General features: G+C 35.1%; 2 protein-coding genes across 7 annotated transcripts in view; one reads left to right on the plus strand and one right to left on the minus strand.

Annotated features, from left to right (window-relative positions):
• LOC132706372 (mitogen-activated protein kinase-binding protein 1) overlaps positions 1–17,466 on the plus strand; it is a 147,947-nt gene extending 130,481 nt beyond the window's left edge. For 4 of the 6 annotated variants that reach the window (XM_060677665.1, XM_060677666.1, XM_060677668.1 and 1 more), the window contains 6 exons: positions 4,363–4,467; positions 4,609–4,824; positions 4,875–5,042; positions 11,098–11,178; positions 11,290–11,447; positions 16,333–17,466. In XM_060677665.1, the coding sequence (XP_060533648.1) occupies positions 4,363–4,467; positions 4,609–4,824; positions 4,875–5,042; positions 11,098–11,178; positions 11,290–11,447; positions 16,333–16,527 (923 nt within the window). In that variant the 3' untranslated portion in view covers positions 16,528–17,466. The remainder of the gene's footprint in view (positions 1–4,362; positions 4,468–4,608; positions 4,825–4,874; positions 5,043–11,097; positions 11,179–11,289; positions 11,448–16,332) is intronic. The other 2 variants (XM_060677670.1, XM_060677669.1) reach the window with 2 other exon arrangements.
• A 3,430-nt stretch (positions 17,467–20,896) lies between these two features.
• Positions 20,897–48,802, minus strand: LOC132706324 (brain-specific homeobox protein). The gene is made up of 4 exons (XM_060677595.1): positions 48,109–48,802; positions 41,468–41,584; positions 30,801–31,016; positions 20,897–21,815 (listed from the first exon to the last, which is right to left on the minus strand). Exons 1-4 carry the CDS (start codon positions 48,521–48,523, stop codon positions 21,655–21,657), a joined length of 909 nt encoding a protein of 302 aa, XP_060533578.1. The 5' UTR covers positions 48,524–48,802; the 3' UTR covers positions 20,897–21,654.
• Positions 48,803–72,089: the final 23,287 nt, after the last annotated feature.

Consider the following 72,089-nt stretch of genomic DNA (forward strand, 5'->3'; position numbering starts at 1 on the left):
AGCGAAAACTCCTCAAATTCGAGAACGACATTGCGCACGCTTCTGCCAAAAAGCCTGTCGCGTTTTTCGTCGAGACCTCGAGACGCAAGTGTAAAGAAAACATCCCGGTGAAGAAGAAGAACAACGACGGGGAAATGTACATACCGAGTATGGCGACGAAGAACAAGCAATACAAGAGCAAGTTTTGCAACGTGTTGAACAACAAACCGGACGTTAACTTGGAGATATTCGAGAGTCCGGCTCGAGGACATTCCTTTGCGTTGTCGACGATTAATTTCGAGACGAACTCGAACAAGCACCAACCGCAGGAAACGACGAGCTTGGACAGGCACTTGTTCGCCAAGGGGTTGCTGCATGCCAGCGAGAAGATAACCCACAAGCCGCCGAAGGCGGTTAGAAGGCACAGCTCGAAAACTCGAAAGGGTAAAACGACCTACGAGTACATCCGGAAGGAGGATTATTACAAGAGCAACAAGAAGCGCGCGTTGAATAACAGAAAGCGGGACCTGGTGGTCTCCGACGAACACACCATCGAGATCAGTTTCAAAGAGAAGAACGTCGACTTCGAACTGCAGGCGTCCAGCGCAAAAAACGAGCAGAACGTCAGCAATAACATCCTGACCGAGCTGTATGACAGTTTGGACAAGAAGTCGCCTCCGTCTAGAATGGATCTGGACTCGTTGGAGGTGAACATTAATAATCAGTCGGACGGCGAGTCAACGAAGCTCTACGACAGTTTGGAGGTGGGCGTGTGGTCGAAAGGTGTGACGAAGAACACCGCCCTCCAATTGGAGAATGTCTTGAAGAAGCAACACGCTTCGTATACGTGCAACGAGAGTGACGATGAGGTTGGTATAATCGTTGTGGTATGCGTCGGGACGAAAAAATTGTCCTATATGTCCTAACCTCTATAGAGGTGTTACATGTTTTTAAGTACTTACAGTAACACCGGACGAATGACCTACTCTTGCGTTCCGTACAAAAATGAAGTTGCCGTTAACAATCCAACAACAATGACTTTTTATTTTTGACAGTTAATTATATTGATCAGTTAATATGATTGATATCCGTCAGTAGTAGCAATACGTAAGTTCACCATCCCTCGTCCATCCGAGGCCGATCCCGTTATACCAATGTAAGAAGTTTCAACTCATTTCTTTTTTCTTTCGGCAAATCTCGGTGTACATTAATTCTTAAGCATGTATCTGATATATAATTTAAAGTTGTTTGTCATTTACAAGTGCCATCTGTTTCCAGACTATTTCTTCTGTATTTTGACTACATTACTTACAAATTTCGCTTCACTTACATTAAATCTTTTTCCTCGCTTGCCGGACTGCTTTCTTTTCTTCGACATTTTCCAACTTTTCTGATCTCAAAATCCTGCATGTCATGACATTTTCCACACGTCTTGACGTATGAAGGATACGACTTGGACTTCAGAAGTTTATAATAATGAATTTAAATGCCGTGAGATTTGACAAAGGAGCCAGGAAAATAGTTGAAAGTTGGTTATAGTTTTTGTGGTTATAAAATGGCGCCTTTAATAAAAGACTGAAAGAGGCGTGATCTATATTTTTTAATTGTTTATAGTTTGCCCATGTAATGGCATATATCAAAATTCATTTTCTGGTTATCCGACATGGATCAAACATATTTGCCCACTTTTTTATAATAAGCATATAAGCAGAGCGACATGTTGACTGTATTTTTCCAGTATCATCAACACGCATATGTGGCTTTGAATATACTCAGCAAATTATCCCAAGAGAAGATATTTTAGTAATAGGATGGTATTCAGTCGTTTAAGTAAATGTTTGCGCGCAATAGAGATCTAGAAAAAATCTACGCGTTAGGAGCGAAGAAAAGGTCATTAATGTTCTTGCCTATGTCCACACTAACCCCTATTTAAGCTTAAGAAGAAGAATTTTGGAATTGGATATTAGTAATACATTGATATAATGAATTAATGAACTTGAAGTTCATTAAATCATTAATTATTTTCGTTTTTTGTAATAAAAACATAAAGAATACGTAGAATTTTAAGAGCAATCTAAAAATGAAATAAAAAATACTTTTTCTATTGAGAATAAGAAAGTTTAGTAGTTCAGGGAAAAAAGATGAATGTTGCAACGTCCCTATATCACGATTGGATCATAACTACAAACCCGCGTACACTAAATTTCATGGATTTGCTGATATACGGCCGCTGTGACATCTTGGTCTAACCCTGTATATTGATGAGTATTTGTTACTACGAGGGAATGCGTAGCTTTATTTTGTTACTGAACCAAAATGTAGCACGACGTAAGTACTAAGTCTGAAAAATGATAACAAGTCTTCAAAATTCAGAATTTTTTGCTAGCAACGTCGACGCATATCACTAGCCCTTAAATCAGCTGTCTGGATTATGGGTTAATCCTTGCATTTCCCCCTCTCAGCAGACAGACAAAAGACATTCTCCTCCTGACAAAATCGCCGTCGCATTGGAAAACATCAAAATCTTAAACGAGATCCAACGCAAGATACACAAAATCAACAACCTCGTCGACATTTACAAAAGGAACGTGTCCAGAGGCAAGGTGCGAGCCTTGTCCAGCATGTACGAAAGCATGAGCGCGTCTCAAAGCTACTACAACGACTTGACGAAACTGCAAGCCACGCCCCTTAAATACAGGCGTCGCAATTTGAGTCTGCCCAGTTTCGTCGAACGGCGACTGAATAACGAGCCGTCGAAGATGCTCAATCAGACCGAAGAAGGTTCGGAAACGAGCATGATTCGGAATAGGACATATTCGATGTTGTTTTGGATTCGATATTGGTGTTGCATCCTTTCGTTGTCGATGAAATACGAGCTTTTTTTAGGACGCGAACGCTTGACGCCGTAACGAAAATCTGTTGCGGTTTTCGTTTGTGGCAGTTGTCGAATTTTTGCATGTTATCCCATACGTATAGAAATAATTAACCCTGGGAAAAAATTTCTCTCCAAACTGCTTAATCGTAAAACTAAACAATAACATTACATATTCCTGTACATATTTTCCCACCCAGATATTGGCCTTTCAACCTTGACGGACTTTCTTGAACAGCTGTTACGAGAAGATATATCGATAAAGAAATATTTCAAATATTCGAATCTTACTTTGATAATAGTCGCGTTGTCGATGTAGGTGAAGCGTAAGTGTTCTGACAACACTTATCATTAGCAGAAGTTCCCACTTCTCAGAAACCGAAGTTCCCACGTATCTTAAATGACAAATTTCGACTTGTCATAAACTTAAATTCCCATTTGCCATGATTACAAATTCCCACTTATTTATTATGTTTATATTTTTTCCTGTAATAAGGAGTATTTGTAAGATTAGAGGTTTAATTTCCAGGGGTTCTTGTTACGATTAGTAAGTTATTTTAAATAATTCACTTTTTTCAACAACAGTTAAAGTAGTTTGTTAAACACAAATTCCCACTTATCCTAACCCAAAGTTTTATCTGTAATAAGGTTTATGAATAGAATAGAATAGAATTTTATTGACTATGTTTGTACATTTTCACAAGTACATTATAGCAAGTTAAAAAAACGAATATAGATAGCATAGAAATATCAAATAAAAATAGAAAACCAGGAACAAAAACAGTAAAAAACTTTCACAATAAAAATTTTACAGACAAATATGACAAACAGGTATTTTAAAATTTTCAGGACCTTTATTGCATATTAAAATCGGACCTTAAATATTCTTCCAGGCTTTAAAAACAACGTTAGAGAAAATATTTTTTAAATGTTTAAAATTATATATATTTTTTATTTTATCGAGAAGAAAGGTTTCATCGACCTTACTGCAGAAACCTCACCATTGTTTTTAACACAATGGGTGCGAAAAGTAGGGTTGTACTCAGTTAGTTTCAGTGGTACACCTCATATACCATTAGGAAAAAACTTTATCAATATCAAGTGGTGATGAATGTAGTCGAAAGCCTTGAAGAGATCGCACAGTGATAAAACATTATGCTAACCCTCTCAAAACTCCTGACACAACTAACCAAAGCTACCAAAATTGGAACTATGCTAATAGGACGATTATTGCCTAGGTTAGATTTTCCACTTTTTCTTATGGTTTAAATTATTGAGTAATCTCTTTTTGAGTCTTGAAATAAATTGTATTATTTGAAATTCTTAACAGGTTATTCAAGATTAACAGTTGTCCAGTTGTGTAAGGGCCAATATCTTGAAGTACTCTTACAAGTTTGGTGCGAAATAAGTTTCCCAGTATTGAATCGATGCATATGAGCACCGTTCGAAACATTTGCACATTTTTTTTATCGTTTCGCATTGTCTCCACACGTCGTGCATGTTTTTTCCAGTTCATGTAGAGGATTCTAGTCCCGATAGCAGTTTGAGACGGTCGTGTAGCTTGAGCGATCTCAGCATGCAGGCTCCGCTCATTTCAAAGAGGAAAATCGAACAAGGTAAGTGACGTGTTGTGCCTTTGGACTCGCTCCACGCACCGCTCTCACACCGTAAGGCGTATGTCTCCCGCTACTAATTTTAATTTATCTACTAACGTGCCTTGTATTATTTTCCGTATATCCACTTTGGTTTATTAATAGTGGCGGGAAAAAAGGTGTCGTCGCGAATGACGCCGAGACAAGTCAAAAGCCAGTCGATGATGAGGAGCAAGTCTAGCGTAGTGCTGAACCATCAATCCGACTCAGACGACAACCAGGAGAAGAAAGTCAGCAGGCTGATGCGTCCCACGATCAGCTCTTACAACAAAATCAGCAACAAGTCGTTGCAGAGTCGAAAGAAGCAGTCTTATTCTACGAGTAATTGATCGCCTAAATACCAAATTACCGTTAACATTGGGCTTTTCAAGGCAACTTGAATACTCTGGGAGTCGAGCCGCTGTCCACCTCCGATAGCGAGCTCGAAACCAAGAAGCCGTCGGCACCACCGAGACCTAGCAGGCAGCAACTGAACCACGAAAACGGACAGGCTTCGAATAATTCTAGACGGCACATGAACAACAAGGACAAAGTCAGGGGTGAGTACCTATTTCGCTTCTTTTTTTCGCCCGTGATGGTGTACCGCTTTTTCGACGTCTAATCATATGCCTAGGCATTTCTTTTGGATAGTAATGATTTGTTCCCTAATTTGCATGAAATGCCTAGCCAAATTGCTTTATGCCTATAAACGTTCACGGGCATAAATATTATGGCAAGTCGTATAGCTAGCGGGGTTCTGTGTCAATTTGCATTTTGTATGTACAGTGTGTCCGAAATTCGTTGTCATTGTTTGTTATCTCTCTCGGTCATCAGTAAAACTGGAGGTTTGTCATTTAGGGGTCATTTAGGGATTTACGAAACCCCTCGTATCTCTGGTAATATTTAACTATCAAAAAAATAAAATGACGTCTATAAAGATTTTTTTTACGTTGAATCCAACGGAGTAGCTAGATTTTTTAGATTTTCTTTTATTTTTTGAATTATGACAAAGTTTTAATATTTTAAAATGGGATAGATAGCCTGTATAATTTCTGTCATTATATTGCTTCCGCCAAGGGTTTTCCGAATACATATAACACTACCATTTGTTTGTCATTTTAATTAAAGTCCAATTTTTGTTCTACTTTATCATTCTTCAGAGCTTAACTTAATTAATTCAAGTTCAGTTCATCAACAAGCGGCGCAGGCGGAATCCAGAAGATTTTTTAAACAGTATTACCGTAGCCTGTGGAAGTTTCTTTGAAAAATTAATGAAATTGTTGTAAATATAAACCAAGACTTTGGAAATGTTGAAAAATGTGATCTGCTGTGTTGCTTTGTGCTGTATTGAAAATACGGATGAATCATCTGAACAGTATATGCACAGGTATAATGAATAATGAAGTATGTTTTTCGTTTGTTTACAAATATGTTAGGTAGGTATCCAAAACAAAGACAACCCAATAAAATAATATTTGGTAGGTTTAAAACTAATATAAATAAATTTTCGCAAAGGTCGACCAAAAACGTATAATAAACCGTATCGAGGAACTTAGTGAAATTAATATTTTGGCAACAACAACTTTTAGAAATTTTTTAAAAATCGCAAGTTAAAAACCTTTTAAATTTTAGTTAGTTTATAATTTTGCATCCTGGGGACGTGCAACGAAGACTGATTTTTAAATTGGCTGGTCTGATAAAGCTTATATTAGCAGTGCCGGCATTAACTAGCAAAATAGTAATTACTGGTTCCAAGAAAACGAACATATCCTCGGGAGTAACAAAGCAGATTCGGCGTGTTTTATTCTAGGAATTAATATAAAATTTTATATATACGAAGGTATCCTCGCAGTAAATAGATATCTGAGAATACTGGAAAATATCTTACCAGAAATATGTGAAAAAGTCCCCTTAACTCAGCTAATCAATATATTTTTTGAACTTCAAGAAGCTCCTGCGCATAATTTTCGAGTCATACATACACCCAGGTCTCCCGAGTTATCAGTTTATTGATAACTTGTTTCGAGGCTACCTTCAAAATCAAATTTACAAAAATTAGCATCATACAATGCGATATGCCACTGAAAGAGAATTAAGTGATGTGCAAGTCCGTCCCATTATATTACGTAATAGATTACGCAGAACAAGAAAATGCCAATGCCAATACTTCATTCAATATAATGGAGGTCAGTTTGAGCAGTTTCTTTAGCTGTACATTTAGATTTACGTATAGACTATTTTTTTCTAAGAAATGCAATTTTTAAACTAATTCAAATTTAAACTAATTTTGACAGATAAGAATAAGTGACAGAAATAAAAATACCGCTTGAATAAACTTTTAAGTTAAAATAATAACTTAGTACTAGATAGTAATTAATATTAATGAACTAAAACTTATTATTAAACATATAAAATTATGCTGTAATATCGTTTTTAAATAAAATATTTAATATTAATAATTTTTTTATGTTTCAGGCATATTAAAATATTATAATATTAAATACAAAAACTTAAATTTAAAACAAAATGGTAAAATATTATATATATTCGGAAAGCCCTTTGTGAATGCAATACAATGACGTTGAATTATACAGAGTGTCATAATTCAAAAAATTAAAAAAAAAACTAAAAGAAAACTAGCTACTCTACGTAAAAAAATCTATATAGACTTATTTTTATTTTTTCGCTGAAATATTAATGGATGAGGTGCCGCAAATCAAGAAATTTTTTACTCAACCTAGATATCCTGCAATGACAACGAATTTCGGACACACTATACATGAGTGTCCGAGATTATCCGAACACGTGTCGCAGAAGTAAAAACGTTAAATTCAATCATTGTAAAAACCATCGATGTGATGTCACCATCCGAAGTACTAATTGACCCGGGATCTCGTCAACTACGCTACAATGTTCGTTTGTATTTTGTGCGTAATTGGAAAGTGTGGTACATCTTTTTTTGAAAAATTCGCCTTGACAAGTTTTGGAAACACGAATTGAACTAGACCACACATGTGACGTTGTAGCATTAGAGTTGTCGTGGCCCTTGCAAAGGACCACAGGAAACTGGTTTTTATATTTTATGACGCTCTAGTAAGTGATGGAAAAGTCCTTTTGAGTGGCCAAGACACACGCTTTCTGATTAATACAAAAACACGCTTTAATTGGCTTCGGTAGGTACTGTAGGTAAATCTCTTAATCTGGCACCCAAAATATGTTAGGTTCCATACGGTATAGAGTTCCAAAAAAGTCTCAAACAAATCGCAAAGAAAACAAACTGAAACCATCGTTGATCAACCAAAGAAAACCGCTCGTTTACTTGAACTACGTACAATACTATAACAAATTAATTGGCAATCAAGGTAGCAAAAAGGACCATGGAAATTAAACTTTTTAGTTTAGTAATCGGAGACTTCTTCTCTAGATTAGTTGTTCGATGGTAATTAATATCAAAAGGAACTCTAACTTGATAAAAGTGAGTGGTTAACTCGGCAGTCTAGAATCCGGTACAGCATTAAGACATCTGTCAGTGATCTCTTATTCTGAGGAATTAAATTGTTGTTGATATATGTTTGCGTAGAAATTTATTGAAAGAGGCGCATTATTTAAAATGAAAGTCTTCTGCTTGCTGACGTTTCGCCCCTCATTCTCCTTTGCTCTTTATATCTGTTTAAGGGCGGTGGAGCTAAAAGAGGGACACTAACATTGTGAACTCATTCCCATATTTCTATGGATTCTCGAATTTTTCTTTGGTAGAAGAATTTATTACATGCAACAATTTTAATTTTATCTACTGAAATTTGATGAGATCATTTTTCGTAGTCTTAAAGCTCTTATACATGGAATGATGTAAACTCCTAAGACGGAATTCTATTTTTGACAAATTGTAGACGTTATGGTTATGGCTTTAACGTTATATTTCGTAAGAACTTTGTCACCAATATGAGAATCAGGTTCATCCGAGACAATTTTTGGCTCCGCCCCCTTCAAGCAGTATAAAAGCATATATAGAGTAGTTAAGCTTCGAGGAAGCCAACTGGAAGATTGGAAATCGACGCTGGAGAAATCCAGACGATTTCTAAATAATAATACAACAGCCTGAGGAAGTTACTTTAAAAAAATATGAGAAATAGTAAATTGTTAAAAATAAAATAAGTAAGAAAGCAATTTAATTATTTTCTTATTAAAAATAAACACAACTGTATTTCAAGTTCTTTACTAAATTATTATATTATTATTAGTGTACGGGCTGATCATTTATATCCCCCTCCCTCTTATCTTTTCATTTTTTAGTGGAACCTATTAAACGATTCATAAAATCACTTAAAAGTTCTGCACAATTGTCGTCATTTGAGATACATGCGCTGCGCTTTTAACATAAAAGCAACATTCAAATATAGAATAATATTCCAGAATTTATAATTTATATCTTAGGCGGCCGTGAAGTAGGTTGTCACAAAAAACAAAATATTTGTTTGTAACTGAGAGCGACAGTTACAGATTTAGCGAAACTGTGCTCCCGTTATTCGCAAAGAGAAAAACAATGAATTTTGGAAACATTCATTAAATCAAATAAGAGGGCTAAATTGGCTCAAAGGCAATTGCATGTAATTAACCTTCGATTGCACTTTATCGAATCTGTGAAAAATTTCAACAAATATCCAGCCTAGCCAGAAAGAAGAGAACATTTTGGGTAATATTATATTCTAATATCTAATTATATCCTATACCTAAATTCAATATTTTTCGAAATATTTGTTAACCTAAAAAGCGACATTAAAAAATATTGCAAACTTTGTAGGTTAGGTATGTGTAACATAATATGTAGGTAGTTAATTTTACAAATGGAATGTTTTCGATTGTATTTGCATGAACACGATTAGAGTTCTCCATAAAAATGCACCTGTCGGCAGTAGGCCAGGACTGTTGGGTAGCCATTTTGTTGTTCCATCTTTTCCAATCCATCCATTAAACCTTTGATTTAAATAGTCTTCGCTCTGTCGAAAATTTGAATAACCGGTACCTTTTAAAATAACGTCGATAAATGGGAACCTGTTAATAACACGCCACATATCTACAGTGTGATGTCCTTGAAATTGAAATTCCCTGTGTACCTGTTTTTTTGATTCATCATACTATTGGTTGAGAACGATGACTCGTCGGTCCAAGAAACACTTTTTAAATAACCATCATTTCCGTTCATTTTTTCCAATTTTGAATTCCTTTTTTGAGTGTGGTTTTAACCTTCCCGTACGACGTATTTTTTTGATCAATAAACTTTTTTCAGAAATATTGGAATGTTCATCAACTTTTAGTAAATTCCTAAACTCACTATCTTCGTCTCTTTCAAATGTTCTCTTCTGCCTATCTATTGGATATTTGTTGAAATTTTTCATAGATTCGATGAAAGGTTTTTTTGCCTGGAACTTGTATTCGGAGGTTAATTACACGTAGTTCCGTTTGACACAATTTAGCCCTCTTATTTGCTTTAACAAACGTTTTCCAGATTAATTAATTAATTTATTATAAAAAGAATATAAGTATCTATAACTGGTAACTGTCTGTATTAGTTATAAACAAACACAGCCACCTAGGATGTAAAATATAAATTCTAAAATAATATTTTAGTTTTGAATGTTGCTTTATACATTCTGATTTTAAAAAATATACACACTGGTTTCTGCGTAGTAAATTAAAAATCAATATTGATAAAACTAAATACATGTTGCTCAAGGAAAAAAACAAAGTAATACAAATACAAGACTAAGTATTAAGAATATAAATATAGAACGTGTTAAACGAATTAAATATTGAGGCCTACTTATCGATGATAGTTTAAACTGGGCTGAGCATATTAATTTTATATCAAATAAAATATTTACCTAATGGTAAGTGTCATATAATAAAAGCCGAAGTTATCTGAATTACGGTAGTAAAATTAATATTTACAGTTCTTATTTTGTATCACATATGATATTTCCAATCCAAGTATTCCAAGCAGTACTTATAAGCTTCCAGAAAGTCTTAGAAATATAAATAAATATATTAAATTTGTAAAACAATTAAAAATTCACTTTAATGTAAATTAAATATAGGTACAATGTATAATAGTAATAATATTAAGTAATGGGCTGTATACTTACCATTTTTTTCTATTTATTCTTTTTATAAAATTTATTATTTGTATTCTTGGGACCAATGCTTTACGCACTGCTTAAAGAATCCTCAATTATTTTTTTGTAACTGTCTATTTAATAAATGAAAATTAAAATTAAAAAAAAAAAAAATTAAAAGCGCATATATCTCAAAAATTATCGGATTCGGGTATAGGACGTATTATACAAGATATGTGCAGAATTTTTCAGGGATTTTATTAAGCGTATATTATACAAGGTGTTCCATTAAAAATTATATCTTGAAAATAGCTTACTATTTTTTGAACAACTTTTGTATTTGACGTTTTTTTCCCAAACGTTAATGACCATCCGGTAGTGTGGATTTACAAATATAACATTAATTTTTGGGTGCTAATTTGAAAGATTTGCCCGCATGGCGCCGTCGTAACTCGCCAAGTCACTAATCCGGCACAAAATTTGGTTATTTGTGGTTTTTTAGCCGCTTCTAGGCATGACAACGCGCTGACGAATGGAGACGTCGGCACATCTAGCGAGAGCGTAGATTTGTCGTCGATCGAGTGTAAGTGTGCTTTTGTTAACCGCCGATTATTTTTGTTTGGCTATAATCCCAGCTTTCGTCGCGTCCTTGAAACTACCCGTTTTGCGGTTAAGATTGTAAACTTTTGTTTAGTTTCGAATGAGCTTTGCGAGGAAATGAGCAAGCAACTTGTGGCGACCGCCGAAGCTGTCGTAAAAATATACAACTGTCTGAAGGGAAGCGAAGAAGCTGAGGAACCCCATCCCGAGGCGATGGACTGCGTCAAAATGTCAATAATCAGAACGCATAAGGTACGTTGCCGATAAATAACTCTTTAAATTCGAACCAACTCAATATTGTCAAACGCCAGCGAAGTAACAAGACACAACTTAATGGGCAACACGGAAGGCAATATTAAGAAACAAGTTTCGAGGTTATGTTCACGAAAATTGACGATATAATAATAATATAAAATAATGTTTATTTCACAATTAGGATACGAAAATGGATAGAATATACTCACTTAAGTTATAATGTATGATCAAAACTGACCAAATTAGACATAGATTTTTAAGATTTTTGAACGTCGAACATATTAAAATACACCATCAACATTGTTAGCTCGACGAAGAAAAATAAAAAATATATACAGCTTCGGAAGTGCTTACCAATTAGGATATATTTTAGTTATGAACTTTACGAAAAGTGTCTCTTCGTATTAAGTTTAGGCTTGGTGAGAAAAAAAACTTTGCACAAGAAATATTTGTATGTTGGGCACACAGGGTGGCTCCAAAAAATAACAGGTTTGAAATTAATAAAAGACGAAAACAGTCCCAAAGACGTGCGGAAAAAAAATATTACCAAAGCGACCAAGAGAAAATAGTGGAACTTATTTTTTCCGAATTTTTCAATTTAAACAAATTGGGTTCTTTGAAAAAAACTTTTTTTTGGTCTATCATTGGGCGTTTTCTAAAGAACTACAGAAAGATAGGCAAGTGAGAAAAGGAATTTAGAAGCCACTTTAAAGTTGATAATAATTTACAAAATTGTTCGTACACCCCCGCCCCATTCCGTATAAAGATAGAGCAGGAACTTTATTATTAGAAAGACGCTAATTTACGCCCTCTGACGAACATTTTAAAAACTTTCAACTATTTTCTCTCTTTTGCTTTTGTAATAGTTTTTCCTCGCAGAGAAATCCCGTACATCAGTTTAGGGGAATCACCGATTACTCTTAAAGTTTTATACTCCTGTTATTCATTGTGCTGAATAAAACTTGTGAATTTACTAGTGTTTGATGGTTAAAATGTTATTCGTGCCATATTGTGACCAGCCTGCCGCTTATGCATGACGGTTATATTGCTTATAAATATTAATATTATTAATTAATTCAATAAACGTTTATTTTTTTTTATTAAAATTAATAACTTGAACGACCGAGATTAACCTTTGATTAACAATAGAAGGTGTCAGTGTAATGGTTAAATTCTCATTTTGTTTACTTTTTGTTATTTCTTTGCAGTATTGCTAATGTGAACTTTTCTTTATTGTCCCAAATACTCCTTTGGTCCCGAGACTTGCAAACTCTACCCGGTACTTTTTGAAGACACCCTGGATGTCCAACATACATTGTTGTGCGAATTTCTTTTCTTACCAAGCTGTTTAGGAAGAAGCACGTTTTTTCTCAAAGTTAATAATCGAAAATTTTCCCATTTGGTAAAAACTTCCGAAGACAGGTTGCATACATATAAAAGAAATACGGAAAAGCAATGGAGAGAAACCAGAACAAGCACATATAAGCAATTAAAAAAATCTTTAAGCTAATAAAAAGCCTTTTTCCGACAGAAAATCATTTGCTTTCTTTCTTCGCTATATTCGCAAACGCTCACAGTTATGTTTAGACTATCCAAGCGTATCGTTGCAAGAGGATGAAGATCTGTCGTAACTGTCTGCCGATAATTATTTTTATTGAAGACAAAGTCTTAATACACTGAGGAACATCTAGTTTCGTGCCACCTCGATATCATTTTTTGTCATTTTTTTTTGTTTTGGTTAGTAGACAATATTTTTCTTCTTAAGTGACGTGTAAAACAAAACACTAACAATTTTCTAAGGTGCAACCTCAGATATATATTTGATTCCACTTGTTTTCGAGATATTGTCTAAATTAGAAAATTTTCATACATTGCCAAAACAACATTGATTGTCCTGTTGTTATATTCTTAAATGTATTATTATTTTAAAATGGATGTTTTGTCAACTTGGCACTTCTTCAAAGACTTGCAGTGCCCAATCAATCATTAAAACAATTAAAGTTTACGGAAAATGTGTTTGCGATCGCAGAATGATAACAGAATTTAACATAAATAATCCTCAATAACTTGTTTTAGTATAATAAAAATCACTTAATTTTGTCCTATTTTTGTCTTTATCTCGAAAAAGAATGTATATACCGCACTGTGCCAATTCTGTATAATTGTCAACACAAAATCCTGCGCAGTCGCTAGTTATTCAAGAATCATCTCGCAAAGTAATCGTCGTAAAGCCTTGGAGTGAAGAAATGTATGACTAAAGCGGCAGAGGCAAAATGCTACAAATTATTTTTAGAATGACCACCAGGAGGCGTATTCGTATTATTGAATTTTAAATCCAGTTTGCTGAGAAATAATCTTATATAACGCATAGCTAAAATGGACTCCATTTTAAGTTCATCCTTTAAGGGTGAGAAGGGGGGTGGGGTCTGCACACTTTCAAAAATAAATGTTAATAACTTCAGAATGGCTGAACACGTTTGGTCAAGATTGCAATTGTTGAAAATGTGCCTTCTCAGGTTTAACGGACTGATGTACATTGCTTCTTTCGCCGCTAGACGGCGTTTTGCGACATCACTACAAGTGAAATTTATTTTCACAAAAAAATTAGGGGTAGAGATATTACTTTTATTGAAACAAAAAATATTCAAGTTAGAGTCTAAAACGCTGGTAAAAATTTGCATTTTAATATAATCTATAATTTCAGTAATAGAAATAACAACTCGAAATGAAGTCGTATCCTTGGGAATATTTTCAGTACACCTGCCATTATTATTCGGAGCTCAACCATATAGTTTTCTAATTCGCTCTGACGAAAATTTAGAAAACCATTACCGTTTATAGTAACGTCGAAGAAATGAAGACCTATTATCCTGTGGTTTAAAAGAGCATAGTTTGACGCCGTTGAAATTAAAATTTCCTGTCTGCTGTTTTTTCGATTTATCACACCACTGGTAAAAAACGATGACTCGTCATTCCGAAAAACATCTCTAGTTGATAACTGTCACTGTCAGTTATAAACAAAGATTTTGCTTTTTGGTGACGACCTACTTCACAGCCACCTAAAATATAACTTATAAATTCTAGAATATTCTTTATTTTTGAATGTTGCTTTTATGTTCAAAGCGCATATATCTTGAAAATTGTTGGGTTTGGGTATAGGACAAAAAATGTACAGAATTTTTAGGAGATTTTATTAAGCTTATAAAATGTATCTGTAGGTGATTTCTACAACACTCTGTATTATAAAATTTTTTCTCGCAAAAAGCTCATCACCGAACCACTTTTATATTGGAGGTTTTTTTGCCAAACGTTAATTAAAAAAGTTACAGTGTGTCCCAAACTGGATTTACAAATATAGTTTCATATGTGGGTGTAACTCGCAAATAACGCTACAAAATTTGGTTATTATATTACAAAAATTATTTTCACAAAAAAATTAAGTGCAATGATATTACTTTTATTGTACGCTGGTAAAAATCTGCATTTTTTGTAATAAAAAAAAGTCGTGTCTTTGGAAGTATTTTCGTTCTTTTAGGTAAATATTCTTTTTTAGTTTTCATTTCTTTTACTTGTAGGTAAGGAAAGAAATGTGGTTTTCACTATCTTGTTAGACCCATATTTGGGTAACTTTTGTTGCAACAAAAGTAACGTCATTGTATTTAATATTTTTGAGAAAATAAATTTTATTTGTAGTGATGCCGCAGGATACCTTCTAGCGGCAATGAGGGCAATCTAAATCAATCCGCTAAGACGGTCTAAAAAGAGTACTTTTCCGAGACCTGTAATCGGCAACAAACTTTCCAAAATAATACAAGTCACACTAAGAAGAATAGATATAGTGTAAGGGTTAACAACAGAATTTAAGTTAAGTTTGAAGATAATCGAGTAGTGAGTAGTATTGTCCAGTCTCTGCCTATAAAAGATCGTAAGGGAGGAAAAAAATGCAATAATTAGTACTTAGGACTGCTTACAAAAAGTAAACAACTCAGAGAAGGATAAAATGTTTGGAAGACAAAGCAGCATCATTTGGTGTAAGCATCAATTAAAAGAAGATTAAGTACGTGAGCTCGGCAGATTAAGAATTTAAAAGCAGCAGGCAGAAATAAAACCTACGTATTCGAGTAAGTTGAAAATTATATTTACCCGGGAACGGTGTTTTCTAGAAAACCCAATGTGACAGACTGATAGCAGGAATGATGCGTTGAATAAGTTACTAAAGAGTAATCTGCCAATGCCGATAATACAAGCAATTAAGAAGGTTATAAGAAGGTCCATTCAACGTGCGCATGCGCCAGATTTAAGATTTCTTTTTTTAAATAATGACCTTGCTGCATTCAACAACCAAGATGGCCGCTTAGAGATCATAAATAAGTTCAGATGTTGAATTTTTACCGCAGTATTTTATCAAAATACTTCTAGGTTTCATTAAACGTTCTGATAAAACGAGCAGTCTGGGAAAAAAGTTACTACATAAGATTCGTGACTGAAAAAGAAAGAGGATGAAATATGGATGAGATCTTTTAGATCTTTGTTACGAACCAGGTATTATAGGATTTGCAAAAGTCAAACGGTTAAGATGAATGGGACACGTCCAAAGAATCCATAGAGATGAAATTCCAAAATTGCTTCTAACTCATTTAATCGGAGGACAAAAAAGTGATCAGAAAATGGAAGGAGAATGAAGAGCGGTTGGTTGGTTTCTCAAAAAACGGGGTTTAAAATTCAAGAGCGTGGTGCGGTGGTTCTAGAAATTCAAAAATAATTTCAACCATTTTCTCTTGGTCGCTTTAGTTGTAAGTTTTTTCTATCGCAAGTATTTACGTCCATCGCTTTTCGAGATAATGCCTAGCGTCCATGTTTCGTAATGGGTGTTGGTACGCAGATGATCCACGATTGCATCCTCAACGAGTTGAAGCAGAACAACGTGGACGTGAACCAGACGGACGCGATCAAGAAACTCAACGATCTGGTGTCGAAGGGCTGCGGCAGCGCGGGATTGGTGATCGAACTGATGCAGCAGTATTCGGACATTTTGCTCGACATGATGCAACAGAAAATACACAGCGCGAACCTTTGATACGGCCACGGCATCTGTTTCGAACTGTCGGTGTGATTCGAGCATCACAAAAGTCGAGATTGCTCAAAAATTTCCATTCTGATTCGAGTTAGAGATTATAGGAATCGCGAGGGGAAGATTTTGCGGTTTACGATAACTAATGATACTGTGATTATTCTACATTTTAATTAAACTAGGGTTAACATATGCGCGTAGTCTCTCGATTAAATTAAGTGCAAGATATCTCGGCTTTAATATCGTAGTTAGGGTGTGTTTGTTATTGAAATTTTTACTACTCGGTTTGTGTATCGCGCTGGAAGCGATATCAAATTGCGCTTCCGACGCCGTGTTCGAGAATAATCGGCAGCTTCGTGTCCGTCGTTTTTCCGCGTCGATTACTAAAATTAAGTACCATTCCATTACAAAAGGGCTGTTATAAAATATAGATTAATTAGAAAGCCAAAACGGTAGGACGATCGAGCCAAACTAGATTGTAAGTACGAAACGTCGAGCGTTCCGTAAACAGGAATTTATTAAAACGTTGTGGAATTGCCCGAGCTTCCAATATTCGTACGTTCCCGTATAGAAACAGGGTGAATTGAAATTGGTGTGACGCTTTGCGAGTGTTGCAGCCGTGTTTGTGACGGTTTCGGTAGAATCATACTTTATTGTCGTCTTATTGTTTTTTTTTTATTTCGAATCGGCTTAATTCTATCTGTTAATTTAAACCAAACGATTTTTAACCTCATTTTACGCCACATTTTTATCTTTTTGTCTATGTTTAAGTCGAAAGTTTTATTGTGTACAGTTCTTTTTTTTTGTTTTGATAAATGGTTTACTTTTAAATTTGATATTTTTTAACCAACGTGCGGCTGAATATGTCAATTTTTTATAGTAATATTAAGTAACTAAACTGATTGTTGAATATTCGTAACATTTGGACTGTATTAATGTAATTTAATAATTTGTAGTTTCAATTAATGAATAAACAAAAATTTACATTTTCGCGGTAGTCATTCATTTTTGTTTGCCTTCCCTAAATGCTTGTGATTAAAAAAATAGTCTTAGCTCTGACGTCTGTAACAAATAGGGACTTTTAGTTATATCAACGTGGCTGCGCTGTTCAACGGAAAATGTCAATTATAGGAGTTATAGGAAAGTTGGATAAACTGATTACTCTTCGTCTTTCTTGGTGCATCTTACCAAAACCAACTGATATTTGACATGTCACGGAAAGAGACCAAACAAAATTTTCATGATTTTGGCTTGCGAATTCTCGAGGTAAAGTCGAAGAAAATGTGGAAAAGCTAGTGCTGGTCGATTATGATTTCATCGACTATGAAAGTCGATTTTCCTGACGTTTTGTCACATGAACTCATGCAACGAAGGCTACAGTAATTCATTATTTCTAGTTTAAAGTATATGCTTTATTACGATCCATTAATATCTTTTCTTTTAGACAAGATAGCACGATTTTGTTTTTCAGAGTATTCTAGATATGCTATATTTTTGGTCGTAAAAGTTATTGGTAAGTGCATACCCTTGGTACAGTATGATTTGGCTGACCCAATAAATGTGACAGCTTGTTGAATGTCTTGGTGTCGTTTAATGTTAAAAAGGGGGCTGGGCTTGATATGATGCGAAACCTGTTGGTGAGGGAATGTGCCGTATCCCAGTAAGACCTAAAGGATGGTTTTGCCAGTGCTGGTTAGAGTCTTCCGTAATACCAGAGCAGCAGCATGGGTTCGTCAATGACCGTTCTAGTATGACGAATCTTTGTAGTCATACTAACTTCGTCGCTGGGGCTCCGGATAATGGCTGTGAGAAGCATTCCATATATACTGACTTCGGCCTTTGATTTGCTGGACTAGGCGTATTGCTGAACAAACTTTAAAAGTTCGGTATTAGAGGTGCATTTCTAACGTGGCTATCAAAGTATCTCCAGGGGCATACTCAACAGGTCAAGGTCAGCTGTTTTCTTTCCCCCAACGTAGATGTAATATCCAGCTTGCCTCAGGGGTCCCATCTGGGCCCAAAATTGTTTCTTCTTCTGTTGAATGATAAAGGACATCATTGTGAGTCCGATTACTCACTTTTTGCAGATGATTTAAAAATTTACCGTTGCATACGGTCGGCTGATGATTCTGATGTGCTACAAAGTGATATTAATTTGCTAGTGTATTCGTGTAAAATGAATAATTTAAAATGTGTAAAATGTGTTTGTATGGTTTTCTCTCGACGTAAAAATCCTGCTGATTGCTCATATAAAATGGATGAGTGTGTGTTGAAGAGAGTGCAAGTAGTATGGTATCATGAATCATTGCGTTTTGGGCGGCTCTGGATTGGAGAACGTCTGGAGATTTTGAGAATTTGGGATGTATTGTCATGCTTAATAGTTTATGTGTCTATCTTGCAATATGGGTCAACAATCTGGTCTCCTTTTTACGAAATTCACAAACACTGAATTGAGGCTGTGCAGAACAAGTTTTTAAGGTATCTGGATGTCATTGAAGTGGGGGGGCTTCATGGACTGGCTACTCAAGGACCATAGAAAATTTCTGAATTTATGTTTTGTCTTTCGAGTGATAAATGGTGCTATTGATTCTCCTTGTATTTACTCAAGTTTTAATTTTCATGTCCCTTCTAGGGAATTGCGAAAAAGTCATCTTTTGTCTCCTGTACCTAGTAATACTCGACGTGCTCAGCATATGCCTTTAAATAGACTAGTCTCCTTTGTAAATCAATACAATACGATTGATTACTTCGATGTTCTTTTAAATAGCTTTAAAATTAAATTAAGATAAATTTTGTTAAATTGATTTGTAAAACTGCCATCTAAATGATGTAGTTTTTTAATGTACATAGTTTAAGTAACCATAAGGTTATTAATATTTAAGACAAATTTGTAAAATGGTGTCACCGTCGAAAAAAAAAATAAATAAATAATAGCAATTCAAAAACCGTCAAAAGGTTTACTATAGTCTTCGATGCATGAGTCAAAATAAAAGACGTGATTGGTTTGTTGAGATAAGTTTCCTAATTTACTATTGTCGAATGAAAATGTCAATTAGGCAATTGGTATAGAATAAACCAGTCGCTCTCTGTAAATCTTGAAAATGCGTGGTACATCGTTTTCTTTCCATACGAAAACAATCTGACATTTGACAAGTCACGGAAAGAGACCGAACAATATGCTGTTAAAGTTGACTTGAGATTTCATGCGGATGCAAATCTAGAAAACCTAATGCTGGTTAACTAAAATTTCATCGACTATGAAAGTCGATTTTCCTGACTAGATATACGCCAGCGAAATTTCAAATAAAAGACGTTCTCTTTCTATGTCAATGTCAAAGAGCGACGAGTTTATTCAGATCAAATTTCCCAATTTCCTATTAGCGATTTTACAATTGAATGAGACCTCTGCTGGAAAAAATATGAAGCCAGTTCGGAGGTCAAATTTATAATGGCAGTATTGTTTCATGTTTTCCTTGTACGGTTACGTGATATGGATAACAAATACAGACTTTCGGTTGTATGAACATGGCCACGCTGTTCAATGAAAATTTCAGTTAATTTATATAAAAATTGGTCTCAATAAATCAGTGGCTCCGTTTATTTTCTGTCCATTCTGTCAAAGCTCGAAGGAAACTTAGAAAAACTCGTGCTGATCAATTAATATTTCACCGACTGTGATAGTAGGTGTTGCTGACTGAATATAGAATGTAACAAATGAACATTCTCGCCACCATCTATCCGTCCATAGCCAAATTAGCCGTCGACCAGAACACCTCATTGAAGTAGATGCGTATAGGCCCGCTAGAGTGAGCCACTGAGTACAAAATTAAAGTAACAATTGGGTGCAGTGTAATTTTGCGTTCTTTAATTTCATTTTAACAGTAAAAAAAACAGTAAATCGCCATGTCAAATAAAATACGTTCCCATTGGTATGTCAACGCCTTTATGGATTCATCCGAGAGTTCAACATTAAAAAGAAAGCTTACCGGAAGTCACTATAGTTCGTATGACACTTGACAAAAATGACAAAAATATTGTTCTCGCATCAATTCCCAAAAACTACACACCACAAAAACTACAGATAACAGAGCCACGAATAATGCTTTATTGTCGCTAATGCAGGTAGAATGATCTGTTCAAAAGTTCAAAGGTAACATGTCAACATGTTTGTTGATAACAAATTAGCGAATATAATCTAATTGACGTTTATGTTGACTCAGGGTAGCCACCTCAATTCTCTTTTTGAATTCAAGGAACTCCTCCAATTAATTATTTTTATTTATGTATAAATTTAGGACACTAGGTGGCGCTACTAACGGTCGAGAGATTATTGGAGATTATTTTTGTTCACTTTTCTAATCCAACTTATGAGGGGAATAAGTTTAGAAACGCCTTACCAGATGCATAAATTGGATTGATTGATTTAATTGTGTGTAAATATGCGAAAGTTCGGAACCAATGTTTATTTACAATATCGATCTTATAAATTTGTTACATTAGGTGGGTAGGACTGTTGTAGCGTAACCTCATCGAAGTCTAACATGTTTTTACAATAATTAAGAGTCAATTGAAAATTTTTATCGGTAAATGCTCTAACTATATGCCTAAACGAGCTTTACTGTACAGGGTGTCCCAAATTTGAGGGGGACTATTAGGATCCCGAAAACCCTAAGAGATACGAAGTCGGTTAAATAGAGATAAAGTTGCGACTTTGTATGCCCATCATCAACTTTTATTTTTTTTAAATCCAACAATACATGCAAATTTTAACAATTAATAATGTAGTAATTAGTTACCAAAGTAAAATCTGATTAAAACTCTAATATTTAACTGACACGTTGCAATAAGAGTGATTTGTTTCAGTTGTAGTCCTCCTCGAATTTGGGACAACCTGTACATCAAAATAGGCTTTTATCCTAATATTTACACTCGAAAATGTCGAAGAGCTCTGTATTTTCTTCGTATTTTACTGTTCCTGACCCGCACATGGTACATGATGTCAGTATACTGTCTGATACTTGCACGCAATCAATAAATGAATCTATATATGATGAAACAATCAAAACAGACAACAAAAGCTAAGAGGTCAAAAATAAAATAACAAAGGGTAAGGATTGTTGAGGTGCGAGCGTCTTAGGTACCCTTGTAAGAGTAAGTCATTTGCTTGTTTGTGTCCCCCACTATGTCGATGTCGCTTTCGCAGTCGCTCAAATCTGAATTGGTCCCTGACATACTGGGACTGCTCGCCGCCTTGTCCCTCCTCGATATTTGGGACATGTTTGGCATACTGTTTCCTAAAAAAAAAAACTAATAAAGCACCCATACTTTAGTATTAAAAATATTATTTATGGACAACAAAAAGTTACCTATAGTTAGTAAAAATTTTATTTTTACTATACAATGTGTCTGATGGTGCTGGGAATTCGGTCTTCATTTCATAGCGTGTCAAAGTAATATATTTCGTTTAGTATTTGTTTTAGAGAATTTTAAATACAAAAATTATAGACGATACTAAAAGAAATAATTTAAAATTATAAAATACCCTGTATAATATAGTGTATACCTTTCTTGAAGCTAGTTCGAATCGTTTATATATAAAAATATTAATATGCTTGAAAACATCAAATGGAAAACCCTGTATACTAATTTGTCCTCTTTCAATTTTATTAAGCAATCCCTATACCTAAACAACAAATTTATTGAGAAAAATAATACAAAATTGACACGGCCCAAATAGTATAGGTAACGTACATTTTTATTGTCAACCTGCACTGGCATGGCAAACTTAGATTTGCATGGCCAACTTACATTTGTACTAAAAGATGCGATCTGAAAACATTATGTTATAGTTCATATTTTAGGCCTTTTTTTACAAAATTAAAAATTGTATTATTTATTTTTATTTTTCTGACTTATTGGGATATTTTCTCATAATTTGACAAATTCTCGGAGTTTTGTATACGTATACCATCTAAAGGAAAAGTTTAGGTAAATGTTTAATAAAATTGAAAGAGTATTAACATAAAGAAATTAATGAAAGAATAATATACAAGGAGTTCCATTTGATTTTTTCAGAAAAATTATTATTTTTTATTTTGATTCGGACTTTGGAAGCGACGTCAAAAATTTAGGTTATTAAACACAGGAAATTGTTGACGAAAAATGAATATAACAACCCTACATTAAGGGATTAATTATAAAAGAAGGTATCTACTAATGCAATAATATACATGTTGTTCCATTTAATAATAAATATATAAACTTGGTTTCACAGATATTTATGAATGACCTTCTATATTTGAAAATAATTATAAATTGTTTGTTTTAGTTTTATCCATAACTTTTACATTTAACATTTGTTTCTAAAACAAATAATAAGTAAGATATATTTCTTTGACACACTATTTAGACACCCTGTATACGGGGTCGCTTCAGGAAGTTATGGTACACTTGTTTATTCTTCATAATTTAACGCCCTGTACATTTTTACTTATTCTTATTGATTTTGTTTTCAGCTTATCAAAAATATACAGTCGTATATGAATATTTTGAAAAATAAAGCTTAAATTTAAATTTGTGAAAATATTATATTTTTTGAACAGTAAGCATAATTTCGTAATTCTGTATATTTGTCTAAAGCCTTGAGGAGTTGGAGTTATAGGTATTATTCCGAACTAGTAAAAAAAAATTTCATAAAACAAAGTCGGTAAATCATGGGATGTAAGAGGTCATTCAACAAGTCAGTGCATTTCAGTCTAGAGTTGAGGGAATTTTGTTCCTAAATATGAACACCTGCACTGTACCCCCACGAGCATGCGACGCATTCAATCATCTTCTTCCTTAGACACGTGGTCCGGACTCGTAGAATATCAATCGTCATAGTTGGTCGGATAATGTCGACAAATGAAGAAGAAGATATGTTTTTGTTTGAGATTACTGACAACGCTTGATTTGATATGACATATCACATTGAAAATCATGGCTTGCTGTTACTGTTGACAACTCATCAGCTCATATGTCGAACGGGATGAAAAAATAATCATCTCAGTAGGCTAGTCGTGCCGGTTCTGAGCCCTTTTTGACATTACAGAGATGAAACACATGACATGATGCCCAAACAATAAAAGTTAATATCTCAAAAAGTCTATATCAATAGAGTATCAACCTTTAAGGGTCCAGCGAAGCTTTTTATTAAGATACGAAAGATCGCCCCGACATCCTTCCTGCTATCCCCCGCACATTAAAGGACTTCTCAGACTGGGAGAAGTAAATTAGTAAAGCGCCCCCCGCCCCTCGATCGCCCAAGTCGCGCAACATCTTAAAACATCAATTAGGGGCGAGTTCACGGCGTAACGAACTAAATTAATACCTAAGATGGCGACCGCCCGCTTCTTCCAAGACTTCCGACTTGGAAACAAAATTAACCGAGTTAAATAGCGGGGAAAGGCGGGGATCACTGAGGATCGTCTCTCCATTTGAAGGGTTATATTGCGGACCCGTTTGAAATTTTAGATGAACGACAAGCATTTCACAGTCGGCAGAAATCGTGAAGTTGATAAAAGTGGTGTCAGCCGCAATGAATCTGTTCACTCCACAAGATAAGTTTACAAACAGATCATATAAAAACTCTGACGTATCATATCACATCACATTGAAATCAATCAATGGAATGTGGTTCTGAAGAAGGATGAACAATAAGATAGACGAAACGTCAGCAAGATGGATTTATCAACGACCGACGCAATAGGAATGCAGAGCATTTTTAAATAATCTTACAATGATCTGTGGAAGTTTCTTTGAAAAAATAAGCTAAAGTCTGTCTGCAAACTATGTTTTCCCTTCACCGAGTATTGTTGTAATAGGATGCAGCAAACTCAGTTCATGAAAATTTGGAATTTATGTTTACTGTGAAGTAGTTGAACAATATAGGTACAGTACAGCAGCATAAGCAACGACTGTAAAGAATCGTGTTCTGTATATTTATAGTTTCTGGGCCTATTTCTGCTTTTAGAGCCATAAGCTCTCCTAAAATAATGTCAAAAATGTGAATTCCTTTTCTCTACTTTCTCTAGTTTTCAATCGCCTGCGTATTTAATCAAAACCGTCTTTTGATTTAATCAAAACTGTTTAAACTGTTAATTGTCTTGCCAAGACCAAACTGACTAAGATGCCAGGTTGGAAAAAGTTGTTTACATCAATGACCAGCACATTCGAATTTCTCCTGCATTGTGTATTAAATCTGTCTCGCACCAAATGTGATGCTGGGTTCCTTAGAGTGCTGTCTGGAACTCATTTGATGATTGCTCTGTACGACCCTTCGATACCTGCCGGGTAGAATCGATTGGTAGGGGGGGAGGGGGCTTTAATTGTTTCGTGGATGACGGAATCCCAAATGAAAGACAGACAGAAACCTGTGTCGCGGTTGTGCGGTGTTTGATTATTTCGATACACTCACGAATTTTTCTTGTTTAATTATGGTTCTACGTTTTTCCAGAATTTTTGATATTTGATGGGTGACATTTTGAACAGATGAAATTGTTACTGTGGCAAACGGAAAGTCGTTTGCAGAGTTGCTTTGTGTAAGTGGTTTTGCGAAACTGTATTTTTTAATTGGTCGTCTGATATCTTGAAAGCCAAAATTGTTTGATAGAAGAACTGAGGTGAGATGGCAAGAGGTATGGGTTGGGACAGAGATGTTTCCCGGAAAACTAAGGAATTGATTACGTATGAAATTAATATTTGAAGAGATTCTTAGCAGGTAACGAGAACATCACCTACATATCTCTACCACATTTTCAGCTTAAGGTGGAACTTGTCAATACCTAGTTTTTCAAAATGTTGCATAGCAGTATTAACGATGACAGGGGAAAGTGGAGAAAAAAAAGCTGTTTCTGTTATTTGTTCGTAAATTGGTCCGTTACACGTCAAGTATATCCCAGATAGACATTTTTCGTTTAAAATTACAAGGTCTGCAGGGAGGTTATCGGATTTTATTATGTTTGAGACGATGCTATGTGTTTCAGGAACAGGAACTTTAGTAAAGAGAGATTCAATGTCAAAAAGTTAAGTTCTCGAATAAGATGAAAATAATTAAGCACAAAGCTGGAACGTTTTAAAATTGAGGCTAGATATTTTGCTAACGTTGGTGAACCGATAGTGCTAACCATATATCGAAAAGGTAGATTTGTTTTGTGAGTTTTGGGAAGACCGTAGAGTCGAGGAATATTAGAGGCTTGAGGAAACTTTAATGACAGGGACTATTCCGAAGCAGTGGAACCTCTAAATATTATGACATAGTGGAATGACTACGATCATTCTCCCAGAGTTGATGTGCTGTGACTATGAGTTGTTTGAACTTCTAAATGGCATTTTAAGACGTCATATAAATTGAGGAAATTTGTTCTCATCATAAAGCCAGTGTGGTTCGTTCGTTCGTTTTATTTTACTGCATGGGCATCTAGCAACTATATGGAATGACCCTGTATTAATAATCAATGTCGCCGTCGTTGGTAAGATAAGGAAACTGTTCCCTAATTGCCAAATAGACGTCGAGTCGACGGCCGTCGCCGCCGCGCCGATTTACGTCCTATAATGCTATTTTAACGACGTCCCGCGGGGATATCTGCTATGTAGACCGGTGACGTTAGCAGCTTTAAGCCGGATCGTCGCAAAGTAATTGTCCATTTTAATGAGAGCCGGTCGGCGTTACGGTAACACAAAATTTGACAGTTAATGGATTATTATTAATCGTTAATATATCGTGAAAGTCTCCGAAAAGGTGATAATAGACACTTAATTAGAGTTTTGATGAATTTGTTGATTTTTCACGAACAATGTGGCCAAATAATAGCAACAACATGGGGAAAGTTGAATAAAATGCATTTTGACTTACAACCAACGAACGAGAAAATATTTGAATAATCACAAAATAATTCCACTATTACTATACAAATACGACAAAACGGCTTTTGGGAAATAGTGAAAAAGGTGTGTGTAATAAAATTAATGCTAACAAATATGCCAAATGATCCAATATTTACATAAACTTGCTTTCTTTTTGGGGTTCTTAATATTTATTTATTTGTTTATTTGATTGCAATCAACAGGATTTCACAACCCAATAACAGACACACACAAAACTTACATTAATAAAAAATGAAAGTTCCTTCCATAAACCAAAAAAAAAAAATCACAAGCGCATAAGCAAATACATACTTATGGAAGTGAAATTTACTAAACACAATACTTTAGGTTTTAAATGCTAAGTTTTGCGTTACAGTTGAAACTTACGAGAAAAGAATAAACATTTTTTTCTATTTCCTATATGTGTTTCGAAGTTCATTTTTGTGTCTAAAGTTACACCCAGATCTTTATTTTGCTTTTGTGTGGTTAATATTATATTATTCAGCCGATAATCATAATGTAATGGATAATTGTTTGGTGTAAACGTAAACTGAAAATATTTTTCTGCTTTAAAAGATAACTTGTATTCATTGGCCCATTCTTGTGCTTTGTACATATCCTCTTGAAGTAAAAGACAATCTTCTAAATCCTTAATTACATTATAAAATTTGAAGTCGTCTGCGAATAATTCACACTCAGAATTCTGAAGAAACAAAGCAAAAACAGTGCACTCAGATTCGACCCCTACGGAACACCTTAAAATGGGACAAATTATCTACACCGTATACCACCACGTGCATTATTCTAGCATTCAAGTACGATGCACATACCTTAGAGACACCAAAAGCATCGAATTTTTTTAGGAGTACAAACGATACAACTCGATCAAACGCTTTTGAGAAATCTGCAAATATAACGTGTATGTCTATATACTTGTTTATGGATCATTTATGGATTAATTTATTTTATGCAAAAGCTGGTTAAGTCATCTTCTCGGCTAGATGCAGTACTCCTGATATATGAGAAAATATACAAAATGGTTTTAAAAAAAAAAACTTGCCACTGGTCAATAATCATTAATTTGTAACTTTTTCCCACTTTTATGAATTGGGTAAACTTTTGACCATTTCCATTCAATTGGCTATTCTTTGGTTTAAAGAATAAGATTAAAAATTATTTTTCATGGTCGTGGAAACTGACTTTTTAGGCTTCATTTTTTTAGTGGCATCTGAAATATCTTCATCCGAGATAGAATCAGTTTTCAAGATGTGATTAGCAATCATTATATTTATCAAAGATGTTATGCTTTCACGGCCAGAAACTACATTACTAAATATTTCCGGGCTTTTGAGCCGTGGTCCCGAGATTAAACTCGACGTTTCGTCTACAACTGCGGTAGACATTTTCAAGAGCGGCGATGCGGTAACGGTCGAAGTGTTCTTCCGTACTGTTCTCCGATGACTGGTTGGTTGACTGGAAGATCTGCCGTATTTAAGCGCGCTGTAGTGGGCGTGACCTCGGTGGCGGGCTTGGGTTGAGCTTTTTCTTCACCAGGGATATACCGCATTCCGTGTTCCTGTGGCTCGGTATATATAGGTACCACAAAGAGAAGCATTGAAACTAGGCTAAAGGAACATAAAAGGAACTGCCGGCTTGGACACACGGAAAAATCAGCAGTGGCAGAACATGCTTTTTACAAAGGTGACCATCGTATCATGTTCAAAGACACGCAGGTACTGGACAAAACACCACATTTTTATCCACGTCTTATCAGAGAAGCTATTGAAATTCAAAAACATCAGAATAATTTCAATAGAAAAGAAGAAGGTCTCAATATCAGTAAAACATGGACTCAGGTCATCAACAAAACAACGTGTTTACCCAGACAAGCTCAACCCAAGCCCGCCACCGAGGTCACGCCCACTACAGCGCGCTTAAATACGGCAGATCTTCCAGTCAACCAACCAGTCATCGGAGAGCAGTACGGAAGAACACTTCGACCGTTACCGCATCGCCGCTCTTGAAAATGTCTACCGCAGTTGTAGACGAAACGTCGAGTTTAATCTCGGGACCACGGCTCAAAAGCCCGGAAATATTTAGTAATCATTATATTATTGCTGAGTTCTGTATAATATGCAGATTTTGTATTCTTATATACATTTTTAAAATAATCTGCAAATTTATTTGCTGTCTGAAGATTTCCGTGAATCTGTTCTCCCTCAAAGAACATCGAGCCAGGCAGACATCTAGAGCCCGAGCGTGAGTCTTTAGAGAACCGCCAGAAACAAGATATATGATCTGAATGATTTTGTGTTTCAGAATAGTTCATAAAATATGGGGACTTTCATTTTAATAAGTAAAATTAAAATCTATAGCTAGAAATTTAGCTCTGTCTATAATTAACTTCTCAAAGCCCGACATAGATAGGAAGATTTAAAAATATCAAAGTTGATGCTACTTTTTAAGAAATTACACAAACTTTAAATAAATAAACAATTAAATAAAGTAATAGTTTGTGGGGGTTATTGTATAACTATGCAAATATCTCAAAAACGGGATATGATGAAAGATGACAAGACGGAAGAAGAAAGTTACGGCATAAAATAACGAGATTTCAGAGCGTAACTAGCGACCTCTACGTATTATTATTATGCGAATAAGTAGATTGTATTACTTTTTGCAAAGCTTCTGGATTCCTCCTGCGTCGGTTTTTCCTGAGTCGAAATTGCTGACGTTTCGCCAATCATCCTGTTGGTTTCTTCAGAGCTTGACTGAAACTGGCTCGTGTTTTACTCTGTATCTGTTTATATATTGTTCGAGGGGGGCGCTAATAAGGGGTATAAACACCGTCTTGGATGACCGATTCCCAAGTCGTCGTGGTTAAAATTGTTAGCTTGTTTATAGATTTCTATAGACTCTCGGATTTTTCGTTGTTAGAAGAACTGATTACATGCAAGAATTTTAGTTTTATCCAACAAAATTTTATGCCCGGTTTCATGAGTTTGTTCGGCAACAGCTGATGAGTTTATTTGTCTTAGTCGCAAGGCTCTTTCGTGTTCTTTGAGCCTAGTTGATATTTTTCGTCCGGTCTCTCGAATTTATTCTTTGCCGCATATGCATGGAATGCTGTAAATTCCTGGCGTCTCAGCAGATATTGAGAGATTTTTGGACAAGTGGTGAATCTGGTTTTGACGTTATACTACTTTAGAACTTTAGATATGTGGTCAGTGATGTTTTGAATGTAAGGAAGGACCACAGTGGCAAGTGTAGGATTGTTTTCGGCCTCATTGCTATTGGAAGGTTGGGGTGAAGTGTATTTTTGGATGGAATCTTTAATGTGGAAATTATTAGAGAGAAAAGCAGAGGTAAGGTGTTAACAAGAGAGTTGATAACCGATGATATTTGGGCCGAATGGTGATGTGACCATGCATTAAGGTATAGGTCTGTGTGCGTAGGTTTTCTGTAAACACAATGACCCAATGTTAGGTTTGATTTTCTATTGATAAGAATATCTAAGAATGGCTGCCATCAAGGGGTACAGGCGTATCAATAGGGCACTTGCCTTTTTCAACAGAGCAAGGAATGCTCGAAAATAATGAATCCAGCCATCGATTCATGTTATTGCACACATTGCAATATTGTTTAAGTCTTGTTGCTTCTGAAATGGTGAAGTGAATCTGAGAGAGAGTTTAAAATGAAGCAATGAAGTCGCCAAGAATTATGATGAACGGCCCAAAGGAAAAACATTGAACTGAAAACATCGACCCACAGCAATCTTGGAACCGACAAAATCAACATGTTCGTTATTCGCAATAAGCAGCACCCCACCTCCCCTAGACGGACGCGCTATAAAGTTCTTAAAACTGCGATAGACCGTATATTTATCGGGGAAGATGCAGCCAAGTCTCAGTAAGCCCCACAATATCGAATTCAAGAGGTAGTATTACCGATTTCAGGAGTTTTCAGATGTACCAACTTAACAAAAAAGGACTCAAATCAGAACAACGGGTGGGCCACACTTAAGTTATTCCGCGATCAGGGCGTATTTGCAAATTATTGAGCAAAATGTCTAGAATTCTATTTGGATCTGCCAGTTAAAGTGGTAAATTTCGATCTCTTGTTGTTTTAAATATGGTTTATTTTTGTGGTAGAAAATTAGGTGAATGTTTTAAAATGCACATTTATGATTGTCACATGATATGTTTGATTTATTTTTCTGTATATTTTTTTATATCGGCATTTCTGCAATGCTATACTGAACTACGCCTGTATGCCTAAATTTCCTATAAAATGTATATTCACTTAATGCATTAAAGACCTCTATTATTATTGTTATTATTAATATTATTCTAATGAAAAAGATTTATGCCACCTACCGCAGTTTAATTTGTCGACGGCCTCGTTGTTTTTCTTGAACGCGGACGATGAGTTCGCCTTTTCTTCTTGCAGCTTCCTCATTTGCTTTTTGTGTTTCATCCGACGATTTTGGAACCAAGTTTTCACCTGCGTCTCGCTGAGACTCAGAGCGCTGGCGAGCTCGACGCGTTCGGGTGTGGAAAGGTACCTTTGGGCGGAAAACCGTTTTTCCAAGCCTGAAAACGACGAAAAAGGAATTTTGGTGCGAACGAGCGAAAACAAGATCATTCCACAGGAGGACAAATCATACTCGCCACCTAGAAATTTTGGTCAAGTTTGATGTTTTATATATTTTTTTATTTTTCAAAAAAATTACCGCAGGCTGTGGAATTTGTTTATACATGCGCCGGTTGCTTCGAACGCACTTTAAATATCTGCCTTGTAGGATCGAATAATAGGGGGAACTTTAATTGATTCATGGATGAGGGAATCAATATATCAAACTGATAATTGAAAAGTACACCATGTCCAGATAAAACGATTCACTATACGATCTGGAAACCTATAGCAGATACGTACAAAAGTTTCTTGAACTCTCTTAAAGATTTAAAATATTATAATTTTGTCGATACAGAGTGTCTCAAAAGTGTCCCTCTTCTTGTTATTTTAAATGGAACACCTTGTAGATTTCGACATTTTTTGAATCCTTGATCAAAATAAAGGCCACTTTCTTAAGGAATTCCTATTCCTATTGCTTAGTTTAGGCAGAAATTGAGGTTTGTGTTTTTTTTTTTTTCATATTTAGATTGCCCCATAGGTGTTGCGACGCTACTGATCCAGGTATTGCAACGAAAATTTGACCACAGACTACGGAGATCATCAGCTTATACAGGGTGTCCCAAAAGGTGGTGCCGTTTTGACGAATTCAATTAGCAAAATCTCAAGATTTTCAAATGGAACAGTAGAAAACTACATTTAAAAATAACAAAGATGATAGAATCTAAACACTTTAAAAATACTGATTTCCGATTGCAATTTTTCATTAAAATTAATTTTTCAATAAACCAGACCATTGTTAATTAACAACTTTTTCCGGCACTTCCTTTATCATTGCAAATTAAAAAAATATTTAAATAATTGCCACGCCATTTTTTATCTTCGTAGAGTCTTTCTTGAATACCCATAAAATACGATAGTGTGATAAAAAAGTTTAAATAAATTTAATACTTTGTTAATAATTACTTTTTTAATCATAAATGGCAGTCCCGCAGTTGTATTTTTTTTAAATATTGAAATAGTTCATTTGATTATAAAAAAATTATAAACAAATGAAGCTAATTTTTTTTTAATTTATTATTTATTAATTTGTTAACTTGTTTGTTAATATATGAAAATATTTTTTCCAACATTATGGTAAATTTTCTTTTTTTTTGTTAAAACAAAAGTAATTATAAACAAAGTATTCAGTTTCAGGAATCCGAACTTTTTTTTAGTAGATTTTCTCTTCATTTTAAGGATATTTTTTTCAAAATCCAAAAAAAATTATTAGTTTACGAACTATAAGCAAAAAACTAGACATTACTTTTAACATCTATAATTGTTTGAATTGAATTTTTTAATGTACCAGTCCACTTTTTTCGCACAATGATCTAGATATTCCATAATTCCGAATCGAATGTAAACTCATTAACTAGACTATTGTTAGTTTTTAGAGAAACAGATAAAGAAAATAAGTGATTCTGTAAGATAAGTGTAATAATTCTGTTGAAAAGAAAATGCTTGTTTAGGTCGCTTCATTTACATAGATATACAAATACAGGGAGAGAGCTCTTTACGATTATTTTTAATGTTATTTGATGTTTCTTAGGGGTACCTACTAAAATTCTGTAAACAGGTGTTACAAAGTTTCTGCTTGAATTATATTCTTCAAAGTGTGTAGTTCACTTTTGCATATGGTTTCATATTTGACAAATTTTTGTATTTTCTGTAGGCACGTACTGCTTTTCAAATCAGCAAAGTTCAAAATTTCAAGTAGAACGAAGTTTGTATTAAGAGAACACTAAACTTATTTATGGAAGTTAAATTTTTGCCTTTGAATATAGCAAAAAGGTGGAAAAAATTAACAGAAATAAAAAACATTTTGAAGAAAATAAAAATATTTGTTTTTTTATGGCTTCAGTTTTAAAGACACCACAAAACAATAAAAACGTTCTGGTTAAAACAAATTTATCTATGGGTCGCCCGCGTTTGATGTTCGAAAATAAGTCGTGTAGGTCACAGCAAAGGGACGGCTGAAAAGCATCAACGTGACCCAAATTTAATGGTTACTGAAGGAAGTAGCCTTAGCAAACCGCCAAAAATGAGACGCTTTCTATTTGTTTGGAAACAAGCTAAGGAGAAATTGCGATATTCACCCAAATCATGAAAACATTATACAGGGAAAGAGGAATGTCGACAAAATGTGATTCAAATTTCGAAGACAATTGCACCTGTTCCACTTTCAGCTTTGCTCATTCACACAATTTTTTGAAATTGCACTAGCATAAGAGCTACCATGATTTGTAGTTTGTTTTGACAACAGTTCTGGCCATTGTAATTATAAGCAAATATTTAGCAACTTATACTGTTATCACTATAGCATATTTGTTACTACAGTCCTTGTCCTTTGGGATATACCTACGCCACAATCTACTCGTACTTTGTAGGCCGCTTAAAATACAGTACACAAAACAAAACAAAAATGACGTCTTATAAGAGAAGGCACAGTTCGACAAACAGAACAATAATAGAAGTTGAATGCATGCAAAATAATCCCAAGGTTGTCATGAAGGTTAAACATTTTAAATCTGCCATTTTTACGCTCAATCCAGACTCGTTACAATTTGGGACTTACACTGTTGGAAAAGATTTTTAGAATATGTGCTCAATATGGAAACAGAATTTAAATTCAAGTACGGCAAGTTAAAGGAGAACCTAACAAACTTGTTATCAATGAAAGGAAAAAAATCGTACACGTGAACAAACCAAAACCAAGTTATGATTAAAGCGATGATGGTAACACCGCAGGAAGAGCTTTTGGAAAGCCAGACATTATTGGTTACCTCTTGATCTTGAAAAATTTGTAGGCCACTAACGAAGACAGGAACATTATTTGCAACGTTATATCCTTGGTTCCTCATGCGATACCGTTGACTGATTACGTTGACAGATTACTGTCAAAAACGGTTTTTCTGCCTCACATTCTTACAAAAATAGAGTCAAACCTGCAGATATCAGCGCAAAAACATCTGGCTCACATCTCTTATGAATAGTGACCTTTTCTTCTCAATTTCGATCGAATTCTAAGATACTAAAACATCATCAAACGAACAACCATCAACTTAAAAATCGTCTTTCTTGGACCAATAGTAAATTTTCCTCCTTGCTTTCAAAGAATCAAAGTCCGCTTTTCTGAGACATACTGTAACTAATGCGATATTAAAGTTGCAGATATCAGTTTAAAACTACAGTTTCTGTCTCAAACAGTTACATTTTGTTATCAATTTGGATCAAATTCCCGACAAAATCACCATCTTTGGCTCTTATTGTTACAAAAACCCCAAACAACCAGCTTATTATATTATTAACATTAATATTATATTAATTAATTAATATTAATATTAATTTAAAAGCACTTTTTCTGGGTCACAGTTTCCGTCCATAAAGTTTTGGTTAGTGCATTGTAAGCAAATAATTGAAAATTGTTTAGTGAGTGTCGGTTACATTGGTGAAGATGGTGATGAATCAAGAAATAAACTTTACAAACAAGATCGTTTACGTTATGCCAGAAAAGCTAGCACAGAAGTATTTGGCGAGGTCTAGATCCCTCAGATCCTCTTATTTCCAGTGCCGTCTTTTGTTCTAGAAAAATAAATCTTAAAATAAACATTCTTCTATCAGAAGTAATTGGGTGACTTAAAGCTTTTAACTTAGAAACTTCTTTAGCTTTAGCTACTAAAGGCATGAAACATAAAAAATGAACCAAATTTAAATTTTCAAAACCGGAAGATATTTTAGATATTAGAGCTTTAGAAACTTTAGAGTGATCATCTGAAATGAACTTTTAAATCTATATCGTTTTTGTCACCATTTGAATCAAAAATAGGAGACAAGTAAATTTAGTTGTAGATTAATATAATGTAATCAAATTTTTAATTTCAATCATTGAATCTCTATAATTGTAAATATATTTTTTTAAATAAACTTCAAAATATGTTATTCAACTTAACAAAAATATACTATTTACAAATCTTCTGGATTGCTTCTGCGTTGGCTTTTGATAAATCGAACTCAATTACAAAATATATTTCACTACAACCTCCCAACGAAAGTGGGTCCGAATACAACCGCACATTTGCCACTATGGTCCTTCCTTACATTCAAAACATCACTTCGATGTATTAATAACAAAATTTCGTTCTGGCTAAAAGAACAAGAAACTTTTAAGTCAACGATAAATAAACTCATAATCATCAAACCGGATATATCAAATCATATGTTGATGTTCATGCCCCTCTTTTAGATCCACCCTCCTCAAACGGTAAATAAGCAGGTACAGAGTAGAATGTACAAACCAGATTCAGTTAAGCTCTGAGAAAGTCAACAACGTGAATGAAAAATGGAAGTAAAACAGAATAAATGATTATAAACTGGCAACGAAATCGTGCAAAAGAATTATTATAATTTATATTTTTTGATTGCCTTACAATATATATATATATATATATATATATATATATATATATATATATATATATATATATATATATATATATATATATATATATATATATATATATATATATATATATATATATATATATATATATATATATATATATATATATATATATATATATATATATATGATGACACTATATTCCGGGATATCATCCGTTCGCTCGTTGAACTCCGACTGGGATCCTGCATCCGACTGGAATCCTGCAAATCTTGCATCCGACTGGAATCCTGCAGACGTTTCGCCAAAATCTCACTTGGCATCTTCAATGCTCGCGCTCCGAAAACACTTCGAACACTCATATATATATATATATATATATATATATATATATATATATATATATATATATATATATATATATATATATATATATATATCCCGAGTGGGTTGCTGCTCCCATACCGGGCGCCTCCCCAGGTGGTGGATAGGTGGAATTGCTTCCCAGATATGGGTGGTACCGGCGAAATAAAATAGTCGGGGCGAGCCCAAACCAGCAAACACTGCAGCGTCTGACCGGAGCGATCGGCTGCAGATGGGTAGGCAGAGCTCAATGCCGTAGAGAAAGCAATCTGCCTAGAGAGAGACACTCAAACAAACTAAACACAAAAATTAAATCATGGAAGAGAAAACGAAATGGTTATTACCCCAGGTGGGTACCGGCAGAGCCGGGGAATCCCACTCCTCTTCGGAGGGCTGTCCCACGGATTCTGGGGGGGACAATTTGCCATCACCATTGAGAGGCGCAGAAGAGAAAATTGCTGAGAAGAATACTACCGTCAATACGGAAAGACGCGATACTAGCGAATACCTTGACCCCTTCGAAAGACGGAGTTCTATAGCTAGGACACCCCTGGGTATAAGAGCTAAGTCAAGTCCGGAACTGAGAATTAAACCTTTACAACAAGCAACAGCTAAAGAAGCTTGTGCGACAAAGATTCTAAAGGCCATACAGGCATTAGGTCTTTAAGCAAACTTTCTGGTTAGAACATCACGAGAAAGCTCAAACACGAAAAAAGAAATAAGGGAGGCAGCAATAAAAATTCAAAGATTACCCGAACAATTGCTTGGACAAGAAGTACAGGAAACGCTGGAGAGCCTTAGGGACAACAAGATAATGGATGCGTCGCCAAGAACAAATAGCACAGAAATAGGCACTCTAACAGAAGAAATTGTAATGCAAGCGGACCGAACACATACTGAAAATCAGGCCAAAGCTAAATTAACAAATATGGATGTCCAGAGTATCATTAAAAGTGACTTGGATAACAATGCGCTAAATAATTGAATTGCCAGAGAATGGGAGCACGATGCCTTTACACATACAGTTGTAAAAAACGATACCCTGCATAATGTAATCAATGAAACGGGTCTCATAGTTTTTATGGACCCAAAGGAGGCAGACAACTCTGCTCTAATTCGAAGATTAACCGAACGGGTGATTCAAATTAAGGACCTGGTTGAAAGAAGTAAACCAGAGCCAGAGAACGTTATTTACGTGGAAACCAGCAGCAAATTACTCGATGGAGAAAGTGAGACTGAAGACGGGCAAAATCTGAAAAGGTTCACATTTTTGGTGGGCACTGATTTACAGAAAGAAGAAGAGGAGGCATCTCAGGAGCTATATAGGGCAATTAAAAAGGTTAAAGACATAACTATTAAGAAAGGAAGAACCAAATTAGCTTGTACTTTCCAGAAAAAGTGGGACCATGAAAGATGAAGAAAGATTGTGGAATGTGCATTAAAAAACAGCGCAATGACCGTAGAACTAAGCTTCAAAGCTGATACAAACAGACAAAGGCAATATGCAGGAAAAAATTCGCGACCACAATCAAAAATTCCATCCGAGGCTGTTGTGGTAGAAAAAGGGGACACATCCTATGCGGAACTGCTTACAGCTGTGAAGATAGAACTGAATAAACGACAACTAAGCAACCTAGTTAGCGGAGTAAGAAAGTCTAAAGATGGTAACCTAATATTGGCAATAGAAAGGCAATATGGCACAGCAGCACACATGGCTGAGGCTCTTAAAGGCGTCAATGGTGATGCACTGATAAAAACCATAACCAGAAGTGAATCAAGAGCTATACTGCATATAAAAAACATCGATGCAATCACTACCACGGACGAAATAGTAAACGAAATTAAAACATTTATGACAAGAAATAATCTTACGGGAGAGGTTAGAGTTAGCTCTCTTAGACCGTCTTTCAGAGAAACACAAGCTGCGACAGTTTTTGTCTCCAAAGAAATTGCATATAAACTTACGGAGGAGGGGAGAATCAGAATTCGGACTGGCGAGTTGTCCAATAAGAAAAAAAGTCAATATCACCTCGTGCTTCCAATGTTGGAACGTAGGACATATGGCTAAAGAATGCCCTAAGCTGTGCATTAACTGTGGAGAAGAAAACCATCAACGAAAGGACTGTGTGAAGAGTTTGCATTGTGTAATATGCCAGGTGTCCAGTCATAAACTGCTCAGGATGAGGTGCCCAGTCTATAGGAGGGCTGTATTACAAAGCCTGTAGTATCCAATCTTGAAAAATGGTAAAAATTCTCCAAGTAAACTTAGGTAGATGATACGCTGCACATGACATGTTACGGCAAGCTATAGGAATGAGGAAAATAGACGTGGCCGTGTTAAGCGAGCCAAATAAAAAAATTGCTACGAGAAACAAATGGCAGAGAGATGATAACTTAGACTCGGCGATACAAGTGATAAATAACTCTGGACATTCCCAATACAGCGGCAAAGGCATCGGCTTTGTCTGGATAAACTACTTGGACATAGTTATATATAGTTGTTATATATCCCCAAATGAGGGCGAAGAAACTTATCTTCGTTTCCTACACCACTTGAAACTAAGTATCCGTAACCAAAGGAAACAATGTCTTATATGTGGAGACTTTAATGCCAAGTCGGTGATGTGGGGCTCACCCATAAACGACCACAAAGGGGATATCCTCTCGGAATGGTGCTCTGAACTGGACCTGGTCGTGTTAAACAGAGGCACCATGCCAACATTCAAAAGGGGCACCAGCGAGTCATTTATTGATGTCTCATTCGCAACGAGTAGACTAGCAACCAGAATCTTAAGCTGGGAGGTATCGGACGAAGAAAATCTGTCTGACCATAACTTTATTTTCCTGGCCATAAAAGAAGATAGTTCTAAAACACAGGAAGTACAGAAATATAATGCTAAAGATCCAAAGGAAAATGGCTATTCGAATATGTAGTGCTTTCAGAACGGTGTCAACTAGTGCGGTGCTAGTATTGGCAAACATAATCCTAATAGATCTGCAAGTGAAAGAAAGGGAGAAAACGTGCGGGAAAGATAGGGCGTTCAAGATAACCGCGAGAGCAACACTCTTGAACATTGGCAAAGGCGGTGGTCGGAGTCGACCAGCAGTGGTCAATGGACCCAAAGACTAATCCCTAATATAATACCTTGGGGTAACAGAAAACATGGAACTCTTAACTACTATCTCACCCAGCTCCTCTCAGGACATGGTTGCTACATGGCTTATTTCTATCGCTTTAAGATTAGGGACACACCAACCTGCCTGCATTGCGGTGATACAGAAGACAGCGCTGAACACACATTCTTTGTTTGTCCGAGGTGGTGTGAAGAGCGGAGAAAAGTCGAGAAACAAAGTGGCAACCCTTTGACACCACAGAATGTCGTGCAGAGAATGCTAGATTGCGAGGAAGTCTGGAATAGCGTCTCCGAAATGGCCAAAAGAATTCTCGTACAAAAGGAGATAGAGGAGCATCAAAGAAAAAGATGAACTGGTCCAAGCAGCATGATGAAGTAATACCTAAGGGTAGTTCCGTCATGTTGTTTATTTGATTAAACGGGGAGGGGTTTTTAGTCGGTAAGAATCCGACATACCCCACATCACATCAGTGGAAGTCGCCAAAATCTCACTTGGCATCTTCAATGCTCGCAAGCAAAAAGTTCGCTTAAATATCTCCGAAACTACGAAAGCTGGAACGGTAAAATTCTATACCCCGGGGTTTTTGAATATAAAAAATTCAAAAGCGCTAACAATAAAGTTATCATATTTACCACTTTTACATTACACGTCATAACTTTATTATTTCGAATGGAGTGTCCTATTTACTTTTGTTGCAATGAATTTAGAAGTGTAGCGAAGTGAAGGCTGTTAGCATTGGTTGAATTATATAGGGTTATTATTATCGATGTATAGAACTTTAAGTTGGCATTACTGTTCAAGATGGCGACCTATTTAACAGCTGTCAAGTGATTTATTCTCAGTTTGGTTTGGCAATGCATCATGAATAGACTCACGCCTGAACAACGCTTGCAAATAGTGCAATTTTATTTCGAAAATGGTTCTGTGCGGAATAAGTATCACGCACTACGTTCATTTTATCATCGATAAAATCGTCGATCAAAGCAGTTAATTCGATTACCCATGGAACGTTTTCGCACCACGTTTACTCTTATTGATAACTCGCATCCCCAGAGACGCCGTACGGTACAGAAGAAGCTATTGCTGCTGTAGCGTAGCATTGAGGAAGACCGAATGAGTTCATCCGCCATCGAGCACAGGAATTGGATCTGTGTCCATCCACTTTATGGAAGATTTTGCGGAAAAATCCAACTCGTGCAAGAATTGAAGCCAAACGATCATCAAGTAAGGCGTAGATTCGTCGAATGGGCCCAAAACGAGATTGCCGCTGTTCCCGATTTTCATAAGCGAATTTTGTTTAGCGATGAAGCGCACTTCTGGTTGAATGGCTCCGTCAACAAACAAAACTGCCGCATTTGGAGCGAAACTAATCAAGTGTATGTGGAAACACCGTTACATCCAGAAAAACTGACTGTTTGGTGCGCTTTATGGGCTGGTGGAATCATTGGTCCGTACTTCTTCAAAGACGATGATGGGCAGAACGTTACAGTCAATGGTGATCGGTATAGAGCTATGATTACTAACTCTTTCATTCCTGAATTGAATAACCATGATGTCCAGGAGATGTGGTTTCAACAAGACGGCGCAACATGTCACACAGCTCGTGCCACAATCGATTTATTGAAAGACACGTTTGGTGACCGCCTAATTTCACGTTTTTGATCTGTGAATTGGCCTCCAAACTCTTGTGATTTAACACCGCTAGACTACTTTCTGTGGGGCTATGTAAAGTCATTGGTCTACGCGGATAAGCCACAAACGCTCGACCATTTGGAAGACAACATTCGCCGTGTTATTGCCGATATACAGCCACAAATGCTGGAAAAAGTCATCGAAAATTGGACGTCCAGATTGGACTACATCCGCGCCAGCCGTGGCTGTCATATGCCATATTTAAAATGTAATGCCACAAGATTATTTTTCTAAAAAATTAAATTTATGTCAATCGAATAATCCATCGTTGTTTTATTGCAACTTAAAGTTCTATACATCGAAAAAAAAAACACCCCTTATATGTTCCGGTACTTTTTGCTAATATGGTTTTTTCCTTAAATTAATTATAATAATAATCATGTACCTAGAGTGGGTATATTCAATTTGTTAAATATTAGCTATATTATATATTATATATATTATATAATATAACCTGTTACTGAGCTCCACAAATCTATTAGTCGCAGTCGTCTATTAGTTATTAAAATAATCTGTTACCTGAAAAATGTTTTGCCCTTACAAAACCTATTTTAGGTAAATCCATTACCAAAATACTCTTAAACAACAGTATCCTATATAAACCTATATAAACAACGAAGGCTAGTAATGCAGAGATTGACGTCACGACGCTTTCTAACCTCAAAATGGAGAAAGCCAAAAGTCTGAAATTTTTAATGATAAAATGGTATAGAATTTTGTGATGTGCAAAAACGAGTGTTGCAAACAAGCTCATTGTGCAAACGATAGGTGGTTGCCTACCTGTCAATTGGGGATCGCTAAAGACTGTCCGCGCTTTCCTCCTTCTGCAATGTTTCAAAGCGTTCAAGGAGATCTCGCTAGCCGTACTACCGAACAGCGAATGGTGAAAAGGTATACCTGAAAAACAGGGAAAACTTACAATTCGTTCTTTTCTTTCTCTCTTTTTGTTCGCCTTCTTCTTTATTTTAACGAAACCAAATGTTAGAGTAGGTAGGTAGAAATCTAAAATAAGGCATTTGGCGCCATCAGTTTAATTATATATACGAATGACATTTTATAGTTTAATAAAAAAATAAAATCACGCCTACGGACCTGCTCTATCGACCGTTATGTTACATTAATTAACAATACGTATCCAAAATTACCGCATTACTCAGTTTTCCTCCTATATAAAGAGTTTTTTTTAAATACTGCCACGTTACCAAAAATTCAAAGCTCCTAACACTAAGATTAAGGAAATATAAATCAGAATTTCATTTTAATTGAAATAAATTGTATAAGAAATTTTTGCTTCTTTTATATTTACATTATTTTATATTAATTTTTTTTTTCAAATAAACTTCTACAAAACTCTGGATTCCTAATGCGTCGGTTGTCAGCAAGATTCATCGACAACCGTTTTATTGATTTTTTCATTTTCGTTATTGAACAGCCTTTTCGAGAAATAAGAGGCAAAAAAGTGTGTTTGATTCTAAACAATAAGCCATCTAAGTCATTTGCCTCTTGAACACTTTTTCCGCTTGGCTTTTTCTCACCCGATATTTAGTATCCAATAGTTTTTCAACAGTTATAATATTATTTATACTAAACACATAAGCACACTTTAATGGACTTCGTCTGCATTTTTTAGGGATTTTCAAATTAGTGGTGTATTACTGTGTTGTAATGTATTTGCTTCTTCCTTTACAAAGATACGTTTTTTCAGAATATTGACTTTAAAACAATAATATAACATCAAATATTTCACCGGAGTACCTCAGGGTTCGGTTCTGGGTCCGATATTCTTATTTTTTAACCAAATTAGTTGATAATATAGATGTTAACGCTCTATTTACAGCTTTCACAGATGATGTTTCGTGTTTAATTTCACATAAAACAATTAATCGTTGGTTCTGTGATCACTGTCTTTCCCTAAGCTCATCTAAAACGCGCACAAGAGAGTAAATTAATTAAAAATTGAATTGGACAACGAAAATATGCACCATCACTGTGGTCCATCAAAGCTATGTTCTCAATCAATAATCATCATTCAAAATTCTATAAAGTTGATCTGCAGAGAATACTAGTGTTTTCTAATGGTTTGGTGTACTTTATGGGAGACAAAGAAGCTGCTTGAAAAACCAACCTCCGCCCTCTCGATAGCATCATCAGATCTTAGTCCCCAGAGGACTGTACTATAAGTCACCGAAGGCAAAACGACACTAACATAGAACTTTTTACTCGAGGGATGTAGACTTTGAAGATTTTACTTGAGGAAAATTAATTTATCAAAATAAATAAGAACTAAAAGTTCAGATTTTCACGAAATTATATATTTTGACATGACAATTGTTTCGAAAGACACGGTGCTGTCGAAACAATTGTCGTGTCAAAATATATAATTTCGTGAAAATCTGAACGTTTAGTTCTTATTTATTTTCACCAAATCCATGCTTACATTTTGTCACGCAAATTTTGAATATTTCGTAAAAAATAACAGAGACTAAAAAACCAGCTCGGAAATGGGTATAGTTATTAACAGCTTTTGTTGTTAAGAATCGGAATAGTAATACTGCGCTTTCTAAAAATGAGAAAATCAGTTGGACAGGCAACAATTGTGGTCACCAAACATAAGAACAGGAAGAAAATAAACTGTAATAAATGAGGATCCATCAGAAGAATAATACGCTCATTTTACTTCAGAAATACCTACCTCGGACAAAATAATGTGTGAAATGATAAGGCATGAGTAAGAAAAAAATGCAGAAACCTGTGAAGGAAATGAATTTTATTTACGAAAAATCTCAAATCAGAAAAAACACTTTTGATAGAGAAAAATGAAATTATGTGCTGGTGACGACAATATTTAAGAATAGTGAAACGCTTTCGCAAGGAAACAGGAATCAATATTATCTGGATGAAACTTGGATATACTGTTGATGAAACATGGCACATATGGTCCACTGGAAGAGAGAGAAAAGGCAGAAGATTAATAATTATTCACATTGGCAGCAAAAATGGATTTGACAATGGTTTACTAGCAACGCGATCTAAAAATCACTTTTAGCAAATGCCAGATTTTATTATTCGTGGGTTCACTATAGTCATAGATGTTGTCGACAAACATTAAAAAAAATGCGAAAAAATACGGCTTTTTGGGAAAAAATGCAAAAAAAGGAACAGCAAAGGAAGGGGATGATCAAAAAGGAGCTACGAGTTTCAGTGAAGCTCCGAAGAAGCCTACAAGATGACCGGCGAAACGTAAGCATGTTCGATTCATCAAGAAACAGAGCGGGAGGAATCGAGATGTTTTGTAAACAGTAGCTATTGGAGATTGTAAATTTGAATTAACCTTTCTGTACAAAATTTGTTGTCGACAAAATGGCTTGAAAACTAAATATAATTTGTTAATAACACTTGCGCTATGGCCAAATATTTGATTGAAATAGCTGATAACATGTTAGAAAAAGCACTTTTTCCACTTTTCTTACACAAAAAGTACACAATTACATTTTGCCCCGAGTCGCCGTTTTTGAGAAATTCGCATTTGAAATTTTCGTCGCATTTAGTTGATTAGTTTCATGTGATCATGCAAAATTTTTAAAAGTAGGCTTTGACTAAAACAAATGCAATAAAGGTGTTCCGATAATGCATAACTTGTTTTCCAACCTGGAAATGTGCGACATGGTATTGTTATTTTTATAGAATTATAATTTTTATTTTTTATAGAATTATAATGGGCGTCGAACTCATAGACGCGATTGGGAGATGTTTCCAAGGCGAATGCGCCCAGATTTTTAAATATTTGAAAATATTTGTAGGAAACTCGTGGAAACTGGTTCGTTCCGCCCTAAGAGGGAGTCTGTGGGCCAACCAAAAATAATTATACCGGACATTTTAGTCCAACAAGATGAATGACAGTGGGAAGCGGAATGTTACAATCTCTACAATCTACAGTTTGTAGAGGTTTTCACCAAGGAAATCTTTATTGACCCAGATTGGAATATGTTCGTTTTTGTAGGGTCCGGCAAAATGCCGACCCAATGTTTATAAATAAAATACTGTTTACAGAACTTTACAAATAAGCATGCGTGAGATCCAGAAAGTCTAAAACACCACTTGCAACAGAAATTTAAAATAAACGTTTGGTGAAGAATAATTGATAATTACATAGTGGGACTCATCGAACTACCAACTAATTTAAACGGAGAGCTGTGCCTCGATCTTTAGAGTTAAAAAGAACATGCAAGATGCCCTTTGGTGCACTTTTCAAGGCATGTTAGAGACTACTTAGGTAAACAACTTCTTTATCGTTGGATTGGTCGTGTTAGTAAACACCTTGGCCGCCTAGGGGTCCAGATTTCAATCCTATCGATTTTTGTGTTTCGGGGTATACGAAATCGCTAGTGTATGAAGAAGTAGTTCATACTCGAGATGAATTATGGCAGAGTATTGAAAATGTCGCTGAATCATTTTGTAAAGAGGAATTATGATTTAAAATCAGGCGGTTTATTAATGAACGTGTCTTTAATGCATCACAGTGCTTGGAAATCAGTTTGAACATTATGGATACTTTTTTATATTTTACTTCGGTTTAAAATTAAATTTGTATTTGTAGATTTGTAGTTTATTTCGGACGTGCTCAGTGCTCAGAACTTGTTATAGTAGTTTAAAGTTCATCTACAGTCAACGTCATTGATTGTCTCGCGACATAAAGAAAACATATGTGATACTCTTGTGCTATCACAACTGAATCATTCTATTAATGTATACTGTTGAAAAATATCGCATTTAGAAAGTGCAGAATTCATATCTTAGACTGGTAATGTGCCGTGAGGCGCAGACACCACATAACACCTTACCTAAAAAAAATCTCATTGGCTTAGTATGTTTAACAGATATAGGCTCCCATGCTGCGTCCTTTTTCTACAAAATCATTAAGCATAAAAATTCGCCTTACCTCTACAGTAAAGTTTATTTTAGAAGTGATATACTTAATTTAAATTTACGTCACAAGGCGCCTTTGACTGTTCCTCAACATCGTAAAGAGAGTTTAAAAAAATCGTTTTCTTATAATATAGCTTTTATTCTAAATAAGTTCAATTTACAAGACTTTTCGCAATCAGATTTGACATTTAGGAACAGAATAATTAAACAAAACACAGTCAAACACTACACCTCCTCCCTCCAACCCCAACGGCCCGGTTCCTAATCCTTTTAGTTGTACTTAGCTTCTCTTCGTTTTGTTTTTCGCATGGTTCTAATTTTTATTATTATTGGGGCTTCATCAGTATCTGGTTGTCCAGATGTCTCCTTTTTACGCCCACTAGATAGACAGATAGATCTTTATTTCAAAAATTGTTACTCATGTTAACAATAAATGAAATGAAGTCAAACACCCTCAATAGGCCAGGTACTTATTGCTAGAACAATCGTATTTTCGTACATTATATCTTTAATGTTACATACGGATTATTTACATTTTCAATTAAGAGTTTTTTAATTTCCATTTTAAGCGCATTAATATTATTAATTTGTCTAACATTTGGAGGCAGGTTTTACACACTTTTACACAGGGGGATATGTATAGAGTGTATAGATTATTCCGTATTTCATTCTTGATTAGCAAAATATAATACTGTGAGCGTTTTTTCATTTCATTTCATTTCATTCATATAAGCCGAAAAAATTTGTATCTTCTGATATGCCCAGGTTTTTATTGTCTGCGCTGGGGTTGCCTATTGTTTCTATATTAGACTGTTTGGTTCTGAAGAATACGGCATTTGCTTTCTCTGTGTTAAGAATTAATTTGTTATCCAGGAATCATATAATAATAATTAAGGAACGTCTCGGATTCATTTAGGAGCTTATACAAACACTTGTAGCCAATTAGGTTATTGGTGTCATTTGCATAATTTATTATTATTTGTCTGGAACTTTCTTTAACCGTGTAAATATAACAAACATGATGATGCCTAATATATTTCCCTGTGCTACGTCGTGGTTATGATAGCAATCTTTTGATTTTTCACAATGTCCATTTTTGTATACACTAACGATTTGAGAACTTTGGCTTAGATATAACTTTATCCATTTTAGTTCCAAACCTCTTACGCTATATGTCTCTAATTTAGGTAATAGTATCTCTCTAACTAGCCAATCATAGTGATTGAAAAGTGTTTGCAAAAATTGATATCTAACCGTTTGCGTCAATTTTCCAATTTGAATTAAATTGGTTCCAGTCAATCATAAAATCTGTTAATCTTAGGCATATAGCTAGTTCAAAGTTTTTTGAGGATCCCGACAGGAGACTTATTTGTCTATAGCTGTTAATTTTTTCGACCTCTCCCTTTTTGTATAACGGTTTAATTAAGGCCAATTATCAATTAAGTAGCTTAATACTTTTTTAATTTCGACGATTGACTTTTTAATAATACTTGTGGGTGTCCCCACTGCTATGTTTATTTTTGATATATACTTGTGGTCCACAAATTTCTTCTGGTTTTATTGGATTTAGTATCATAGATTGGTTGTTGTGTAGAATACCGCAGAATATGGTTCCGATTTTAAGCATTTGAACCTACTTTTTACAAATCTTTTGGATTTCGCCTACGTCGGTTTTTGCTGAGTCGAACTTGCAGGAAGTTTTGTAAAAAGCATTACAGTAGCCTGTGGAAGTTTTTTTGAAAAATTAGCTTTTTAACCTACTTCATTTTTGGGAGGGCATTTCCCTGTAATTATATAACATTTCATTTTATTATCTGAGTAAATTACCCGTTTGTCATGTTTAAGACTTTGTGCGTTTTTTAGTAGTCCATCATATTCTTTTTTTGTAGCTTTATAAGTATCCTTATATTGTACGTCACGATTACTCAAGTTGAGTGTTAAATCTAGCCTCTTGTTGCAATTTATAATTTCCGGGATTTTTTTCGGTTTAGTGCAAATTTTTTTTACAGGAAAATATCGAGCAAACATCCTTATATATGTGTCCACGGAATTATCCATTTAAAGTTTCCTCTCTCCAAATCGCACAGAAAACTGCTTTTGTTTAATACTGAGAAAATTCTTTTGTAGCCTTATGCACATTAATTTCAAACAAAATTTTCTGCGCCAAATGGTCTGAGATAAAATATTCTATTAGACTGGCACGAACAAAGTCTGAATTCGTCAGTATGTTGTCAACAGCTACCATAATGGTCATCACAAGATTAAAAGATGTAGCCATTGCTACGAATTCAGAGCCTGCTTTATTTTTTTATTCTTTATTTCCTACTACAAATAACTGTTTTTTTCTCTATGAATATTATATATTGTAAAGCATATGTATAGTCTTCAGTTCTGTAGGTACGTGGTATATTGTATAGTTGTTAATATAGTTAAACAATAAAATGATTATTATAATTATATGAAATATATCGTACTGGTGTCGCCATATAACTTACCTTGGGTCAAAAAGTAAGGGTCGGTCATGTTTTTGTAGGGGGTGCCCAGATACGCTCCCAACGCGCCCATCACCTGGATATACCCGCTTTCCGTCGGCTGGAAACCCTGAACCAACCCACCCTGCACCACGTTGGTTTGGAAATATCCGGGCGGGGGCGGGTATTCCTTGCCGCCCCTCGGGTCCGGCATACCGTTCGAGCACATCACCGCCGCCTTGCTTTCCGCCAGTTTCTGCGGCAACTGAAACCCCTTGCCATTACCGCCGTCCGATTTCACCCCGATTTTGTTATTAGCGTCCAGGGTCGAGGCGAAACCGTGGTAAATCTCACTGTCCTCGTTCTTTTGCCGGAAAAGGATGTCCTCGATCAAAAAACTCGTCCTGCTCTGACCGAACGTCGTGCTTTCCTGCGACATCGCAGATGGCTTGGTATGCGGCGCCTACTTCGCAAAACTCATCGCAAACGTCACCCCGACACGCGCAAACAAGCGACGATCTGACGCTAACTGCCCCGCGATTTCGACCAAAGCCAACTATGATCCTCAAATTGGCCCGCCCTCGTTTGCAACCCTTAAACGCGGAAAGTAGTTTCGATGCGCCGGCGGGGGCGGTAAGCGGCAGCGCTATCATTCCGGGGTGATACCGTTTCGACGGATCATGGGTTCCGGCATACATTTCGACGCCCCCCGGAATGTGGAAGTGATTATGCTACTTCTTCATCTTTAAGAACCTTGGCGATCAGTTTCATGATTTTCGCTTTGTCCGCAGCGAACGTAAACAATGTCGCGATCTATTTTGCCCTGAATAATGGTGAGTTTTCTTTTTTTTATGGTATTCAGTATATATACCGGATTTCCTAGTAAGGGCATTGCGAAATAGCCTAATGGATTATAACAACCTTGGACTAATTGAAAACGGTGTTTCCTAGACTATTAGCTTATCACCGGATGGCGTTATCCCACATTATTGAAAAAAAATTGAAATAAAAGTTCTTTGTTTATCTTAGTGCAAACTAAACGTTCTTGCGTAAGGGCCAATTCTATAAAGAGACTCACGCGCAAGCATTGGCTAAATAGCTTGTTGTTTTAGAAAAATCGATCAAATCGATTATTTTGGAACGTATACGCGCTTTTCACTAAACTCGAGATCTCGGTAACGGTTGGTCCTAGGGATTTTTGTTGTCTGTTTGTTCTCCGATCTCTGTAGACAGAATCTATTCAGCGCCATAACATTCGAATCGATTAAGGTAGGGGTTTGAAATTTGGCTTCTTTTTTACCGTTCATGATCCGCACAATATATTTAAAAATGGCGGCGATCGAACCTCTTCGGCCATCTTTTTTTCCGATTTTCGACTCTTTTTTGGACATTGCTGTGAAACATGATAAGTGTCTGCTTGGGAAGTATTTTTTAAAAATCGAAAACAACAATTTTTCTAATATAGACAGGGTGCGCCGGTATTTCCAATAAATTGAAAATTGAGGTACCATTGCAAAAATTACTTTAAGTTAAATTCTGTTACCCAGTTTTCGGTTCCTTCTACATGACAGTTTAGGCCGTATTAGAAGTGTTCGCATATTATACAGGTTGTTGAAAGTTAAAAAACTAAGTGCAATCGGACATCGGCAATCTTTTCAAAATTTTCCAAAAATTTTTTGCCCTCGTTTTGGGCTGTTTAAAAAATTCATTTCTCGAAAAATGAGGATCCGATCCGCAAAATTCTTGTGCCAGAAAACGCGGCATATCCAGAACTAGAACTTTTATTTTAGGCATTTTTTAATTGTTGGTACAAACCTAAAAGACGTGCAAATGTTCTTTTCCAGATCAAATTATTAACCGTAAATCAAAATGCCTAAAAACTATGATTAATCGGTTTAAACAGTGTTGTTGGCCATATCAAGGGCTATAATTTTTACATTTACGGTTTTCCTCTAGCACAGACGCTGTTCGAGATATTTCAAAAAATCCTATTCCTCGGGCGCAGTCTAGATATGACGTCATTGACTATTAATGCGGACTGCATAGTTTCAGTAACAAATTATTTTCCCGAAAACCGTTTAGTTTTTTAAAAAAATTCTTATACCAGGGAACATAGAAGACCCCGGACTCTAACCTCTATTTCCGGCATTTTTTCAATTTTGTACAGGGTGTGTTGATTATGGGCAAAAATAAAGAAGACCCTGAAAATTGCCATTTTCGTTTTTATTCATGATAGCCGTTGTTAATGAGAAATTATAAATCTTGGGATAATTTGGTCTAAGAAATATCGTAAATTGTGTGGATAGAGTTTCCGCTTTCCTCCATCATAGAGGATGCGCCAGATAATTGAAAAAATAACTTCTAAAATTTGTTGTGCTTCTTCTTCTTCCTATTACCTATAGGCATGATTGCCTGTTTTCTTCACATCTTTGCCATCATTTGCGACGTTGTCGCTCCACTTTTTTCTAAATCTTCTAAGGCTCCTTCGTCACTATTCGTTCTTCTGCCATACGATCAATGTGTTCATTCCATTTTATCTTTATATGCAACACCCAGTCATTGATGTTATCTACACTCGCATAATATCTTCATTTCTTTCCTTATCTATGAGAATTTTTCCCGCTATTCTTCGAACAATTTTCATTTCCGTGGTCTCTAATATTCTTCTTGTTTTCGAGGTCTTAGGGTTTCTGCTGCATAAAGGCGATGGATAGCAGTTTTATATATCCTGGCTTTTGTTTCAGTTCCGATGATTTCGCCAGATGGTATCGTTCAGGTATGCTGCTGCACTAGACGCTGTTGTAGCTTGCTTCCTTACTGATATGTCAACTTCTCAGTATCCAGATATTTCAATTCCCAAATATGTGATTTTCATCTGCTGTTGTATTATTTTGTCCTTCACCACAAGTTTGCATCTGACCGGTGACTGAGTTGCCATCGATTTTGTTTTTGCTGCAGATATAACCATATTAAACTGTTTGGCTATTTTATTGAACTGGTACAGAAGTCTTTGAAGATTAGCTTCGTTCTCCGCCACAAGAACTTCCCTATTTCCCATTTTGTATCCTCTGCGAACTTGATTTATTATTTACTCCATTGCGATGCCAAAAAGAAGCGGGCTTAAAGAGTCCCTTTGCGGAATGCCATTTTTTGTATTTATTTAAGTTTGCCGTGACTTTGAAGTTCGGTGAGATGAGAAAAACACTTTATACAGGGTGCATGCGGAATAAAATTACATCGATATTGCGAAAGTTTCATAGTGATCCGCAGAAGGACGACACAAAAACAATGCATCCTTCTAGGACAAGAAAAGACAAGAAATATGGTCAGTCGATTATAAACTCTTGTTGAATTAAAAAGATTTGCGGTTTTCTTGATAATTCCGGGATTTGCTCTATGCTGAGTGGTTGAAGGTGTCTGTTTCCTTTTGTACGTGGCTTTTGTTGACTTGTTATTGAAGCAAAAGTCGCTCCGGTGAAATAACAGTTCCAACTGAGTTCCAATATCAGCAGTTTTTGTAAAACCTGTGTTTCATTTTACATACCAGAGTTCAAACCAGGAAATCTATTGCAAAAAACAGTTTTTCATATGCAGGTAGGTAGCCTAGCTCGAAATGATTTGGTAACTTAACCTCAGACGATTTGAGATGGGATAACTTGAAGGGTTTGCTCTTGAAGTTATCTCTAAAGCATCAAGATTTCGCTACGTCTCTTAGAATGCTATTGAATAGAAGAAAATTACCATCCGAAGGTTGAGAAGATAACTACTTTGGGAAAATGGACCTGATAAATGCTTGCGAAATTAACCCTAAGAACGCAGTCCTCTAAAGAAGCATCTAGTGGCAATCAGTAACATACAGCAGCTAAATAACAAAGAATATATCAATAATAAGTGTAGTGCTTATCAGAGAAGAATAAGCTCTCGAATGGAATCAAAAAATTCACTTAGGTCAGTAACGATAACTGGCTATGAAGCATCCTTAGTGGTTGTTGTTGGAGAGACAGAATTTATCATAAACGTAGACCAAGCAAAAGCTACCAATTGCGGCTCAAGACTTGCCTGTCATAATCGACCACCCATTTTCAAGTTTGTCTGAAATGATAATGACTGTGGCTAATGGAAAAGTCAAAATACTTCCTTCACACTACGATTTCAGTGGTACCGTCCAAGACTTCGGTGATCGTAGCAGGTACTTCGAGAGGCGCTATCAATGTACACACATTGCCGGAGGAGTAAGGACAAAGCTTAATCGGGAGCACTATAATGTCGCTATCACGAATCTCCTCACAAGGATATTGAGCATCAATGGATCATGACCGAATTCAACGTTGAATTCTGGAACGGGCAAGTCTCCCTACGAATTATCATTTGGATATGTTCCCGCAGGAAATAGTTAGTTAGTTCTTGACAACAAATTCATAATAGAGAGTGAGACCGAAAAAAGAGCTAACATAAATGCTCAACTTGAGGAAAAATAGTGTTTCCAAAAGACAAGGTTTGATGCTCATCGGAAGTATGGAACAATATTTATTGTTGTGCAACGAACGATGGAAAAGGTAAAATGCTATTTCCAAAGAATAGCGGACCACACGTTATAGCAAAGAGGCTTCACTACCGATATGTAGCAGAAGATCCTATGGAATCTTCCCGATCACAACGGAAATATAGCTTTCAACCTAGAAATCGGTTTCGATTCCAACGACGAATCGAGTTTCGATTGCATTCAAAAACGTTTCGCTTAGAAATTCTTACAAAAACTTCGTCCATTATATATTATAATATACACCCAAAAAGAGACTTTATAAATACGCTATCTCGGGGATAGTATTTTTTGCTTAATATTTGTGTAGGTTTACAACAAGATAACCTAGGTGCTTCTGATGTACTCTAATATTTGTTCTGATGTATTCACAATTTAATAAATTTGATTTGATGTGATTCGAAAACATGAAATAACAAAAATATTTTTGTCATTACATCAGTTTTTCCTTAAATTTAGTGGGAAAAATGATAGAACTGTTTTGAAAATAGCAATATTTCCGTAAAATTTTATTGTTCTATATATTTTTGTTTTTAAGATAAAAAATAAAAACATATTTGTAGCGCGATATCTACATATTGTTGAATAGTTTCGGTTAGATTGTGATTTGCACTTCAAGTGATTGCTAAAATACCCAAACCACATAGCTTAATTCTAAATCAATCAAACACGGTTATTAAAGAGATCGAACATATTGATTTTAAATTCTCCATTAACGCAACTTTTTCTTGTGGAAAAAATTTGGGACTCTATATTGGTTTTTTGTAAGAAGATGTGTACCTCCAAGTCCCACAGCCTGCGGAAGTTTCTTTGAAAAAAAAAGAGCTCCCTTTCCATTCTCATTTATCACATCTAATTCAAAAATCGTACAATAAACTTACGGACGTTGCATATTGACCAGCTTTAAGATGTAGAGCCATCGATTTCAGAATTTTGTACAACTTCTATATATACTCCTCGCCACGCTTACATCCGCTATACGGGGTTGATTAAGGGTAATTCTCCACCGTCGATAAGTTGATTAAGTCGCTATTGCCATTGTGCTCCCCGGGGGTTGTTTTGATAAAGCGACGGCGGCGCAGGGGTGGCGCGGTAGGGAATAGCTTTGACGAACGTTTTGCTCCGGATTTTCGGATAATTGCGTTTATTAATTTCAATTTATTGTTGTTAATAGATCCCCCCTTCGTCTTATAGGTTCGACACTCACCCCTTTCACTGCGAACGGGGTCGTGGTATATACCAGAGCAAACAGGTTTCCTCAATTAATCCAAATTGAAATGGCATAATAACAATTATATAAAATAATTTGAGAGAAGAACCGAGTTGTGGTTGAGAGAATCGAACTGACACAGGAAATGGTGATTTTTGGGCTGGATGGTGATGTGATAATGTATTTAGGTATCGGTCAGATGAGCATAGGTTGTCCCAAGGTTAAGTTTGGTTTTCCATTAACAATAATATCTAGAAAAGGAAAAGTGTTGTTATTTTCTAATTCTATTGTTTAGGTAGCTCAGAAATGTTTTTGGCCGCGTGGGCAGATAAGAAAAATATCATCTTCATATTTTTTTGACAGTTATATGGAACTTAGCAAAGGCTAGTGTCTCAAAATGTTAGATAAAAATAGTAGCTCTGAAAAAACAAAGAAATAAAGATTCTGTGGTTCTTGATATCCATTCAATCCTTTAAATCATTCTTCTCAACACAATCAACATTTTTTATACCCTACAATGACAGTAATAATAATAAAAATAATTATTATATTAATAATAAAACAATGTTAGTACAATTACATTGTACTAGAAAAGGTCCCTTCTCGGCACAGGAAAGTGAGATTTATTTAATTCGTTAATTACCAAAAAATTGAAGTTGAGTGACTTTTAAGTTATATCAAAAAGTATTTATTTATTTATCAAAATTAATGTTGACCGCCTCAAAGTAATCTCCCTAGATATAATACGTTTGTACTAACGTTGTTTCCAATCCTCGAAGCACTTCTGGTAAGCACTTTCTGGTATAGCCATGAGTTCTTTCAGCGATTTTTTCTTTATTTCCTCAATTGTTTCAAACCTTCTTTTTTTGATGGGTTTCTTGAGTTTTGAGAACATTCAAAAAGTCGTAGGTTGTCATATCCAGTGAATATGGTGGCTGAGGCATGATTGTGGCTTTGTTTTTAGCCAAAAATTTAGACACAAGCAACGATGAGTGAACAGGTGCATTATCGTGGTGCAAAATCCATAAATAATACGTTTTTTTCGTATTGCTTCTCGCAAATGGCGTGATCGTACGATCTTATGGTGAGAACTCTTGATGTACTACGCCACGATAACCAAAGAAAATATAATCGAACTTAATGTGCTTTTTTCGGTCTTGGCGATTCTGACGACTGGGCTTTGATTTCGACGTTATGATCATATGCCCATGATTCGACACGAGTTATGACCTTTTAGGATCATCATTGAAGTGGTTGAACAGGTCTTGAGCGATGTTCCTTCGACGGTCCTTTTGTTTAAAATTAAGCAGTATCGGAACAAATGTTGATGCTACTTCGGAAAAAATTCATGACAAGAACCAATGTCGACGACTTCAGCCACTTCTTTAATAGTCACTCGCTGATTCTTCAATACCATTTATTTCACGTCTTCAACGCCTTTATCAGTTATTGACGTGCTGGGCCGTCCAGAGCGAGGTTCGTGGTCGGCGTCCTCTTGACCATCTTGGAACAGTTTATATCACTTATAAACATTGTTTTTTGCTCAAAGTAGATTCACCATATGCCGTTGTCAACATTTCAAGTGTTTTGCAGCACTGCATTCCATTTTTTACACTAAATTTTATGCAAATTCTTTATCCCATTTTTTTTGACGGTAGAAAATTGTCGAGCACACAAAAGACGTCTAACGCTTCAGTCTCACAAAAAAAAGTGACATGCAAACTGGTTGAAAGTGTGAACATGTGTAACGATATGTGTATCAACATAATAAAAAAAATATCCACCTTACTTTTTGATCACACTTCGTATTTGTTAACAAAAGCTGAAGAATTTTAGAGAACTTGTGGTTGAAACTATAAAAAATATCTTCAATTATATTAAAAAACTTTCAAAAAAAAGAGTGGTAATTAGAAATGCGAAAAGTACTGGAGAATGGTGGTCGACAAATAACAGACAGTTTAAAACAAATATGATAAAACAAATGGAACAAATGCAGGGAAAAATGCATAATATTAAGAAGAATTTAATCGAACAAAAAGGAAAACAGATTAAAGTTACCCCGTCCTACCATCAGGGGTTGAAAACTGCATCACAAGCTCTGAAATCTATAGTTAGTATTCACAAAAAAAATTGTTGATTCACCTAAATTTTTCGATATTTAACGTTCTTACTGTCCAAGATAATTGCTATAATACTAGTTGCTATAATACTATTAGCCAACAACGTTCTGTTAAAATGAACAGGAGGAATAACTTTGTCGGAGCAACAGATAGTTTCAGTGATAATAACTCCCAACTTAGTTATTATTGTTTCTTAATAAATGTTCAAATTATGTCCTTCTATTTATTTATTTATAATTATTTATTCTTTTTCGTTTATTTTCTTAGACGTTTCTTAACATAAACGCCACCCAATGAATCCACTTCTAAAGATTCATTTGTAGGGTAATAATTATTTAAAAATTCTTAGACTTTTCGATGATAATGCGGGGGAGCTCGTGCTGAAACCACATTTGTTGCATCCCGATGTTATCGACTTCTTAAAGAAGCTGAAGCTGAAGCTGATACGTGGACCTCATTGTCAAGGAAACCGGAGTACCACTCACTCTAAGAAGTTTAAATATCAGGGCCCGTAAAGTGGTTCGCGAAAAAAGTGTGGTTCGATAACTTTAAAGTGCTGTAGTCCACACCACACATTAAGTGACAAATGGCTTTGTTTTTGCAATTCTCATGCCCATTGCTGTCAAAAGTAGTTTCATCGGAAAACATTATTTTAGAAAAAATATTTGGGCCCGCCATTGCTATTGCTTCGCTTATAACGGTGCAGAAGTTACCTTTTGTTCAAAATCACGGTCTAGGTGATGTGGTTCCATATGGAAGGGATGATATCGGTGTCTTCTGGTGATGCTATTCACGTAAATTCGGATGTATCATGTAAGCTAGCTACTTGACGGCTACTAGCCTCGGGATTATCTTGATCTTGAAGTAACATTTTTAGTACGAGATATATCAGTATATTCAACTCAAATAAACCATTCAAATATTTCATTATAACCTAAATACCAAACGAAGTAAGTAAATAAATGACGCTTCAAGAGGCTCGCAAAGCTATTAATGGTGGGGTAAAAAAAAACAATTCATTCGTGTGCCTTAAGGGCACTGCTTTTTCTAGATGCAACTGAGAACATTAGTAAAGAAAAAAGTATCGAACGATCAATCATATAATTAATTAGCTTAAAAAATATCTTAAGATCAGGCTGATTTCTTCTAACCTTCAATATCGGTGGTTCAAACCTCTCCTGGAGCAATTTAAAGTCATAGATGTACCCGTCATGGGGGAAAATATTTGATTTATAAAAGCTTTCATTGTATTTGCTCGATCCTTTGAATATGACTTGCATAAAGAAGGTTTTAAACGGTTGAGCAATATTTTAGTATATGTAACTAGCCAACGGTATAATAATCTAACTAACCAAAACTAATAGCAAAAATACTTGTGAAGTCTGATGTTTTTCTTTTAGTAAAGTCAAGTATACTTGGTAAACTAACCAAAACTATTCTATGTAACTAACAAATTATAAAGTAGAGCGCATGACTAGTTCAAGATCACTGATGTTTGACACCTGAGACAATGGACAATCATTTATGCCATAGCTGAACACAGTTAACTGTGATTTTTAGTGAAGCATATGGATTGACACCATATAGCAAGTCTGTCAAGGTAAGATTGCAGTTCCTGAGAGAATGATTGTTTAAAACCCGATAGATTCAAAGCATTCAGTAATGTCATTAATAAATATTAAAGGGGATCTCTGTGGTACAGCATGGAGGTTAGGAAATTTATTGAAACAGGAATTATTTATCTTGCCCCAGACTGGTTGGGTTCTCCAACTAGTGTAAATGAAAGTGAACAATAATCTTTAGTTCACCAAACACAATGAGGCATATTAAAGTCCCCACAAATCCATATTGGCACTTCATCTTCTTTCATAATCACATCCAAAGTTAAACTTGTTTGCCAGATATCGAGGTAGCAAATAAGTGGCAGCATCTATGAATGCATCAGAACCAGAACCATTTATGACAAATAACTGTTTGAGGAGCGTACCACGTGACTATGTCACTCCATATCTCCAACTCACTGTCATTGAAGTCAGTTTTCAGTCAGTATAATCATTGAGTAACAATTAGAAGCAACACTAGTTTGAAGCTTCCTTAATTTAGAGTGATTATTTTGTTGTGGGTTGTTCAGCGCTCTGAAAAAAATGTCTTTCACACTGAGCTTATTCAGGCTGCAGTGGCCAATTTTCAATCTACTGAATATCAAATAAGTAGCTATCAGCCATCATTGTATCCAGAAGAAATTCTTAGCGTTGTAGCATCCAGTTTTGCAGCAGATCCATTCGTCATTATTCGATTGCCTTATTCTACTAAGTGGAAGATATTTTTTTGCCCAGAATACTCGAGCTGAATTTGGTTTTGACAAGACAATACAACACGCCACACAGTGAATAAGCCGCCTAGATCGCGCGAATTGACGTCATTGGATTAGCTTTTTGTAGGACTACGCAAAATATCTTGTTTATACTGAGAAATCAGCATCGATTCAAGGACTAGGAGGCTTGTTAGGTGAGATACCAGCCGATACCAACTTAAAACTAGATTTCTAATATCAATCACCTAAAAGGAAGTGGTGACCAACATTATAATGACTTTTAAACCCAAATAAAAGTTGAAGAAAAACAATATTTCTTAATAAGAACGAAATTCGAATTATGCTTTAAAAATTTAAACATCCCATATTCTGATCATACGCCAGCACTATTATAAAAGGGTTTGTCGAATTGAACTTTTGACTGCTTGAATCGGCGACATTATTTTTCAAAATATTTTCAAAACACTTTCAACAGTCTACGATGAATTTCCACTCAACCTTTATGAAAATGTATTTACCGATTTTTTTTCCTACCCGTGAGCTTATTATGGGTCAAAATTTTGGTTTTGAAATACTGGAAATATAGAGTTTGTTCCCCTAGCCTGCTACTTCAAAAAGCTGGGTTAACCTAAATCCTATTGAAGGGCCTAGATACAATTTTCAAAACTAAATAGAAATAAAAAAAAAATAACGAAAAATATTGGTAAAAATGGTCGCATCCTTTGCCATCATAATATATTTTTACCTATGTTAAGCCGTCCGGTATAAAGCAAAGTGATTTAACTAGATTATTATTCGGGTGTATTAAATATTGGTATCGATATTTATACCGTTTAATATATCACATTCGCCATTAATTTAGACAAATAGCATTTAAAATGGTTACAATAGTTCCGGTGTAATAATAAACCGGATCCGCGGGCGTCATGCGATCAAAGTTATCAATTTAGAGCCAACAACAATAATTAGACACATTATTCGGAATATTAGTGCGTCAAATGCCTAATTGCAAGCACCGGGATCTACATTAAAACATCGGTTACGTTTCGCCACGCGGAACGGGTCACCCGCACCAACGCGTTAAACTTTTGCTTCCGAAACACTGAGGTATCTATAGAACATCCTAATACCTCTGGCAACTTAAAAAATATGGCGTTCAATTTAAATGATTCGAGTTACAATCACCCAATATTGTTATTAAATAAGAATACGTTTACGAAGTACAGTTTATTTAAAAACTTCACCTCAAATCTTATTTTCCAATAAAATTAGATTTTATTTGGACAAAATCCAACTTATTCAAAAAAAATTAAGGTTTGAGCTACGTTCGAAAATGATTTAAACGAATAAAAGTGATCGGACAAGGTCGATGCTGATTGTCTAGATTTAGATTTAGTACAGCAGCTCAGACCAAGCAGTATTTATGCGAAATATTAAAAGTATTCTAGGTTAAAAACATCCTAGATGATCGAGTAGTGGATTGGTAGAATCTCGACATTCAGCTACTAGCTAAGGAATGAATGAGTACTTTTATATAACCTTCGTTAATGTGAAAGTAATTTTAAAAAGTAACCATAGTAGTTTCCCCAAAAGGAAAATCTTTTTGAAAACTTTGTATTTCGGTTCCTTTATAAGGTCCCATAAGTTCTTCTTCAGTTCGGTACAACCTAAGTTAAGGCCAAAGAAATGCAGAGGGCAGATGTGACAATTATGAAAAAGTATCATACACAATGTAATCTTTAATCTTTCATGGAGTAAAAATAACAGTTATACAATATATATACCTTATACCTGTTTTTATCTATAATTAACCAGCGAACACTATTTTTTTGTGGTGTTATTATATTTAATTTAATTGGTAATTCATTGAGATATTTGTAATGCTCAAGTCAAGTGGTTGTATGAGTGTCTCCTGATAGTGTGCACGTCACCTCTAAATCTTATTTTTTTGTATAAGTAAGGAGATTTATTCACCAAAATCTTAGAAAATAAGCAAACAGAAAGATAACATCCCAGAAATTTAGTTGTAATAATACTACCAGTCTGAAATTGATACATCTGATCGAAAGGTTGTGAAGCAAAAAAAAAACAATGGAAATTCGACAATCTCTTAGTATTTCCACGTCTCAGTGTTTACAAAATAGTGAACCCAGGAATACACAGTATATCAAGTTCTCAAACTACGCTGTTTCGAAAATGAGGTCCATTGCAGATCTTTTTCGGACTATGTGGGAAAATCAAAATCGATTGGTGCGGACGGCGAATTACCGATCATCCCGCCGCTCAACGGTGCATCGCTATCAAAACTACCCTCCGTTAATACACCGCATATTGTCTATTAAACGGGCAATTTGTCGGTAAAACCGGTTTCTACCCCCTCGACACGGCGTGGGGCGGGGTGCGACCGGGGTGATCTCACGCGCGACCCCATTGGCCGGGCGACGCCCCGCCCCCGAAGCTTGTTGCCACGCGACTCGAGCCCTGAACCGCGGGGTTCCTTTCAAATTGATGCTTATGGGGGGTTTACCGGGGGTTTTTTGCGTGCGTCCGAATGTGTATCGCGCGAGATCGCAGGGTGGAAGAGGGAGGCGACCGGGTGGATCGGAAGAAGGAGGTTTCATCGATTAGGTTTTTACGGGCTAACATAATGCTTTCACCATATTACGTTATTGTTGCCAATTTATTAATCTCGATGTTAGTAATTTTGTTCTTCGCTTCGTAACGTCATCGGCAATGTGCAATGATTTTGTACGACAGTATAGATTAAACTTCAATCTAAAAAACCCGACACTACAATAAAATAATCTTTAGAGTAAATTAAAATACTGATCTAAGCAAAAGTTTAAGAGAAGGAAATTGTGCGAACCAGTTAAAGACGTGGATAAGCAAGAAAAGAGAGCAAAACTAATATAAAGGCGAAATAGGAAGTAATATACAAAGAATTGAAATTGAAAGGTAGGAATGGATGAAAGTTTATTTCGCAATGTTGTAGGTTTTTTCACAGCATACTGCAATACTATTAACAAACTTTTCCCATAAAAAACCAAAATTATGGAAACGCTAGGTTCATGTTTGTTATGTGGGCTCACAGTCAAGAATCCCTACGATATATTCTCTCTATACACCCTAAAATATGTTTTACCATTGAACTAGGACTAATAACAATCTCCCATTCTTAGATATTCTTATCAATAGAAAATCAGACCTAAACTTGGGTAAAAAATCATCAGTTATCAACTCTCTTCTTTACAAAGCCATAAAACTATCTTACTAGTAGCAGAAACAAGCTGAAAATTTTCATATACCGTATTATATTTTAATAAAACTCTTTCATTTTTAAAATAACTGGTTATGGTCTGTTCATAGATATAAGAAAGTGACCAATTGCTTTTGAATGGGATTATCCAAGGGCGGTCATTAACATACAATGCAACAAGATTATTACCTAAAATTTCGGAATTTAAATTCCGGTAAAATTGTGATCCGTAATAGAAAATAATAAATAATAAATAATAATCTTGTTGCATTGTATGTTAATGACCACCCTTGGTTAATGCCATTCAAAAGCATTTGGTCAATTTCTTATATCTATGAACAGACCATACCTTTTCTTTGAAGCTTATAATCTTGGAAAAGGCGCAAGTTTGTAAAATAATTGTTATATAATGCTGCCCATGATAATTATATACCATTTTATGAAGATGCTACATAACAGTTTTTTTTTATAGAGCTGTAGGGGAGGTTCCGGATGATGCTAAATAACATTTTTTACTCCCGTCTGTTAAATGCCTAATTACACACCGATCTACAATACGGGAAGCTCCACTTTACCACTTCAGTTTCGATCCACTTCGGATATTTTCGGAGATATTTCCCATGCCTTGAATTTTGAAGTTTGTCAATTCTGAGGGTCGTGTCAGTGAATGTATTCGTGTTGTTTTGCGAAAATGTACCCAAAAACTAACGGTCGTAGAAAAAGTATAGTATGCAACAAGTTCAGGTTTTCGAACGAAGGGTCTCGTTTTTAAAAAACACTTTTTTGTTTTACAAACAGAACTACGAGGTTTTATTTAACCCGTTACAAGGAGAACTGGACGCAAAGTACAAAGTTGTTATATATATAAAGTTTTTATGCAAGCGTCGCGTCGCAGATACTGGGAATACTGAAGCTAGCATTTCATCAGCATATTCTATCACATAATTCCTCCCTCCGAAGTGGAAAACAACAGGGACGAAGGGTTGTTTTCGGAAGACTGGTCGTTCTTGGTTTTCTTGGAATCTTGCAGCAAATGGCTCTTGTAGATTTTCCATGCTATAACTATTAACAAGATTAAAATAAACATCATTCCTGTTGAAGTGGCGAGACTCCAAGTGACTGGATGAATTTCATAACCAATGTCGGGGATCGATGATTTCCCAGCTTCTCGTAGTTTTTTGATCGTATTGAGATCAATCGATTGTAGTTGGAGTGGCTGGTACTTTACATCGTGATGTTCCATATTTTCAATTTTAATGGGTGGCAGTGAGAATGGGTTTGCTTTAAAAATTTCTTCTTTATTCCAAAGCTCAGTATTTTGGGAACTTATACCACAATTATATGGAACATTGATTAGGCAGGCTTCTTCAATAAAAGCTATTTCTTTGTTTTGACAATTCATTTGTAATTTAAGTTTCTGTTCCGATGGTATTATCAAAACAAATCTACTAGTGATTGGTCGTATTATATGCGTTGAAACATTTACATTGACCACGTGGCAATTTTTGTTTTCGGCATATTTAATGAGGGTTGTCACACAATCACCGATGGGCTGGGTAAGTTGATTTTCGCAAACGTAGGTGTCTTCAATGATTGGGCAGATTGATTCTTGATATTGTTGCATGTCAGTGCCCAATATTAGGTAGGGTGAATTAGGTATAATTAAGGAGTGATTCACAGGTACTGGGAACAGGTGGAATATTTCAAAAATATCTTTAAGAAAAATCGGAATATGGACGGCAAAAATTATTTTATCTTTTGTAAATTTAACTTGTAAGTTTGCTAACTGATAATAATTATTTTGATTTTCAAAAATTAGAATTTGATCATCACCATAGAGAACAGTCAATTTAAAAATTATTTGTTCTAATTCAGCCGCCGATATTACTACAGGATGTAATGTGTTTAATTTCGCAAATGTAATGGCATTTTCTAAATTATCCAAAAAAGTTATAAAACTTTGGCAACTTAGAATAATTTGCATTAGTGTATTTTGAGCTTTAATGAAAGTAGTTATGTCAGTAATAGTTTTATTTGAATTATATTCAAAAATGTCTATATGTTTTTTAATAGCTTCTTGATTTTTCTGTAGAAGTGTTATAGTATCATTATAGTTGTCAATCAGCTGTTGAATCAACGAGGTTTGCTTTTTTAGTTGGATGTCAGATGAATGTTTACTACGCACAAGTTCTGTGATAATTTTATCGTATTTTTGTCCATCCTCTGAATCGAGAGTGCCAAAAAGCCATTTCGATAATTTACCTACAACATTTATTAAACCTCTTTTTGTACGGTTATTAGGTTTTATGTTACCAAGTTTAAATTTTACTTGAGTAATTAAATATCGAACATTATTAAGTAAATTATTTCCATTAATATAGTGTACATTCTGATAATTATGTTTATTTATATAGTTTAATGATTTTGAGATTACAGCGTAAGCGTATTCTAAATTACGTAATTGATTAAAAAGTTGAGATGTTTCTACAAAATGCAAAAATGTATGTTGATGTTGAATTATTCGAGCATTTCCTAAGCGGAAGGGGAGAAGTGGTATTTTAATTGGGATAACTTCAATATCATTATTCGCTATCACTAATAACAGCGTAGCTGCAAGAAGGAACAGCGTTGTCCGGTTCATTAACCTGCGAAGAAGAAAAAGCTTTAGGTTTTTGGATCTGAGATTTATGAATTATTTTTTTATTTTTTGTAATAATTTTATTCTCAATATCTTGATCTATAATAACAGGTTTTCTTCGATGTTTGTCCTTACTACGTTTTGCTGTTTTGTCAGTAACGTAAACCTTTGTATTTTGTTTCATTTCAGGTGGATTTTCTCGTTTTTCGTTTTGTTTTTCATTTAAACGTATTTTTGTTTCTAACGATGTTTCGTAAATTTGTTGATAGATAGTTTTTAGTCTTTCACGTCTATCTGTGATATAATTATTTACAATGATTTCATCCGTTAAATCAAAGGGATCTAAACCGTTTACTTTTCCATTAATAACATCAAAAGGTTTTTGTTTTGTTACGCTATGCATTGATGAATTATAACCTATAATGGCGTATTTTATTAAATTTTTAGGGGCTTCTTTAGGTTCTTTTAATTTTAGTACCCTATATAATTCAACAAGAGTAGAGTGAAATCTCTCTATTGGACTATTACTATTAGAATTGCCGGGAGTTGTAAAATGAATTGCAATTTTATGCAATTTACAGAAATCTAAAAGCAAAGACGTTTTAAATTCCGTACCATTATCACACGTTATTTGTTGAGGTAGGCCGTGATGACTTATAAAGGTCGCTAAACCGTCTAAGATAGCAATTGCTGTGCAAGCGGGTTCTAACGGATAAGCTTGGGCGTACCGTGAAAATACGTCTATAATTGTAAGAAATTTTACGTTACATATTTGAAAAGTATCTATATGGATGGATTCTAATGGTTCAGAAGGGGTCGGTGTCAACATAAACTTTAATTTTGGTGGATGTCGATCATATTTTGTTTGTTGGCACGTGTCACAATTATTAGTATATTCAGTTAGATCAGTTTTCATATTTGGCCAATAATAGAGCCTTTTTAATGCTATTAGGCTTTCATTAATTCCTCGATGACAGGTTTTTTCATGATGATATGCAATTAGGTCTTTTTGTTTTGTCCTGTCAGTGACGTCAGTTAAAAGAGTTTTCGATATTACCAATTTGTAAGCACGGTTTTTAAATGTATTTGGTAACAAAACAGATAGTTCTCGATTTAAATCTATTTCGGTGTTTTGTACATAAAGGCAGTACATTTTTGTTGGATCCAAATAATCTAAAAAGAATTTAATTATTTCATTTTGATAGTTTTGACTTAAATAAACAGAAAATCTAGATTTATTTTGGAATGGGTAACTCCTAATCACGTGATAACGACCGTTTGTTTTTTGGTTAAATATTATTTGATTAGAGTAAGTATTTAAAATATTTTCGGTAATTGGTATATTTAATATTGGATCTTCAGCTGCTGAGTGTACTGTCTTACCAGTATTAGGAATATTTGGCGGTTTAATTTGAATGTCCGAGATGATATTAATTTTTGGAGTGTTTACATTTTCTAGAGGGTTAAACACGTCTTCAATTTGTTCCAATTGTTCAAGGCTTATATTTTGATCTTCTTCATGTATGTATTTATCGATATCTTCATTAATATCTCCAGGATTTCCGAAAAGTGACTCTTTATCTATCATATTTAGTTCGATGCGTGATAGGGCATCAGCGTTAGTGTTCAGTTTGCCCTTCCTATAATGAACTATGTAATCAAACTCTTCCAGTTTTAGTCGCCATCTTAGCAATCTGGAATTTGGTTCTTTCATTATAAACAGGTATTGTAGAGGTTTGTGATCGGTAACTATCACAAATTTTCGGCCAAATAAATATGGTCGGAAATATTTTGTTGACCACACGATTGCTAATAATTCTTTCTCTATGGTTGAGTAATTGCTTTCAGCCGGGTTCAATGTCCTAGAGGCAAAGGCTATGGGAAGATCACTACCAATTTTTCCTTGGCTGAGAACCGTTCCTATAGAAACATTAGAGGCGTCCGTTGTCAATATAAAAGGTTTTTCGAAATCTGGATATTGTAGTATTGGATCATTGCACAAGATATTTTTACAAAGATCGAATGCTTCTAGAAATTCTGGCGTGTGTTTGATGGTCGCTCCTTTCTTTAGGCAATTTGTGAATGGCTTGGTGAGTTTTGCAAATCCGTTAATAAATCTTCTATAGTATCCAAGAAGGCCTAGAAAGGATTTTATGTCTTTTGCTGTTTTCGGTACAGGAAATTTCTGGATTGCAATAATTTTCTTGGGATTCGGTTTAATTCCGTTTTTTGTTATTATGTGACCCAAAAATTCTACTTCGGTTCGTAGGAATTCCGTTTTATCTAGTTGAATTTTTAGTCTAGCCTGTCGCAGTTTTTGGAAAACAAGTTTAAGATGTTTGATGTGTTCTTCTAGGGATGACGAAAATACTATGATATCGTCCATGTATACTAGACAAACCTTTCCCTGTACATCACGCAAAACATTATCCATGACGCGCTGGAATATCGCGGGGGCGTTTTTCAATCCGAAAGGCATTCTAACAAACTCAAAATGACCATTCTCGACACTAAAGGCTGTTTTTTCAATTGATTCCGGATCCATTTCGATCTGATGAAAACCAGATGAAAGATCGATAGTTGAAAAATAATTACACCTTCCCAATTTATCGAGTATATCATTTATATTAGGCAATGGATAGCGGTCGTCTATCGTTTTCTCATTTACCTTACGAAAGTCACAAACAATCCTCCATTTTTGCTTGCCGCTGGCGTCAGGTTTCTTCGAGACTACCCAAATGGGGCTGCTCCAAGGGCTTTGGCTATGTCTAATGATGCCGTCGTCTAACATTTTGTTAATTTGCCGTTGAACTTCCTCTTTATGGATAAAGGGGTATCTATATGATTTAGTGTATACAGGCAATTCATCCGTTGTTCTTATACAATGTTTGATTTTATTGGTGAATGTTAACTTTTTGTTTACATGATGGAAAATATCGTTATATTCTTTACAAAGCCTTATTATAGCAGATTTTTCTTCTAAATTTAAATGTTCGCAACGAATTATTTTGGAAATGTCGCATTTACTAAATTGTTCTTTATGTTTTGGTAAGATGTGTTCTAAATTAAAAAGTTCAAAATTTTCTTTATGAAAGTCCGGAAAAGATAAAACTTTTAGAGGTTGTGGGAAATTTAACGTTATATTTTTCTCAGTGTAATTAAAAACTTCTGTTTGCGCGAAACCGTTTTTTGCAGTAGTAAGTGTTTCTGGAAAATAGAGACCTTCAATGACTTGCTCGGGAATAATAACATCATTGTTTTGTGTTACTGGAATTCTTACGTTAACAATTTCGTGTGCATTCACAGTAATACAATATATTTCGTTTTGTGGTTGTCTAAATAAAATTGGTATATTAGTTGTATTATTCCTTAATTGTTTATTGACTAGATCGATAGAAAAATTAAAACGTTTTAGGTCGTTTAATCCTATTATACCGTCAAAGAATTTATGAAAGTCAAAAAGAATAAAAGATAGGTTGGTATTAGCCTTTAATTCTGGGAAAGCCGGAATATCTGCTTTAAATAGAGTTTCCTTTTCACCAGTTCCTGTTTTAATAATAGTTGGGGAATGATATATTTTTTCATAATAAAATTTTTCTGCAATGGAAGGTCGAAGAATCGAGTGAAAACAACCAGTATCAATTAAAAGTTTAATTACGGGTTCTTTAATCTGGATGTACGGTAAACTATTATTAATTTCGGTATACATTTCTAATGTCATTTCGTTGAGTCGCATTGGCTCGTTATTGTAAAATTTTGAGATATTTGATTTTCAATTTCAGGGTGTTCGTCAAAATTTTGAGTGTCATGAAAGTATTCAGTTTGATTTGAAAATTCAATTTCAGAGTATTCGTCTTGGTGAATATTTTCATTTTGAAATACCGCAGATGTTTCATCTGTTTGTACCGCGTTACTTTGGTCGATTTGGTATAATTCTTGCGAAATAAAATTTCTAGGGCCAGTAGGTTTGAAATGGTTAATTTGATTATTTTGACGTGGTATGGTATAGTTTGTTCTTGTTGACATAGGTTCGGGTTTATTGTTAGGTACCTGACCTGTCGGTTTAAATACGTTTTTAGGTGGGCCAAAAACTTGCCTATTTGTAGGAAAATTTCTTGGAACTTCGCGTGGTTGAGGCATATTAATTGGACCTCTGGGAAAACTATTAGTCTGGGGAGTAAACTGATTTTGATCATGCCTAATTCTAAAATTTTGATTATGGTGATTGTTGTTTTGGAAATAATTTGTAGGGCGAATCGGTTGTACATAATTAAAATTTTGGTTACTAAAATAATTTGGATTTTGTGAAAATTGTTTAACGGGTTCGATAGAAGTATTAGGTAAAACTTTTGATTGAATTGGAGTTCTGAAGATATTTTGTGTATATTGAAAATTTTCCTCTTCAATAATTTGGGTCATAGCTAATTCTATACAGCTCGGATTTTTAAGTCTTATAATACTTTGTAATTGTCCTGGTAATCCTCTAATAAACGTCCTTAAACAAATTTGATCGTATTGACGTAAATGAATTACTTTACTTGCATTATCCATGGTATCGGCAGGAAATGCATTAATTTTTTGAGCAAGGATACTTCTTAAAACTTGTAATCTTTTCCCAAAATCTAAAGGATGTTCATTTTTAAAGAGGGTGGCCATAAACAAATCCTGTTCTAAACATTCTAAATTTCGTCTATCGCCAAAACAATTTAACAAAGCTACTTTAATATTGTCCCACGTTACTAACTCCATTCTACAGCCTACTAGAATTTGTGCGCGATCAACAAGTTTCATTCTTATAGTCCTTAACAAATATTGTTTTAAAATTTCGTCGTTTCCTTGACCATATGTATCAAAAAGGAAATCTCCAGCTGATAGAAAACTATTTAAAGTGCTGGAATCACCATTATATGGCAGAATACTATCTATAAACATTTTTAACAATGTGTAATTTACACCTGAATTCGACGATTGATTAGAATTCATTTTCAAATTAATTTGACTATTCTCTACTTTCTTTTCCACTAAATTTAACGAAGTAAAAAAACGCACTTAAATTGTCGACGTCTTTATCTTCGTTCATAAATTTAATTGATTTTGAAATTTCTTAAAATTGAACTTAAAACTAAGAATCCTTAAAATTATTTCCACCGTCCTAACCAGGGAAGATGAAAGGAGAACAATAGGAATTTTGGGCACTAACCTTGATTTCTCTTAGTCGTCAGCCTATTCTTCCTATTAGAATTTTCCTTGCGTAGCACTGCTTGCGGGGGTGATTTCTTGCCTTCCTTGCCCTCAGTCGAACTCAATCACGTTGGGTTTGTCAGACAGTCTATCACTGGTTCGTTTTGGAGTCTAAGGGTTGAAACCCACGTTTCGCGATCAAATCGTCCCGATGACGTGGCTTTGACCGAAAACTACCCCAAATCCGTCACGACTGCGCCAGTTAAGGTTTTCGAACGAAGGGTCTCGTTTTTAAAAAACACTTTTTTGTTTTACAAACAGAACTACGAGGTTTTATTTAACCCGTTACAAGGAGAACTGGACGCAAAGTACAAAGTTGTTATATATATAAAGTTTTTATGCAAGCGTCGCGTCGCAGATACTGGGAATACTGAAGCTAGCATTTCATCAGCATATTCTATCACATAATTAACACGTTCGGTAAACTTTTTAGGTCACTCGTTTATTACGCACTCGCTCCGCTCGTGTCAAATAAACTCGTGACTCAAATGCCGTTTACTACTGCACTGGTTGCATAATATACTATTCTGCGGTTTTTGAGAACACCATAAAATTCTTTCATAATATATCGTGTCAAAAGTATATTAGCGGTAAAACATCATTTAAGAATACGTAATAATTTTCTAGAAGCATGGAAAACGACTCATTTAAAAACAATCACAATCTCTGCTGCATGGGACTTTAACAACTTGCCAATGACATTTTAATTTTGTAAGAATCACGAAAAAAATATCATTTTTCTTTTACGATAATAATGCCGATACAAATCATTTTTCAAATGTTCTAATTAATTAAAAAACAATCGGTTGCATTCTGTTACACTCTGAAATCCAAATCTGATGTTACAATAGAAACTTCTAGTAGACTTTATTGATATTTCATTTTTGTATTTATGACAAGCTGGTTGTCTCAAATATGAAGTTGAATGCGATTGGAACAATGGAAAATAAGGCGATTTGAATTAAATCATTTTTAGCCCTTAAACTGTATAAAAGTCGCCGAAACTCTGAAATTATGTCATTCAAAATACTAAAAAGCTCCCTTGATGCAAAATGACTAATATTACAAGAAGTAGTTGATTCACCGTAATATTTTTACTGCTTTCGGATAGGTCTGTGGCATATCTTCTTCGTCATTTGAATCGACAGGTTCTACATTGGTGCTTCCTTTATCATAAGTTCCAAGCTGTTGTTGAATTTCAGAAAAACTAGAATTTAGATTTTGATATTCTAAATCTGTGATGATAGATTTCAACTTGGCAATGGATGATGATGTCGCAACTATTTGGTTTACAGTATCTAGAGATGAATCCTTTACTCTTTTTCTGAAGTTTTTCCAATTAGAAATTTGACCACCCGGCATTTTACAGTTTCACAATAGATTGCGTTCTGAATTAGCATAAAAAGACAGTGTTAATGAAGTTATATAGAAATGGCGCAGAAGATGAAATTGCAATTTTAAAGCGCTTTTTATTTTATTAGGTGGGTCAATTATTTTATTACAAGCCTCATATATATTAAAAATTATAAAATACCAAGCATTTAAAATGTTTTATTAATCTCTCAACAATAATCTATCATAAAATTCAGTTTCTAAAGCATATTGATGACCTTGGCGAGCTTTATTCTACTATTTGTTCTTAAAGCAAATAAAAATAGTGCAAATTTATATCTATTAAGTCCAATAAATGTACGTGCCACTTGGAAATGAAAACTTCAAGTTTCAGGTAAGTTCTGAAGAAGTCAACAAGACGATTGGCGAAACGTCAGCAAGTTCAATTTAACAAGTATCGACGCACTTTCATTGTTTGATATTGATTTTATTGCAGGTTTTTTCTTTTTATCAAGTTTAGGTAGTCCAATTTATGGCCTGTAAAGTGATATGCGGGGTTATTGGTAATTCGATACATTCCTTTGAAAGTAGGATGAGGGAGGAGGAAATTTAATCCTAATATGAATTGCACAAAACTTTATTATTTTATTTTTTTCTTTTTCTCATAAACGTAAATGTTAATTGTCTTAAAAGGCAGTTTTTAAAAAACCTATTATATTTTATCTTAAATTTAACTGGATTATTTGCCCAACCCTATGGGGTTTTGCACTTTCATTTTAAATTACATACATTACATTTTTTCTTTTTAATAAGGTATCACAATTTCTTATCGACCGTTGCGAAAATCTAACTAACCAGCATTCGTTCAAAATTTTGTAAAACTTTCTTATTGCAATAGCAATAAAATTAAGTACAAGCGGTACCAAAAGTGCCTGATACGCTTTTTATTTTTAGAAAAATATAGTTTTTTGCATTAATACTTAATTATTGTAAGTCATATTCAAAATGAAAGACCCTACTTCGAATACGCGCTCGGCAGCATCTTCTCACTTCCGTCTTCGTTGTCCTAAAGTCCAGGGCACACTGAGAATAATTACGGAGCACACCATTGCCAGGCGAAGAATTGCAGGTCCGCACTCAAACAAATTTCGCTTGGCCTCTCGGCTTCAAATTTTATCTCAACCCTTTTACCTTACCTATCGTCTAAGAGCCAGTCCCATTTTTGAGTGATTATATATATATATTTTTGATTGTGAGGAGGGGGGCGGTGGCTAACTTAGTTGTATCCATGACGATTAGCGCTGACTGCAGTCACAGGAAGAGGCAGAACGTGCCTAATATGTCAAAAAATAGC

This window comes from Cylas formicarius, unplaced genomic scaffold (assembly GCF_029955315.1).
Source record: "Cylas formicarius isolate icCylForm1 unplaced genomic scaffold, icCylForm1.1 PGA_scaffold_8__14_contigs__length_24414737, whole genome shotgun sequence".
In the NCBI taxonomy this organism is placed as follows: domain Eukaryota; kingdom Metazoa; phylum Arthropoda; class Insecta; order Coleoptera; family Brentidae; genus Cylas; species Cylas formicarius.

Coding starts and splice junctions, on each gene's coding strand:
- LOC132706324 (XM_060677595.1), bottom strand. CDS start 48,523: ATGTCGCAGGAAAGCACGACGTTCGGTCAGAGCAGGACGAGTTTTTTG. Junction 31,017..41,467: donor TAGCGATCCCCAATTGACAG/GTAGGCAACCAC, acceptor CGTCGTTTTCAG/GCTTGGAAAAACGGTTTTCC. Junction 21,816..30,800: donor CGTCGACAAATTAAACTGCG/GTAGGTGGCATA, acceptor TTTTTTTTTTAG/GAAACAGTATGCCAAACATG.